Source organism: Morus notabilis, unplaced genomic scaffold (genome assembly GCF_000414095.1).
Source record: "Morus notabilis unplaced genomic scaffold, ASM41409v2 Scaffold74, whole genome shotgun sequence".
Classification (NCBI taxonomy): domain Eukaryota; kingdom Viridiplantae; phylum Streptophyta; class Magnoliopsida; order Rosales; family Moraceae; genus Morus; species Morus notabilis.
Genome location: NW_010359622.1, coordinates 606,139 through 668,770, shown reverse-complemented (window position 1 = coordinate 668,770; position 62,632 = coordinate 606,139). Strand labels below are relative to the sequence as shown.

The 62,632-nt window shown below is 35.6% G+C and overlaps 3 protein-coding genes across 10 annotated transcripts; all 3 read left to right on the top strand.

The window, feature by feature from the left end:
• The first annotated feature begins 2,084 nt into the window (after window positions 1–2,084).
• On the top strand, window positions 2,085–4,974 carry LOC21405225 (2-alkenal reductase (NADP(+)-dependent)). The gene is made up of 5 exons (XM_010094950.2): window positions 2,085–2,470; window positions 2,758–2,935; window positions 3,783–3,949; window positions 4,042–4,124; window positions 4,442–4,974. Exons 1-5 carry the CDS (start codon window positions 2,237–2,239, stop codon window positions 4,818–4,820), a joined length of 1,041 nt encoding a protein of 346 aa, XP_010093252.1. The 5' UTR covers window positions 2,085–2,236; the 3' UTR covers window positions 4,821–4,974.
• A 3,314-nt stretch (window positions 4,975–8,288) lies between these two features.
• LOC21405224 lies at window positions 8,289–12,039 on the top strand. Of its 8 annotated transcripts, none has more exons than XR_002901923.1 (8): window positions 8,289–8,587; window positions 8,716–8,766; window positions 9,362–10,175; window positions 10,341–10,472; window positions 10,726–10,796; window positions 11,131–11,210; window positions 11,545–11,602; window positions 11,814–12,039. XR_002901923.1 is itself a non-coding variant. In XM_024163529.1 (7 exons), the coding sequence occupies exons 3-7, from the start codon at window positions 9,431–9,433 to the stop codon at window positions 11,153–11,155; spliced, it is 381 nt and encodes a 126-aa protein (XP_024019297.1). In that variant the 5' UTR covers window positions 8,289–8,587; window positions 8,716–8,766; window positions 9,362–9,430; the 3' UTR covers window positions 11,156–11,472. The 8 variants fall into 8 exon arrangements, 3 of the variants coding, with proteins under 3 accessions (XP_024019297.1, XP_024019296.1, XP_024019298.1); XR_002901924.1 differs by having other exon boundaries at window positions 11,507–11,602; XR_002901925.1 differs by lacking the exons at window positions 11,545–11,602; window positions 11,814–12,039 and having other exon boundaries at window positions 9,362–9,502; window positions 9,666–10,175; window positions 11,131–11,472.
• Window positions 12,040–53,844: 41,805 nt separating this feature from the next.
• On the top strand, window positions 53,845–54,654 carry LOC112090970. The gene is made up of 2 exons (XM_024163524.1): window positions 53,845–54,207; window positions 54,325–54,654. The coding sequence occupies exons 1-2, from the start codon at window positions 53,845–53,847 to the stop codon at window positions 54,652–54,654; spliced, it is 693 nt and encodes a 230-aa protein (XP_024019292.1).
• Window positions 54,655–62,632: the final 7,978 nt, after the last annotated feature.

Sequence of the window (62,632 nt, the reverse complement as noted above, 5' to 3'; positions counted from 1 at the left end):
ATATATATATAAAAGAAAGGAAATGTGCATGTGCACGTTTCCAAAAAAAAAGAAAAGAAAAGAAAAAGGGGAGTGGGAGGAAACGTGTTGTTGCACGTTTCCTCACCATGAGGAAATGGAGTAAATGTGCGGTTGCATATTTACTCAAAAACGGAATGAGTTCTGTTTTTAAGAAGTGGAACGAAAAAGGTTTTTTTTTTTTTTTTTCCAGAGAATAGAAAGAAAGAAAAAAGAAAGAACGGAGAACAAAAAGAAAACCAAAGAAAATTTCTTGAATGCCATCATATACTTTTGAGAAAAGTGAGTGATAACTATAGGTGACTTCCCTATTCATCCATCTCATGTGTTGAGAAACCCATTAGAACGCCCACATGTTCGAGTTCATGTTAATCCGGAGATACGTTGAGAAAGAACCGTGGTGTTCTTGGAATTTAAGAGCTCAAGACGGTGTTGGAGGAGTTCAAGATTTTCGTCATAATCGAACGACGGTCAAATCCTCATTCCTTTCTTTAATATCTTTGTAGTTAAATTGACATGAAATAATGATCACATTAAATTTTGATTTATGTGATTCGATCGATATCACGCTTTCACATAATTTTTTTGAAAATCCAGTTTGAGAAACCAACAATAACAAGATATCCTATTGTAAGCAAATTATAATTCAAATATTGAAATGAGGAAACTAGCTAAAAAAGTAGATATTTACAAATTTAAATAAATACAAAAACTATCTTAAGTGATATCTCCTATAATAAGAATATTGTAGAAGGATTCTAGGATTTTTTTTTTTTTTTTTTTATTGAGAAATGAGTTATTTCACAAATCTCACCATCACCTATCTCTTATTGACTAATATCGTGTTTATTTCATAGGTCTAAATATAAATCTAAATTTAAATTTTATGAGAGAAAAAATTTTAAATCTACGAGACTAACAACTCATAAAATAATTTGAAAATCTCCCAAGTGGGATAAAAAGTCAATTTTAACCAAAGATGAACAAGTCCAAATCAATTTCTCATGGTGCACCAATACCAAAACCACACCGCACGAAGGTTCCCAAAAATAGCTTGGATCCATATATAAGACATATTCGCGTATCGAAACGAATGAACAAGAAACTTAGAAATAGGCCTTGAAAAAAAGGGGCATCAACAAAGATGAAGTTATGAATGACATAGGAAAATGAAAAGGCAATTTTTTAAGTAATGAGAATGTCAATTGTAAGTTTTATAATAATCACAAAAAATAAAAAAAATTATAGCATACTTCGGTCACTAGCAACAAACACCACAACACCACCAATAATACCACTGTACTTCGGCATCTTCAGTTTTTTTTTTTTTTTTTTTTTTTCCTTTTTTTTTTTTTTTTTTTTTTTTTTTTTTTACCTCTTTTTTTTTCATGTCTTTTTTTTTTTTGGTAACAAAAATCTTTTTTTTTTTTCCAATGGCACATCATGTGGTGTCGAAGTTCTCGAACTTTTTGTCGACCACAGTGCATATAAGATTTTTCAAGAGTTAAACAATCACCACTTGTTTTCTGTCTCCTTATAGCCAACCACCAACATACATTTGGTAAACGCTCTTGTCGCAAAGACATATAAAGAATCAAGGCCTTCAAAACCTTCTCTAACATGGGCAATACTTTGATACCATGTTTGTCATTTTGCCTTTTCCTATGTTCTAGATAACATTTTTCTATCTTCCAAAATTATAATGACTCTCTCTTTTGGGCCTGCCATATATTTTACAAACACGCTTACCCAAAAATAAAAACGTATTTTTCTTACTGAATAAAACAAAATCTGGTGGTGCACTTCATTTTCCTTAGCAGTAATCTTGAAAATCATTGAATGTTGAAGTGCTTGAACTAGTCTCCCACTGACCATCTAATTACTTTTCACTCTCTTTCATCCTGTGAGGCCCGCGGAGTTCCACTTAATCTCTCATAAAGACAGAATAGTAACGCGCATATACAGAGTATCGAACCCTAAAAAGATAGGTGTCCTTACCATTACAAAAAATATACTTAAGGCGGCTATTAGAATCATTTTTTTTCCTATATTTCAGCCTTGTTTTGCACGTATATTCTAGAGCTAGGAATAGAATCATTCTAAGAGCTCATTTTTTGTTGTTTCTTGCATAAAATAATATATATATATATATTTATTGTATACACAAATACATAGCTAATTCTTCAAGCTTAACACCAGAAAAGAAGGCAAACTGAGAATGGAAGTGACAAACAGATACATAACAGTAAAGGCTCATGTAGAGGGGGAACCGACAGAGTCTGACTTTGAGATTAAATCTTCAACTATTTCTACATCAGTTCAGCCCGGTTCGAACGACATTATTCTGAAGAATCTGTATGTTTCAATCGATCCATACCAGATAAACCGAATCAAGAGCCATAGTGCCTCTCACACGACTTCAAGTTTTGCTGTTGTTATCACTCCTGGAGAGGTAAGCCGCCATTAAAAAATAATAATAATAATAAAAAAAAGAACTATTGCCTTGAAAGTTTCTTTTCTATTCAGTTTGATTTTTTGGTATTAAAAGTGAAGAGAATGATGGAAATTATTTTACGAGAGATAATCTCAACATTTTTTAGATGCAGGGTAGATTCTTGCATTTCGATTAAACGCGGGGAGATTTTTGTGATTATTACTACCATTTAATGAGTGTGCAATTGATGCTTATGTTATTATTTACTACCATTTTTGTTATTATTTTTGTTTATGTTTGGACAGACAATTGATGCTTATGGAGTGGCTAGAGTTGTGGCTTCTGGGAATCCTGAATTTGAGAAAGGTGACTTGGTTGTAGGAATGATTACGTGGGGAGAATATTGTGTGCTAAAAGGAGAATACATGTTGAGGAAACTGGATCCCATGGGATTTCCTCTTTCTTACCATGTGGGGATTTTTGGTAATTTGCCATATCTCTATAACCTTTCATGTCAATCCTTTATATCGATACAATATCTGGAAAAAAAAAAAAGAAAAAAAAAGAAGGTTTTTAGCACTTGTAGGCTTGTATTTTGGCATTTCCGTCCCTTAATTTTATTTATTTATTTATTTTGTGGTAATTGAACCCATGAAGTTTCAAAAGACTAGAAATTAACTCTAAGGAGAATGTAATAAATAGCATATTTTTTAAATTAAATTAAGTATAAAGAAGATTTTAAAACTATTTGAAATAATAGCAATTTACATGGTAAATTAATCATTTACCGTGTAAATAGTTCATTTACAGTTAGTAAAAACATTTTTTCACGTAAATTTTATTTTTACAACTGAAATAAAAAAAAAATTCCATGTAAATAAAAATTGTTTAAAGATTTTTTACCGCATAAGTTATTTTTTTACCAATCATAAATGATTTATTTACTATGTAAACTGCTATTCGCTTCAAATAGTTTAAAATCTGCTATTTACTTAATTTAGTTTTAAAAATTTGATATTTACTACAATTTCCCTGAACTTCTAATAGTTAATACAATAGTTACATTTTAGAAAATCATATAGCGAATTTCAGGATATAAATTACAAAGAAATAATAAATAAGTTTTTGGGGAATAAAGTGCCAAACTATAAGAAGTTTGGGGAGGGCACAGATGCTATAGATTATCCTGATTCTGTTCCAAATTTAACCTCTGTTAACTATTGGAGTCAATTTGCTCTTATCTTATTAAACTTAAGGAGTAAATTATCAAGTAAAAAAGTTCAGGGAAAACAGTAAAGAAGTTGCCCATGTGATCTTTGTTTTTCCTCAGCATTTAGCGGTCTGACGGCCTATGCGGGACTTTTTGAGGTGGGCAAGCCTAAGAAGGGTGAAAAAGTGTTTGTATCTGCAGCTTCTGGTTCAATAGGCCATTTGGTTGGACAATATGCTAAACAGTTTGGTTGTTATGTTGTTGGCTGCGCTGGAAGCAAAGAAAAGGTAACGCATCGGATTACTCGCGTTGGTAAATTGATTTTTGATTTTTTTTAACACATATAAAAGTGTTTCAGACACTTGTGTTAAATGTGTAGGTAGCCTTGTTGAAGGAAAAACTTGGATTTGATGATGCGTTCAACTACAAGGAGGAAACCGACTTGAAATCAGCTCTCAAAAGGTAAAGGCCTCTATTTGATGCTTTTTATATTGTGTGTTTAGATACTATAACTAAAAGGAACATCATGAAAAAAAAAATGAAAAAAAAAGTCATGAAACTAAGATATGATTTTTGCGAAAGTGACTAAACTATAAGGATAATGTCGGTTGAGTATAAAAAAGAAACGTATTGGTATATGTTGTGCAATTCAAAATCATCAATATCTTTATCGAATTCGGTCAATTTGCATACTTTTTATTTAAAAGTTCCTGTATAGTAAAAGTACATTATTTTTGTTGGCTATACTGTAAGTACTTTTTGCATATAATTCTCTCTAGGTACTTCCCTGATGGAATAGATGTCTACTTTGACAATGTCGGGGGAGAGATGCTAGAAGCAGCAGTAGCCAACATGAACATCTACGGTCGGATTGCAGCCTGCGGGGTGATTGCTGAGTACACAGGTGTGGGAAAGCGAGCCGCGCCGGATATGCTAGAGATTGTGTACAAGAGGATCACGATACACGGATTCTTGACGTCTGATTACATGAATCTCTATCCGGATTTTCTCTCAGCCACCGTGGATTACCTCCGCACGGGCGCAATTCAGACGCTTGAAGACATCTCAAGTGGTGTGGAGAGCATTGCACCGGCTTTTGTTGGTCTGTTTCATGGTGCTAACACTGGGAAGAAGATTGTGAAATTGGCAGATGAATGAGCTTTGATAAGACTTCTTTTTTAGCTTGGTTGATCAATAAATTATAATAGATGTGTTTTTTACTTGCAATTGTTGACTATGTACTATGAGAGCTTGGAATAGTATTGGCGCATGTACTAATTTCATCTAATTTTGGGTACGGACAATCACAAAATCCTCCACCATATTTAGTGTAACGCGCTTAAAGTTGTTCTCATAAATTACGAACAATTTTGTTTTTCCTTCCTTTTTCACTACGGCAATCCCCCTCACATCATGTTTGATTAATCAGATGGAAAATAGTAAGGAAGGAGAAGCAAGTATCAAGCTAAACAAAATAAAAAGGAAGTATGAAGTTTTTCTTTCCTATTATTTGGTAGTAGATAAAGAAATAGGAAAAACATGTGTAACGTAATTTATTTATTTTTTCTATTATACTTTATATAGCGCCGGCAACTCGTGTTGCTATGTTCAGTTCGTGCTCTGTCATGTCGTGCCCCTTAATAGACACTATAACTCTTAATACGAACCTGACCCATTTGATAATTATGTCAGAAGATAAAACTCAAACACGACTCTTTAATTAAAGGGTTGACACAAACTCAACACGACTAACTTATTTACTAAAGGAGTCATTACCGTGTCATGTTAATCTGAAACACATTTACAACTCATCTACTGAAATCCATTGTTTAAGCTAAAAGAAAACTTAAAAGAAATTAAAAAAAAAAATCAACAACTTAGCAAAATAGTAAACTTAAAATAACAAAACAAAGTACTAAAACAATAAATAACAATCAGACACATGGAAACAATATCAAGTTTTACAATCTTTATAAAATAGGTTATAGCGTGTTGTATTTATGTTAACCTAGGTTATTGCAGGTTAAGTTCATGTTGAAAAATTCGTGTCGTGTTGACCTTTTATTTAATCGTGTTTGGCGGGTTCAACCCGTTTTGATTCAAACTCATTTAAAGCAAACCCAAACCCTCTAACTCCGTGCGTGTTTAGAGTCGTGTTGGCCATGTCGCAACCCAAATTGAAATTAAAATTCATGCCAATTTTGACTGGTTTAACACTAGACAAAAAGGATCCACACATCAAGAGTATTAAAACCCTGATTAGATGCTAATTTCTATGTATAATGTAACTAAGTGCTTTTTTTTTAACAAGCAAAAAACTTTATTCAAAGAAAATAAATCAAAGAAAAAATCTACAAAACAAAAAAAAAAGTATGATGACTTTTCACTTCGAGCTAGAAGCTTGTAAGATGACTTTTCCTCTTCCGGATTGATTCTTGTTCAGTTTTTTCCACAAGTATCAAAATATACCCATTTTTTCATGAACCCGAAGCAACAATTTTGCCTTTGCTAAAGCAAGTGTGTGGCTGTTGATTTTTGAAGCATTTTCTGCTCTAGTGCTACTATCTTCAAAAGAATTCTCAAGTACTAGATCCGCCTACGATTGTCTATTCATTTCATGTGGAGAATCTGATTGATAAAATGTGACTGCATTAGGGCCAGTAAGAATAACCTCTAAATTGATACCATGAATACTTTGGGCATGCATCGGAGGGTTATTTTGTACCCTCCCTGATTTGAACTCCTATTGCCCTATTCTCTGGCTTTCTTGAAATAACTAGAGTAAAGGCCCCTTGTGGTCATAATCAATTTGGTCTGTCCAATGGCGAGGTATGACTTTAGCAGCTTTCTGAACCATTTTCTTGATATTCTTTGTACCCCCTAATGCTTGGCTCATGTAAAATTTATCATTAAATTATCTCTGTCAATATGGTTTTTAGTAAAATTGTCTCCTGAACTTATCGTGGTTTAATAAATTACTCTCTAAATTTTTAATTTTAATAATCAACCCTTAAACTTATAAAATTGTTGTAATATGCCCCATTTTATTAAATTTGTTCAAATTTTTTTCTTAAATTTAAGGGATTAAAAGTTGAAAAATTAAAAGATTTTGTGTTACATTTAGATTGGGATGTTCAAACTTTTCGTCAAACGTGCCTTTTCGATACTAATTTAACACAATCATCGTCAAAATGAGACATATTAGGCATATTGGAATAATTTTATAAGCTGGGGGATAACTTATCAAAATTAAAAGTTCAGAGAATAAGTTACTAATATCTTATAAAGTTCAGGAAATAAATGTGTAAAATACCCCAATAATATTGTTTGTAGAAACAACCGTTGGATCATCGACTTTTTACTTATCTTCTGACACTATATCAACATCCATATTTCTGTCAATTACTACATCTATAGAACCATTGACTTTATCCTCGCTGGTAGTTGGAATTCAAAAGGTTACCCTCAAATGTTGCCTTGAACATTTTGAGGGTTGCTAATTATACATGTTAATTAACTTCAAGTACCCCTTCGAAATGGACTTGGATCCTCTATTCAAAATTTATGACCAATCCCCATCCATCTAATCCCAAGGCGTACAAATTTTTATGAACATTTAACATTGTTAGTGTAACGACCCACATCCCTACTTGGTATGATATTATCTGCTTTGGGACTGAGCCCACGTGATTTTACTTTTTGGACTGAGCCCCAATTGACCTCATACCATTGGAAGGTGGTGTCATTTCTTATAAACTAGGACCTATCCTCATCATCAGGCGATGTGGGACTGCACAACTTACTATTTCTTGGCCTTGTGTCTTAAGGGACTGATAGCTGTCACAATCACCACTCCTTATAGGTCCCAACGTCCTTATTTGTCACATTTCTGGCTGGGTAGAGGCTCTGATACCATATGTAACGACTCACATCTCCACTTAATATGATGTCGCTTTGAGTCTAAACCCGCACGGTTTTGCTTTTGGGCTTCATCCTAAAAGGGCTCATACTATTAGAAGGTGGTGTCATTCCTTATAAACAAGGACCTATCTTCATCCCTGGCCAATGTGGGACTGCACAAATTACCCTTTCTTAGCATTGTGCCTCAAGGGATTGATGGCTGTCACAATTAAAAAAAATCTATGATTTCTTTAAGTCATTCAAAGTAAAGTGTTTCAATTTTAACTATTTTCCTCATTCGTTAAGATGTAAATATTTGAAAGTTAAGATAATTGTGACGATCCATGAGGGGTCGTTACAGATATGGTATCAAAGAGATTTCCTATTTCTTATCATGTATTGCCATGCATTTACTTCAAAATTCTCTGTAAGTAGGTATTTATTTATTTTAGATGAAATGTCACTACACCAAAAATGCTTTTAATAACGTTTAATTATAGCGTTTTTAAAAAACCGTTATTAAAACTTATTTTAATTACATTTCATAGCGTTTTAAAAAAGTTATTTTCAATATATATATATATATTAGAAAATCATGAAATGTTTTGGCGGGTTGTGAAAATTAAAATTTCTCTCTCTTTCTCATATTTATTTTTCTGTCTCTCCTTATTCTACATGTACTCTCTCTCTCTCTCCTTCTCGTTCTTCTCTTCCTCTGCCGAACTCTCTCTCTCTTCTTCCAAGAAAAATTTTCAAATTTCAAAATTTAATAACTCACTCGTTCTTGATTGGAATTGAGTGATTCTTGTTTCTATGAGTTCACAATGAAGAGGAGAACGAGATGACACCCATATTGCCTATGGAATCCATCACGCTCGGAAGCTCACCGGAGCGCCGCCGTCGTCCGCGCCGTGAGCCGCCATCTCCGGCGGTGGAGGTCGACACTACTTGATTCAAAATGTTGAGGGCGACGTCGGGATGCTAAGCCCTCAAGAAATTTTGAGGAAGGAGCTTCTATTTTTGAGGTACCACTTTTTCCTCCTATTTGGTTTAAATCTGAATTTACTCTTGTTTTTCTTGTTCTATTTTCGTTAACAGAGATCCCAATAAGATTGTTTAACTTATTGCATTCTATTTGCGTTCGATTTTGTAGGCTCATCCCTTGGTCGTAAACAGAGATCCCAAATACACAAACTTCGTTGAGGTAAAGTTTCCTCTTTTTCGATTTGATTTCTGCCCTAATCGTGGTGTCCATGTAGTTTTGAATAACTTATTTAATTTATGAACGGGATTGGAAATCAGGTTGTTTAATTTCTCATTTGTGATCAGCTGGGAGTGCGCCTTTTCTTTTTTTTTTTTGCTGAAATTGAAATGAACTACTTGGTCGTTAGATATATCACGTAATAGTTTTGTTAGGGTTTTGCGCCCGAAAAATGTTGAGGAGAATTTTTTAAATGTATAATTTTTTGTTGTGACTTGTGAAGAAAATAGACATTTTATTGTTATGGTTTTTCTTATGTACCTGCATTGTTGCTGCCTTGTGACTTTATATCAATGTTTCACTGTGGGTAATAATCTGAGCAAGATGATGTTTTGATTAATAATATATATCTTAAACTACGTTTTTATAAATATTATTCATGAATTTAATCTTATTTCAGACACATAATAACAAATTTCAGTCCTTTAAACTTCTTTTCTCGGTGAAGATAAAATTCGGAATTCATATCTGTTTATAGTTTCCTACACGTTTGTTCTTAGTATGATCATGTCTGACAACCTATTCGGAGGTCTCGTAGATTGTAAGGAGTTGAAGCTTCTCCTGCACCAGGTGTGGGTTTAGCTTCGATCTTTGCAGAAGAAATGCCATGCTTTCAGAGAAGGGCGTTCAGGCCCCATCTAGGAAGACGGGTACTACTATTGTGGGTTTAGTTTTCCAGGTACTCCGTTTTCTCTGTGCTTCTCATTGTTGTTTCATTCAAGTTTGTTTGCCTCTCTTACTGCGAATTTCTCTGTGAAATAGCGCTGAAAGTTTTAAGACTTTAAGATTCATGAATTTAGTTAGCATATTTTGATATCAATCCGTTTGTTATTTACATGAAGCTATGATGTAGCATTGTAACTCATCAGTTACTGCTGCGAAGAACTTTAGGATACCTTTTGTATTTATTCCTTGAAGTATGTGGGTGAGATGGGAAGAAAGGGCAGGATCTTGAACACATTTTTGCAGTTGCACCATATGTATTGTTGACGTTATGACTGAATTCAAATCAAATATAAGAGGCTTTACTTGGAAGTGATGTTATAGACGCCATCTCTCAGTGCATATCTGTTTGAACATAGGAACTGATTTGTTACCGACGGGATTACAGGTTCAATAATAGGGGACTATTTGTGCTTGAACTTTATGTATTGTCTAAGAATCTTCTTAATTGGTAATGTCGTAGTGAAATATGCTTTCCGGCTTTGGCATCTATGCAATTGAATGTATGACACCTTGATTTTTATGAATAAAGATTTGACGTTATGCAGTTACATAGAGTAGCAATTTGGACAAAGGCACATAAGAAAAAAAGTGGTGAACCTGTCAATTCAGCAGTTGGTGAAGTCATTGTAAGAAAAAATTTAGCTTATTGTAATGTTGTATATCAATGTCTATATTGTTGTGCTTATGCTTCTATACTTTTGCTCAGTGTTGGTATAGGAAAATTTGGAACAAATACAAAATGAGAGACCCACTTGTTTTTTCTTTTTTTCCTCCATTTTTGATTTTTTTAGCGCTTTGGGAACATGGCTGGTGTTTTTCAAGTAATGGCATTTGGAGTTCGGGTGTTGGACAAGAAGGATCTTGATCCTTCTTTCAAGGCTAAGCTTGCTAAGATTGCCACGGCTGAGATGATTTCCTCCAAGGTAAAGCCGAAAGGGAATGAATTCTGGATTTGATTATCAGTTGATTGATTTATTTGTACTTGTAGGAGTATTCTTTTTGAAGCTATGTTGGCAGTTTATTACTTTGTTAGCTCTTGTTTGATTTTAATTCTGTGATGGTGTAATTAGGGTCAAAAGTAGTCTATACTTAACTAGTTGATTGTTGGCATTTGGGTCTCTTGTCATTTAGTCTTCTATTGAGTGAATACTGCTGGCTAAAGTCCTTCCACGGCAGGAGAAAGGCAGGATAACGTCCCCGTTGTTGGACCAGAACAAGAAACAGAAGCTAGTCGTCATTTGCCTCAGGTTTAATGAAGTTTTCTATTCTTATATTTTGCTTAAGTTGATAAAAAAAAATGGTGTTACTATTATGCCATTCTTGCTTTTGGGCTAAATGCATCCATAGCTCATTTGGAATTAAATTCTGTTGATTGTTCCATTCATTCATAATATTGAATTTGCTCTCTTAGTAAGGTCTTCTATGTACAAGCATAACAATCAAGATAAAACCAATTATAAAGTTAGGGATTTTAAGACGTTTTGGTTACTCTTTTATATTGTTGAGCTTTGAAGCTAAAGGTCTTTGGACTTTCTTATACAGCCTTTAACAGAAGTGTTGTTGATGAACTGTCTTATACAGCCTTATGTGTTGTATACACCCATAGAGATGTATATATGATCTTTCGAATCTGGACTCGTGAAAATAGGAGTGTGGCTAAGGTAAGCTTTATCATCACACGAAACCATTTGTTTTTTCCCCCTTTTTTTTGGTATTTGGACTTGTGCTTTATATGTTGCATACAATTGATATTTATTTGTTAAGGTTCTTTAGAGACTTTTATCTTTATCATTTTTTAAGATCCCTCTGTACTACTCTTTGCTTATGTACTTTTGGATTCTTTTTGTTAATTGGGTCCCTTGTTAAATCCTTTGTTGTGATAATGAATTTCTTGCTGTGATTAATGAAATTCTTTGCTATTTTGTTTTGCTTTGCTTTGTTGAACGGTTTTATGCAGGAGTTGTCACCAGGTTTTTTCCTTTCTTTCTTCTTCAGGTTTAAATGTAGGCAATGTAGACTCATGTTTTCTCCAACTATCTACATAACAATAAATGTAAGATACTCTCTGTTTTACAAGTTTGACATTAAATTTTTGCCTAGTGCATCATTGAAGCCATGTTTCCTCTAACTCACTGCAAAACATATGTGGATGTGGCTATGTAGTTGTGAATGGTGTAACTAGTCATTGCTTTATTTATGGGTTAAATGGTGAAAGTTTTAGCTGAGTTTGATTATTGTTTTGATAGTGGATCACTTTTTTACAGGTTAAACAGTGGAGATGGCTTTTTTGTTCAAGCATTTTGTCAAGGTGGAAGGATTTACTTCACCATTGCACTAGTTAGACGTTTTGGAGAGGATTTCTCAGTTTTCTTTACTTGTTTTGAATGTTAAGGTCTTGGACATTGTATGAATTATGTTGTAGACGTAATTTTATTGCCAGTTTGGTAGATATTAATAACAATTGATATGTTGAATGTTTTTATGTTTTAATTTGAATGTTCCTATTTAGATATATGACATATCTCGGAATTATCATTTATTTCAATGAATTGAAAAGGATATCAATAATAATTTTAAAAAGTTATAACAGTATGAACATAACAAGGAAAAAAAGTTATTAATCTGTATTGTAGTTATGCTAAAGAGTTGTAAGAGGATGAAAATAGCTTGTCTTAAATGTTATAATATTTCAATTCTATAGTGTTTTTTATAGCTCTTTTAAAACGCTATGTTTTCTTAGGATCTATAATAGCGCCCGTTGTCTTAGCGCTCTAAAAAGTGCTATTGTTAGTGATTAATAGCGTTTTTGGACTGCTACTGATGATGATATTTCTTGTAGTAAGTTTTTTTTTTAAACCATAGAAGTGTGGATCCTTAATCGATATCCTGAGATAGGGAGTTTCTTTATTAGTTAAATTTTAATTATTGACAGATGATTAAGATAAGATGGCACGCGGATGAGAACACGATGCTCGTGGCCGTGGTAATGGACGTGGGCAAGCTAGAACTGAGGTTGCGGGAGAACCCAATTTAGCAGAGGTGATGGCACAGTTGCATCAAGGCTAATGGTATGAGGCCTTTTGGGGTGAAGTCCAAAAATAAAAACCGTGCGGGCTGAGGCCCAAAGCGGATAATATCATACCAGGTGAGGGTATGGGTCGTTACATATGGTATCAGAGACTACCCAGCAGAAAATGTGGTCAACGAGGACGTTGGGCTCCAATGAGGAGGGGTGATTTTAACAGCCATCAATCTCTTGAGGTACAAGGCTAAGAAAGGGTAAGCTGTACCGTCCCACAATGCCTGGGGATGAAGATAGGTCCTAATTTATAAGGAATGACACCACCTCTCAATAGTATGAGGTATTTTAGAGTAAAGCCTAAAAATAAAATCGTGCCTCAGGCTCAAAACGGATAATATCATACCAAATAAAGGTACAAGTCGTTACAGTTAGCCTCTATGTTTCCTTTCATTTAACTTTGTCTGAAGCTTCACTCTTAAAAGTAAAAATTTGAAGAATAATATGAACTTTAAAAAAATCAATATGAAAACCGCAATTAAAAAACTTCAAGGAATAAAACAAAAGAAAACTTTTGAGAAGTCTTTTTTTTTTTGGAGATAAAAGTTTAAGAAAGTCCCTTCGGTCATGACGGCAGCTACTTCGGGGTTAAGGTAGATCTAACCTTTGCGCAGAAATAGATTCGTCTCAAATTAACATACTTTTGTCATTCAAAACGAAATGGAGTTTCTCTCATAGGTTCTCAAAAAATAAACTATTAAAAAGTTTTTGTTTTTTAACTATTAGATTTATATTAAAAATTATTTACTCTACATATTTTTTTTAATTTAATGTGATTTTAATCAAATTTAATGATTATAATCTGACTCTGTCAGTAGAAAGGCTCTACCAAATAAACTCTCAACAAAAAAAGGAAAAACTACAACGATAAAGATTACTTTTCCTCATCAATGAAGCATGTTCATCAAACAATGAAAAACGAATAAGCTCACACCTTAGTTAAATAAGCCCATATCAAAATGCATATTTAGAGCATTTTGAATCTAAAAATGTCTATTTATTATTTTATTTATAAAAATACCTATTGTAATACATATAAAGACGTTCATATCCTTACCTAATGAAAAAAAAGAAAAAAAAATAAAAATCAACAAAATAAGAAAGATAGCATAATGAATATTCATGTTTAAATACAAAAAGTCAAATAATTAAATTTAATGAAACCTAATTATTTTAAGAAAAGGAAACAACGGCATAAATGATCAAAAAGGACAAAACCCAGAAATCAAAAGGAAAAGAAGAAGAAGAGATGTTGTATAACCCTTTTGATTTTGCAATTAAGAATCACACCGTCCACAGAGGCCGAAGAAGAATCGCACCATATTCACTTCTGTTATTTGCGTAACCACGCAGGACCCATAAAGCCCAGAGCAATGTCTTTCTCATCATCAATGACAGTATTTTTCACTTTTCAAATTAAACTCCTAAATTCAAAAACTATGAGAGAGAAAATATAATAATTTAATGATAATATTAATATTAAATAAAAATTTTAGAGCTAAATAGGAAAGTAAATATGTGGAATATTATGAGGAAAAAAACAATTATATAAAACAAAATTAACCATATAAGAACATGTTGGTTCGAAACGATTTTGAAAGTGTTGTAACTCGGATCGGGTCCGAATAAAAATTTTTATAAAACTTTTAAGAACGTTATAGTTTATATTAATTTTTAACGAATAAATAATCTAATTAATTTAGAATATGAATTATACTCAACGACTGATTAGGATGATAACTTGAATTCTTTGACTACGAATAATCTAAGTGTTTCGGTTCTCAGATCAACAAGAATCTTCCTCCTCAATTCCTTAATTTTACAAAGAACGTGTGTATGAGCACACCTGAAAATAGAAAAAGTAATTATCACTCACTCACAAGTCTTCCACATACATCAATACATGTATAGAAGTGTTGTAACTCGGATCGGGTCCGAATAAAATTTTTTATAAAACTTTTAAGAACGTTATAGTTTATATTAATTTATAACGAATAAATAATCTAATTAATTTAGAACATTAATTATACCCAACGACTTATTAAGATGATAACTTGAATTTTTTGACTACGAACAATCCAAGTGTTTTGGTTCTCAGATCAACACGAATCTTCCTTGTCAATTTCTTAATTCTACAAAGAACGTGTGTGTGAGCACACCTAAAAACAGAAAAAGCAATTATCACTCACTCACAAGTGTTCCACGTACATCAATACATGTATAGAACTGAGAATAGAAGAACTTTTTTCCCTTGTTTTTCTCTCCCTAATAACCGGCTACTATAGAGAAGAAGAGCAAAAATTTGTGTTCTCTAATTTCTGCAGCCCTACATTTATAAAGAAACTCTCATAATCTTAGAGAACCTCAGATTAAGATAATATTTCAGAAAATTAGAGATTAATTTTATTTTAAATTCTATTTAAAATCAAATAAAATTCTCATTTAATTTTAAAATAAGTTTCTCTCTTCTAGCACTTATAAAATTTGACCACAACAGGGATTTTTTCCTGTGGTAGGCACTGTCTTATCAAGTAGGCGGAAAAGAATTTTTTCCTTATCCTGTTGACCAATTTTGACACAAATTCAAATTCTCATTTAAAGTAAAACTTCAAACTAATTTGAATTCTAATTGGATAATTTGTCTAACAAGTAAAATTGGATTACTTGGAAAGTAAGTAATTGAATCCCAAAGGAATTCTTCCCTATGCTAAGCATGTTCCTCATGTGGTTCCCACCACTTATAAAGTTCATAATTAAATAATCATATTATTTAATATTTAATTGATTCTTAATTAATTATTTTTGAGTGAATTAATTTAGAATTCTATAATTCTAAATCCTGTTTTATCCTAGTGTCTTGTATAATTACAAAGACAACGCGGAAACTCATGGACCTATAATATCAAGCTCTAATAAAATTAATAATTAATTAAACTCTTTAATTAATTCATTCATTCAATTAATGTTAAAGTTACTCCACTATAAACTTGGAATTGTAATCTTGACATTATAGACATCTATTTACGTCTGTGAAATGTCCACTAGATATAGCTACTTCATATAGATCGATCGTCCATAAATAATTCATAATTAGAGCTAGGTGAATTAACCTCTCTAATTACATCTTTTTTTCTTGAGTATCATTGCTTCTCTAATGGCCAGTAATTCATAAAACAAATTCATGAATCAAAGTTCCTACTCATTCAAGTATCGAATTAATCCTCAAGGAAATTATTTATCTATTTATTTCTTAAAAAGAAATGGATTTCATCATGTATATTAACATTTATGGCTACCTATTGCTTCATGTCTCCAAGATACTAGGAATATGATTTATTTATCTTGAAATCCATACCGAGTAAGTCAAAAGACATGAATCCATAAATAGCAGTCTGCTAATAACTCAAGATTAAGATCATTCTATATATGACCATCGGTAGATTCAATTATAATTTTTATAGTTAATGAAAATTATCAGAAATTCATATTGTGTCTTATCCTAGTCCTACATAATCTCATTATGTAAAATACACTCATTCGATATCCCTCCATGTTAACGATGCGGATAAGCTCGTTCCATTCTTAAGAGAAATAATATGTATTAATAATGTTGTAATTAAAGATTCTAAGCTTTAATTAAATTTAATATGGACTAATTTTGAGTATTATCCTTAAATAATATCCTATAGTATATAACACTTATATCTTTAAGATCACATAAATAATCAATGAATTTTCAATGATATTCATAAGAATATAAATATACATGCACATAAAATAATGAAATTTTTATATTATTAAATAAAAAATAAAATTCATATTACATCACATGCTTTAAGGACACAATTCCTAACAAAACATGCCCAAAATAACCTATAAGGGCATATTCGGTAACGTATATGTTGGGAATAGTGTCCTAGAAGCATGAGATGTAAAAGGATATTTATTATTTATTTAATAAAAGAGTTTATTCATCATTTTATGTGCATATATATTTATGAATATTTTCTGAATATCAAATAAAATTCCTTGATTATTTATGTAACCTTAAACATGGTATATAAGTGTTGTATATGAGAGGATAATGTTTAAGGATAATAATCAAAAGTAATTGTTCATAATGAATTTAATTAAAGTTCAAAATCTTTAATTAAAACATTATTAATACATGTCATTCCCATTTAGAATGGAACGGTGTTATCCGCACTGTTAATATGGCGAGATATTGAATGAGTGTATTTCGCATAATGAGATTATGTGGAACATGGACGCAGACACAATATGAATTTCTAATAATTTCCGTTAAGCATAGAAATTCTAATTGAGTCTACCGATGGTCATATATAGGATGATCTTAATCCTGAGTTCTTAACAAACTCCTATTTATGGATTTATGTCTTTTGATTTACTCGGTACGGATTCCGAGACCCTGAATCCTATTCCTTGTATTTTGGAGACATAATGAAATAAGTAGCTGGGAATGTTATTATACGAGATGGAATCCATTCCTTCTTGAGAAAGAAGCAGATAAATAATTCTCTTGAGTGTTGATTCGGTACTTGGATTAGTAAGAGCGCTCTAGTTCATGAATGTGTTTTATGAATCACTATCCATTAGAGAATCAATGGTATTAATTAATTAAAGTGTTTAATTAATTATTAATTTTATTGGAGCTCGGGATTATAGGTCCATTAGTCCCCGCGTCGTCCAAGTAATTCTGCCAGACACAGAGGGCAAAATGGGAATTTTAGAATTACGGAATTCTAAAATTAAACACTTGAAAATAATTAATTGAGAATTAATTATTATTTAAATAATGTGATTATTTAAATTTGAATTTGAACATATCTAGATTTATCCATTTAAACTTATTTGATAAGTTGTTCAATTTAGAATTCAAATTAATTTAAGTTTGACTTAAATTCGAATTTGAATCTGAATTAAAATTGGAATACTGGATAAAGGATAAAATCTCTTCCTTCCGCATCTGATAGAGGCGCCACACACAGGGATAAAACCCTACAGTGTGGCCGGCCACCAAGTGGATAAAGGAAAAGGATTTTTTGTTCCAAATTCAAAATTGGAAATAAGGATTTGATTCTATTTTGAAGTTTGACTTCTTCTCTTTAAATATGAGAAAGATAGAAAATTGTAGAGACAATTTTTAAAACATATTTTGAGCCCTAATTGGAGTGGTGGCCGAATTTCTCATAGAGGAAAAAGAGAGCAAAATATTTTTCTCCAAAAAATTCCACATCGTGCATGCGTTGGTGTTTGTGGAAATTCGAGTGTTTAAGAAACCTGTTTTGTCTCACGTGTGCCCACACACACGTCTACGTGGAATCAAGGAATTGACGTGGAAGACTTTGGTATTCTAAACACAAAGCTTGGAGCAAGGACTGTTCGTGGTCAAAGAAATTCAAGTTATCATCCGAGTCGGCTTCCAGGTATTTTTTCAGTTGATCCTTGAATCATGTAAATTAATGTGATTAATTTATTCGTGCATAAATTAATATAATCTATAGAGTATGTCAAAAGTTTTATGAAAATTTTTGTTATACACGATCCGCTGTTTCCTACCACGCTTCCGCACCCGAATTCGATTCGGGAACCAGCAGTATATGCCTTATAAATATCAAATAGATATTTTTTTAATATTATATATAAGTGAGTATTTTTAGATTCAATGCTCTCAAAGTAGGCATTTTATATAATTATTTCTTAAAAAAAAAAAACTCAAAACGGAAATGATGTGACAATGAGGTGCCCATGTGAGAGGCACATGACAATTCCATCCAAAATTTTAACGATGTCATCAATTAGACTTACAATGCAATAAATTTTAAAGTTTAAGGGGTTAATTGTTAAATTTTTTTGTTTAGAACACTACACATGGAGGAGTTTTCATTACGCTTTGACATGAGTCATAAATCTGATGCCGTATCCAAGGACGTGGTAAGTCCCTGACTTCCATGTTGGTTAAAAACTGACGTTGTAGCCTACGGTGACGGCTTTTAACTGACATTGAACAGTTTCTACGTTGGTCGCTTATGAAGCAACGTGTTATGCAGTGGTGCAACTTCGGGCGGCGGGCATGTCCGGTGCCCAAAAATTTTTGGGCACGGCAGGTAGGTGCCATTCGCCGCCCGTCCGAGGTATTTGGTCGGGCACGGGCTCGGACAGCCCGAAAAAAATTATTCCCCGGCTGCCAGCCGCCGGTGGAGAAGTCATCCTCGCCGTCTGCCGGATTTTTTTTAAAATTTTCCGGTGTAACCCGAATTTGCCCGAATTTTTTTGACCGTTAGCCCGAATTTTGCCCGTTGCCTGAAAATGCCTAAATTGTTTTGATCGTTAGCCTGAATTCTGCCTGAATTTTGTCCCTAACGGATCTTTTTGCCCGAACCCAATCGCCGCCCGATTTTTGCCTGAAAATTCAAACCCCAACGGCTACTTTTTTGACAGTTGCCCGAGTGCCTGAATTTTTGCCCGAACCGACCCAAGTGCCCGAAAATTTTACTAGCCGTTGGACCCGAAATTTTGGGAGAAATTTTTTGTTTTTCAAGCCAAAAAATTTCCTATAAATATCCCCCCTCCCCTAACCATTTTTCTCACCCAAAAACTCTCATTCTCTCTCAATTTCTCTCAATCTTTCTTAAATCTTTCTTAATCTCTCTGAAATTTCTCTCAAATCTCTCTTAATCTCGCTTAAATCTCTCTCGATCTCTCTTAATCTCTCTTATTTTTCGTAATGGCTTCTTCTGGTTATGGTGTTGATATTCCCATTTATGTCCAATTCAACATCAAAGAAGGGCAATTTCTTAATGTTTTTCAAACGCAAGAATCACGAACTACAGAAAGAGTTGCTAAGGAAACTGCAAATCTGACCCCTGGTGGACGTACTAGAGGTCGTGGACGTAATGGTGGTGGCACTGGTGGGTGTGGAGGAGAGGCAAGCAGTAGTGCTAGTGCAAGTGTTGCAAGTTCTAAGAAGAAATGGAAGCGCACCTCAGCAGTTTGGGAGCACTTCAACACATTCGAGGAGGTCGACAATAACGGTAACATTAAATACATAGCTCAATGTAAATATTGTGGTGAGAAATTACAAGGTAACACTATTCACGGCACTACACACTTAAGAAGACACTCTGAAAAGTGTCTTCAAAAGCAAGGAGGCGGAGCTGATCTCCGCCAAACGCAATTATCGTTTGACCGCCAAACCGGCGGTCTAAGCACGTGGAAATATGATCCGCAAGTTCATCGTATGGAAATGACACCATTAATAGCCACATTAGATCAACCACTTAGTTTTACTAAACAAAGAAATTGGCAGCGTTATCTTAAAATTGTACATAATCATAATGCACAAATTTTTTCTAAAACTACTCTTAGGAAAGATGCATTAAAATTATATAAATAAGAAAAGGAAGCATTAATCAACCTTCTACACTCTACTAGTGGTTGCGTTGCGTTAACGGTGGATATTTGGTCTGCCGTTGCCAACAAAGATTTTTTAGCTGTAACTAGACATTATTATAAGGTTTTAATTTGAATAAGAGAATCTTAAGTTTTATATGTGTTATAGGATCACATACTTCCAATTTAATATATAACACAATTTTATCTGTCATTGATGAAAATAGTTTAAGAGATAGAATAATGGCCATAACATTACATAATGCAACTGCAAATACTAAAGCAATATAACTTTTTAAAAATAATTTAAGTTTATTCGGTAATAATGATATATTTCACCAATGTTGTACATGTCATATAATTAATTTAATAGTAAAATCCGGTTTAAAATTAATGTCAGGTCATACTAAAAGAATTAGAGATAACATTGCTTGGATTCAAGGTAGTAATCAAAGAATACAAGATTGGTTTAGATTTCTACAAGCATGTAATCAAAATCCTAGAGCATTAGCCTTAGATATGCCTATAAGATAGAACTCCACTTATATAATGCTTGAACAATGCATCCCCTATAAAGATGCTATAACAAATTATGTTAGTGTAAAATTAGGACCATGATTTATAGATGAAACTGATTGGCAAGTTACTGAACTCTTATATAACTTTTCAGGTAGATTTCACGAAGTTACCTTAAAGCTTAGTGGAACTTATTACCCAACGTCACCATTAGCGTTAGGAGAACTTTTAAGAATGTCTATTTTATTTAGTGAATTTAGGACATACGAGGTTTTAGGAGTTCCTATCGCCTCTATGGAAAAGAAGTTTAAGAAATATTGGTCTAAATTACCCATGTTGTATGGTTTCGGTGTTATTTTCGACCCTAGATTAAAATTAGAAGGTTTAGAAAGTAGATTAGATAACTTAGTTGAATTTTTAGCTATCGACACTACTGACGAATTTCCTATTATAAAGGAAAAAATATTTTCTCTCTATATCTCTTACGAAAGTAGGTTTAGAAACACACCTTGTGTTGAACAACCGCAACAACGAGATGACAATCCGCATTCATTCTTGAATGTTTTCTGGTTGTCTAAGAAGAAGAAGAAGACGACGACTCAAGGTTAAGAAGAATCTGGGAGTGGATCTTCATCAAGAGGTGGCGGCAACAGCGGCGGATTCAACGAGTTAATGGCGTACCTGAGTGAGGACTTAGTTGTATACAGTAGTGAAATGTTTGATTTGGTTCAATGGTGGAGGGCACGAGCATTAACTTGGCCGATCCTAACACGACTGGCAATGGATATTTTTTTGATCCCGGTCTCCACTGTTGCAGCCGAACAAGCATTCAATACAACCGGCTGAATACTTGAAGAACGGAGAAATGCATTGCAATAGGATATTGTTGAAGCTTTGGTGTGCATCAAGGATTGGGATCGTTCCGACCAACGCTTACATGATACAATCTCACCAGTAAGCTAAGAATGGATCGACGAATTTAATAGATTAACTTTTAATTTTCAAGACGATCCTTCTGCTTCAAATTAAATTTTATTATTGTAATTTGTAAATATTTATTTACTTTGTAATTTCTAATTTGTATAGTGTTATTGTAATCTTGTATAGACTTTGTAAGTTCGTCAAATTTGTAATTCGTTCTACAATGATTGCACTCTTTTTCCTTACCAAGTTTTTATCCCAATTGGGTTTTTCTTAGTAAGATTTTTAACGAGACAATCATGAATTACAAATTTAAAAATCAATAAAGAAATTTTTTTTTATATAATTCGTGTGTTCATTTCAAATTTTAAATTGTAATATATACATTATACAATATAAAAATATAATATAAAATATATTTGAAAATTCGGGCAGGCGGTCGGGCAACGGGCAGCCCAACCTGACACGGGCAGCCAAAGGCTGCCCGAAGCTCGTCCAAGAAGAAATTCGGGTCGGGTCGGGTCGGCCAGCCCGAATTTTTGGACAATTCAGGTTCGGTAATCGGGCAAAAATTTAAACTTTTCAATGATCACGGGCAGCCCGTTTAAAATTTCAGCACTAGTGATATGTGGATGTTTCACGCTCTATCTTTTACATCGGTTGTACAATAACCCACGTGAAATATCTTTTGGCGCTTCTTTTTTCTTTTTCCTGTGGAAAGCTGCTGCTGCTCGGCAGGGCTTGTCTTGACAGTAGGCTTTGCTTTACGAGCGCTTTTTTTTTTTTTTTTAGTTATATCCATTGTGGCACTTTTTTATTGTGCGATTTTAATGTAGTTGTAAACTAACCAACACGAAATATATATTTTTGAGAATTTTTTCCCTATGTACTTTTTACAGGCCAAGAACATAATACAAATCACATATTTACAGGCACTTCACATAAATCAAAATTAAAATATATTGAACTAAAACAAAATAAATGACTTACGAATTGTTCCCCTAACTTAATTACATAACACAATCGACAAGTCTAGGAAGTAAAACATACAAGTAGCTAATTGTTCAAAAGAATATTCATAAGTTCTCCGGCCCATTCATCGCAAGCAACATCCAAGTCTTGCATTGTGAATGATTTTCTTCCATTGAACTGCAAGTTAAAAAAAAAACACTTAGATTACCAAGATAAAAATATATATTTAATCATATATAAATCATATAAATTATATAAGATAAGATTACACCCTTGATCTCAATAGATTTGTATAGTTGGGTGCTTCAATAAGCTCCTTCATATATCTTAGTACGTAATATCCACACTCATAGTTGTGAGGTTGAGTAGGACCCTATACACCAACATAATTATTAGTTAATATATATATTTTGCTGAAGTAATATATATGTATATCTAATCAGATAAAAATTAAAATTTACCTCATGCATTTTTCAAATAGTGGACTTATCCCTTCCTCTCCTTATTCATGCATTATTCATACAAAAAGCCCTTCACAATACATGATATATCAAGTTTCAAATTGACATATTGCGAGTTTGTTTTTTTTTTTTTTTGGTATCTCCATGTTGAAACACCAATCATAAGAGGTGAACATCTTATAAGCATATGGTGAACAAAAATGTGATTGAAAAAATCTCGTATATGCATGGTGGAAAATTTAATAGACGAAATTTCTTATATGCATGGATGGTGAAATTTCTTATATGTTATTCATAGAGAAGGGATTTTATAACTTACTGCAGCACTATATTTCCAATGTCGGGACGATTGCCTTTTCCAATTGGATCCAAAAAGTGTGCTTGCTCTACTCCTGGATTAAGAATATATAGCAATCATCCAATGTTACCTAATATAACCAAGATTTTATTACGATTTTAAATAAAACAAATCTACTACCATGAATGTTTTCATAATGATATTAAACACATATTTCAACTCACCTTATATTCCAAGGTGTCAATAATATTTGATCGTCTCTCATTTTTCACATTTTAGAGGCAACACTTTTCGCATGTTTATGTCTTTTCGCAGCTTGCTCGCCAACTAGAGAAGAAAGTATGAAAGTAAAGGTATCTAATCTTCCAAATTTATGGAGTTTTTTGTATAACACCGTCGAAGTAGAATATACGCTAGGTTAATAAATTCGTGCCGTAGAGGGCATCTCATTGTCTTCTTGTAGTATCTCTCCCAAAAACAAGCAAGTCGGGAAAACACTTATCACTCACTTCATATCAAGCTTTTAAATTAAATAAACACACCAAGGAGGATAGCTTTATGAACTTTGTACAATCCAGATAAATAGGTTTCTCTACATCCTCTAGCATGATTGTAATTCTTGTGGCTTATAAATTAATTCATCTTCTCCATCTTCAAATCATTTGAAAAAGATCATCATAGGAATTGTCTTGATTTCTTTTTCTCTTATTTTGTATAAATTCACTACCTGGTAATTTTTCACCATGAAATATCCATCTCTCATAGCCTCGATCTAATCCATTAAAATATAAGTGCTACTTAATTTTCTTAATATTTATTCTTTTCGAATTTCCCTACTTCAAACATGGACAACATATAGCTTCTTGATTAAAGGCTTTTTTTTTTTTTTTAACAAAACTCCAAAAAATTTTCTACTCTGAATGACCTCCACTTTTTCTCCATTCTGAAACATATGAAAACATAAAATTAATCCTTCAAATAAAAAGTTAATTTTTCTCCATTCTGAAACGTATGAAAACATAAAATTAATCTTTCAAATAAAAAGTTAATAAATTTAGAGAAGACAACCTGTTGTAATTCGTATTATAATAGTGTATAAAAAAGATAGTATGTAAGAGTTAAAAGTGAAAATAGATAATTGAATAATAGTATATCATGATATTAATTTAAATCTGGCAGGGACGAGTTTTTTTTTTAGTTGAATTTTTGCCTTTAAAATCTATTTGTTTTGTTGTTATTGTTTTTTTTTTTCTTTGAATCTGATATCATGCTAAAAACACTTAAAAATAAAAAAATCGTAATGCTAAAATGCTCAGAAAATAAATAGAAAAAAAATGAAAAAGAAATGAGAAAATCTTAAAATGTTAGCGTTGCCTGCATTGGAAATTGACGGCCACCATTCGGACTGCACCATGATATTACTTAAAATGCATGAGTGGAATTGACGCAAATTCCAAACAACACACCGATCACAAACACACATAGGAGGCAAACCACCATAATGATAATTGCTGCTCCAGTCTGGTTTCGAACTGAAGACACAGGCTAAATATATAATATAATATTATTTTTAATAATTATTGTATTAAATATATAAATAGAGTCTCCAGTCCGATACCTGAACGACACTTATATTAGAATATTTTAATAGGTAAGTGTCATGAAGGAAGCCAACGTGGAGAGTGAAGAGGGAAGTGATAATGCCAACGTGGAATTGACAGGGGCTGCAGAGCTGGCATCCGACGTGGAGGCCGTTATAACAACTCCAGGGAGGAGGCTGGAAATGAGGAAGGATGCTCTTGGGAGACGTGAGAAGAGGTTGCCGAAGAGGTTAGAGGATTTTTTAGTGGGGTGAGAAATGTGTATGGGGTAATGTAATAAATAGGAAAGAAAAGGGTGAGGGGAGACTATGTGAGAATTGTGGAGTATATGCTTTCTTCTTTCCCGTTATCTTCTTCCTCCTTCTTTGAGTTGTAATGAACCGTGAGTATCAGTACTTTTATCAATCAATGGAAGTTTCATTTCTTCATTCTCTGAGTTTGTTTGGTAGACTAGGCCGATCATTGCAAATTGGTGCTTTCGTTGAGAGATTACAAGTCTAGTGGCAATGGTCGACGGAACACGGCAAAAGGTGATGGAGGAGACAATCAGGCAGCTACAAGATTCAATGTCATTGCACGCATCGGCGCTGGGCTCCCTTCAATCCACAGTGGAGGACCTACGAACGGTGGGCCATGGACAACAACACACCATTAACGAGTTAGCAAGTAAGATGGCCGCTATGGACGGCTGAGGGAAGCCACCGAGCTAATCCCGCACCAGTACCCGTGGCATATGTTCCAGTGGAGCCTCTAGGGGTCATTCCAAGTCAGTCGGTGCGCCTAGAATTTCCGCGCTTCACCGGCGAGAATCCGACGGAATGGATCGCTAAGGCAAAGCAGTTTTTCCACATGTTCTAGACCGCCGAAGCACAGAACATGGATATCACCTCTTAGCATCTCGATGGATCCGCTTGGCAATGGTTCCAGTGGGCACAAGGAGAAGGCCCCTTCCAGCATTGGGCTCATTTTACTTGGGCCCTAGAAAGTAGGTTTGGGCCTACGGCACTAGAAGACCCGAGAGCTGCCTTGGCAATTCGAGCTCCTCTCAAACCGCGTTCCCCAGCTACCGGAATCCTTCCGGCTCAGCTTGTTCTTGTCCGAGCTACATGAGGAAATACAGAATGATGTACGCATTTGCAAGCCTACTACAATAGCTGATGCTATCGGGCTAGCCAGGTTGTACGAAGCCAAGATGCTGGTTACTAGGGAGGGTTGGATGAGGGGAACGACCCTAAAATTGGACTTCAGACCCGCGGTGCAGATCTGAGGGTCGTTGCTGCCTACTCTGCCGGTGAAACCTATTCCACCAACACCGACGGCACCCCTTTACCTGCGGTGCCATTCTGGCGCCTCATGGCAGTGGAGATATAACGGAAGCGAGACCTCAACCTTTGTTTCAAATGTGACGCCAAGTACTCAAGGGGTCATAGATGTTCGGGAGGGGGTCAACTTTTACTTCTTGACCTCACCGAGCAAGGAGACGAGGAGATGGAGAAGAGTGACGTGGAGATGGCCGAGGAAATGCAAGTCGCGAAGCTACAGGCATCTACCGAGGAGGACATCGCAGAAGCTGCGATTTCATTTCATGCCCTATCCGGTAACTCTAATCTGACTACTTTACGATTCATGGCTTTAATAGGGAATCATTCACTGCACACATTGGTGGATGGGGGAAGTACCTACAATTTCATTCAAAGTAGGGTTGCCAAGCACCTGGGGTTAGGCATTGAGGCAGTGCCACCCATATCAGTAGTCGTAGGAAATAAGGAGAAGTTGGAGTGTGAGGGATGTATTAAACGGGTCCCATTGAACATTCAAAATTGTTAGTTTGTGGCTGACTTGTTTGTAGTCCCTATTCAAGGGGCAGAATTGGTGTTGGGAGTAACTTGGATGATGACAGTAAATCCAGTTTTGCATGATTATGTGCGCAAGGAATTGACCATCCAATACCAGGGTCAGCCTAAGACCTTACAAGCCATAACCTCGTTTAATTCTCAGGAAGTGGAGTACCACCAACTCCGTAGTATAGTACACTCGGCAGATTGGAGCACTTGCTTTAGCTTATCTTTAGAACAGTAGGGCAGTGGGGAATTAAAAATCACTTAGGACCCCCGTATGACCAGAGTTTTGGGTCGGTGCCAAACGGTGTTCCAGAAGCCAAGTGGCTTGCCACCATCCCAGCCGTGGGACCATGCCATCCACTTAATTCCTGGAGTCACACCAGTGAATGTGAGGCCATACAGATACCCCCATTTTCAGAAAAAAGAAATAGAGCGTTTGGTACAGGAGATGTTGAGGGAAGGAATCATTCAACCCAGCACTAGCCCTTTCTCTTCACCGGTCATTTTAGTAAAAAAGAAAGATGGCACGTGGCATTTTTGCACGGATTACAGGGCCTTAAACGCAATTACGATGCACGATCGTTTTCCTATTCCAACGGTAGATGAATTGCTGGATGAGTTGACAGGGGCCACCATATTCTCCAATTTGGATTTGTTGGCGGGTTACCATCAAATCCGAGTACGACCGGAGGACGTGCCGAAGACCACTTTTCACACTCACGAGGGACACTATGAGTACCTAGTCATGCCTTTCGGCCTCACCAACGCCCCTTCCACTTTTCAGGCGACTATGAATAACATTTTTCGCCCCTTCCTTCGTAAGTTTATTTTGGTGTTCTTTGATGATATTTTAGTGTACAGCAGGTCTTGGTCGGATCATTTGCAGCATGTGGAAACAGCCCTAAAGGTGTTGCTCGACAACCAACTGGTGGCAAAGTACAGCAAATGTGGTTTTGGGTAGGCAACCGTGGAGTACTTGGGACACATTGTGTCTGGGCAGGGAGTGCAGATGGATCCTCAGAAGGTCTTGGCGGTGGAAGGCTGGCCAGCCCCTTGGATAGTGCATGCCTTAAGGGGATTCCTAAGCCTAACAGGGTACTATCGAAGATTCATCAAAGGGTATGCCACGATTGCGAGTCCTTTGATGGATTTGTTGCACAAAGACGCGTTTTAGTGGACGGCTAAAGCACAACAGGCGTTTGAACACCTGAAGAGGGCTCTCTCGATGGCATCAATACTAGCCCTACCTGATTTCTCACAGCTTTTCATCGTGGAAACGGATGCTTCCGGAACGGGGGTGGGCGCAGTCTTGACACAGCAGGGTCATCCTGTAGCCTATTACAGCGCCAAGTTGTCACCAAGGATGCAAGCGGCTTCAGTGTATGTCCATGAGATGCTCGCCATTACTAAGGTAGTGCCTAAATGGAGACCGTATTTGCTGGGGAGGAGGTTTGTAATCAAGACGGACCAACGAAGCTTGAAGGAACTTATGAGCCAAACCATCCAGACACCGGACCAGCAAAAATGGTTATCCAAGTTATTGGGGTTTGATTTTGATATTATTTACCGGCCCGGGCGTGATAATGTTGTGGCCAACGCTCTCTCTCGGCAGCATGTGGAGGAGCTTGGGTTGTTGATGCTATCGATTCCCAGGCATGACCTGTTTTCAGCACTTTTGGAAGAGAACAAGCAAGCCCCCGACCTATTGAGGATACACACGGCCTTACAAGAGCACCCTTAATCGATGCCCTTGTATTCTGCATGCCAGGGGCTTCTATTATATAAGAATAGATTAGTGGTGTCTGCCACCTCTCCTTTGAGAGCCTAGTTGCTTCAAGAGAACCATCCCACGCCCATAGGTGCCCATGCAGGGGTGATGCACACCTATAAAAGATTGGCGCAGGGTTTCTTTTGGCCGGCCATAAGGAAGGAAGTCCAGCAATATGTCGCTGCCTGCGACGTGTGCCAGAGGATGAAGGCATCACAACTGTCTCCGGCGGGGTTATTACAGCCATTACCAATTCCCGAGCAAATTTGAGAGGATCTTTCAATGGATTTCATTGTGGGATTACCTCCATCTGAGGGGAAGACAGCGATACTAGTCGTGGTGGACCATCTCTCCAAGTACGCTCATTTTTGTCCATTGTCTAGTAATTACACTAGTGCGATGGTGGCTGTGGTATTCGTTAAAAAGATTATACAGCTTCATGGTCTTCCTCGTTCCATAGTCGCAGACAGGGATCCCCTATTTCTCAACCAGTTTTGGAAAGAAGTTTTTCAGCTGCAGGGGACGACCTTCAAGATGAGCAGCGCCTACCATCCGCAAACGGATGGCCAGACAGAGGCCTTAAACCGGTGCTTGGAGATGTATCTTCGCTGCTTCATCCAAAACAAGCCAGCTTTGTGGTTGCGTTGCTTGCCGTCGGCGGAATACTCTTACAACACGGTCTTCCATCCTTCCGCTGGAATGTCACCGTTTCAAGCTGTTTATGGGCGGCTACCACCCACATTGCTTCAGTATACTCCCGGAACATCAAAACTCGAGGCCGTGGACTATGAACTACGAGACCGGGATAAGCTGCTATGGACTTTGAAAACGATCCTTCTTCGTGCTCAAAACCGCATGAAAATTCAGGCTGATCGACATAGGCGCAATGTCTCCTTTGAGGAGGGCCACCTTGTTTTGGTGCGCCTTCAGCCGTATCGCCAACTGTCACTGCGCCTTCATCGCAACCAGAAACTTGGCGCCCTCTATTTTGGGCCCTTCACGGTCTTACAGAGGATAGGGGCGGTGGCCTACCATTTGAACCTTCCCCAACATGCGAAGCTGCACCCGGTGTTCCATGTCTATGTCCTTAAATGCTACATAGGGGTGCCAAAAACTCGGGTAATGCCGTGGCCGCTCTTTTCGACTACTGCTGCCCCAATTTTAAGGCCAAGTGCCATGCTGGGACACCACACCATTTGGAGGAATCAACAGCAGGTGGATCAAGCTTTGGTACAGTGGGAAGGGCTGCCTTAGGAAGATGCCACCTGGGAGGATCTTTCTCAGCTGTCACAACGACTTCCAGCTACGAACCTTGAGGACAAGGTTCTTTTGGACCAAGAGAGTATTGTCATGAAGGAAGCCAACGTGGAGAGTGAAGAGGGAAGTGATAATGTCAACGTGGAATTGACAGGGGCTGCAGAGCTGGCATCTGACGTGGAGGCCGTTATAACAACTCCAGGGAGGAGGCTGGAAATGAGGAAGGATGCTCTTGGGAGACGTGAGAAGAGGTTACCGTAGAGGTTAGAGGATTTTGTAGTGAGGTGAGGAATGTGTATGGGGTACTGTAATAAAAAGGAAAGAAAAGGGTGAGGGGAGATTATGTGAGAATTGTGGACTATGTCCTTTCTTCTTTCCCGTTATCTTCTTCCTCCTTCTTTGAGTTGTAACGAACCGTGAGTATCAATACTTTTATCAATCAGTGGAAGTTTCATTTCTTCATTCTCTGAGTTTGTTTGGTAGACTAGGCCGATCATTGCAGTAAGGATGCTACCTAGTGATAATCTGAGGGATGTTTAAGTTATGTTTTCCTGAGTTAATGATAAGTGAAGATGGTTGTTAATACACTTTAAATTGTTGGAAATGGTGTCTTAGAAGCATGAGAAGTAATAGGATATTTATTATTTATTTAATAAAAGAGTTTATTCATTATTTTATGTGCATATATTTATGAATATCAATGAAAATTCTATAATTATTTATGTGACCTTAAACGTTGTATATAAGTGTTATATGCAAGAGGATAATGTTTAAGGATAATAATCAAAACGGTGTTCGTAATGAATTTAATCAAAGTTCAAAATCTTTAATTAAAACATTATTAATACATGTCGTTCCCATTTAGAATGGAACGGTGTTATCCACACTGTTAATATGGTGAGATATTGAATGAGTGTATTACGCATAATGAGATTATATGGAACATGGACACATACATAATATAAATTTCTGATAATTTCCGTTAAGTATAGAAATTCTAATTGAGTCTACCGATGGTCATATATAGAATGATCTTAATCATGAGTTCTTAGCAGACTCCTATTTATGGATTTGTGTCTTTTGATTTACTCGATACAGATTCTGAGACCCTGAATAATATTCCTTGTAATTTGGAAACATAATGAAGTAGATAGTCGAGAATGTTATTATACGAAATGGAATCCATTCTTTCTTGAGAAAGAAGCAAATAAATAATTATTTTTAGTGTTGATTCGATACTTGGATTAATAAGAGCGCTCTGGTTTATGAATGTGTTTTATGAATCATTGTCCTTTAGAGAATCAATGATACTCAAGGATAAAGATATAATTAGAGAGGTTAACGGATTTTACCTAGTTCTAATTATGAATTATTTATGAATGATTGATCTATATGTAGTGACTATATCACATGGACACTTCACAGTTCAGAAGGAATTTATTATGTCTATAATTTCGAGAGTATTATTCCAAGTTTATAGTGGAGTAACTATTGAAATTAATAGAATTAACTAATTAATTAAAGTGTTTAATTAATTATTAATTTTATTAGAGCTTGAAATTATAGGTCTATGAGTCCCCGCGTCATCTTAGTAATTCTACAAGACACAAAGGGCAAAATGGAAATTTTAAAATTAGAATTTTAAAAATATAACACTCAAGGATAATTAATTGAGAATTAATTATAAATTAAATAATGTGATTATTTAAATTTTAGATCACTTATGTGAAGGTGTTCACATAGTGTGAACGCAAGACACAGTGTGAACACACCTAGATTTACCCATTTAAACTTATTTGATAAGTTGTTCAATTTAGAATTCAAATTAATTTAAGTTTGATTTAAATTGAAATTTGAATTTGAGTCAAAATTCGACTGTATGATAAATGATGATTTTCTCTTCCTTCCCTATCTATATTTGGCGCCTACCACAAGGATAAGGATCCCCAATGTGACCGGCCATAATGGATGAAAGGGAAGAGAGAATTTTGTTCCACTTTCAAATAGGAGATAATTAACAAACTTTATCTTGAAGATAAATATCGGATTCTTTCTAAGAGTTTGACTTCTACTCTATGAATAAGAGAATTATAGAAAATTGTGAGACACAATTTTTCTCTCTCAAAAACCATAGTGGCCGTATTCTCTAAGAGTGGGAAGGAAAAATTTTCTTAAAAAATTCAACATCGTGCATGCGTTGGTGTTCGTGAAAATTCAAGTGTTTTTGCTAATCTTGTTTTGTTTTAAATGTGCCCACACACACGTCTCCGTAGATTCTAGAAATTGACGAGGAATACATTAATTTTCTAAATTAGCTTTGGAGAAAGGAACGTTCGATGTCAAATAACTCAAATTATCATCCTAATCGGCTACTATGTATAATTTCTAATTGAGTTCTTATTAAATAAATTAATGTGATTACTTTATTCGTGTATAAATTAATATAATTTATAAAATATCTTAAAAATTTTATGAGAATTTTTATTATACACGATCTGCTACTCACACGTTTATACATCCGAATTCAATTCAGAAACCAATACCGACACCATCCCAGCCGCACCTCCTTCGCTTGCTGACTACTTTGCAACCACTGGAAATTCCCCTCAGGACCACTAGTCTTTGCGCTTTTTCCACGAGCTCCGTCGAGAATCTCGTTGTGAGGCTCTTCTCGCTGCCACGTCTAGCAACAACAGTGACGACAGAGTTTCCACAGAAACCCAAATATGGTGGCGTCCCGATTTGATTGAGAGGTGGCTTGGTTGGGTTCACGCTTGCTTCGCAACCACCCATTATTTTGATCTGGATTTTGCTAAAACTGAGACTTTATGACGGAAAATTTGGCTCACTTTGGTGTTGAACATGTGATCTCGTGATACTCTGTTGGTGATAGGAACGAGAAACTAACCTTGGGGCTTCTGAACTATTTCTGGCACACCTCAAATTAGCAAAAAATTAGATTTTCAAAGAGGATATATCATTACTCTTCATCCCTAGGCCTCAGATGCCCTTCATTGATACACCAAATGCACTGTCCAAAGGTAATTCAAGATCACCAGGTGATGACATTGGAAAAAGAAAAATATGGTGTTTTTCTTGATTTGAACAGGTTTATAATGTGGGTAAAGAAAAACGAAAAAACTTTTTTTTATTAATTTTCTTTAGTTGGTGTGTCGTGAATTTTTGGATTTGTTCGGTTGCATTTTTAAGTTATAGTAGTTTGAGTGTAGATCTTGAGTTGAATTTGAATTATAACTTGAATTGAAGTTGTAACTTGAGTTTTTGTTTGGATGTGCACATTTGAGTTATGGTTTGAATTGAGAATTTATTTGAGTTTGTGTTTAGGTAGATCAAAACTTGAATTTGTATTTAGATAGTATTTTTATAAAAACTCAATGGTGATAAAAAATTTTAATAGGGTATATGGGTGGAGTTTTATTCATTTTTTCATTGTGAACGCATAGAAAAAAAAAACAAATCATCTCAATTGGAATTAAAACGAAAAAGTTATGGCGTTTTTAAGAATAGAAAAAATATTGTTGATTAACTTGAGTTTGAGTTTAAGAGCTTAAGTTGAAAGGAGAACTTGAACTCAGATTTTAGCCCAAACTCAAGCCAAAACTCGAGTTAAAACTCAATTTTAAACAAAAATTTTACAAAAGAACAAGAACTTGAATAAAATTGTAACTTGAGTTCAAATATTTTTTAAGTTTTGATCCAAAAGAACAAGCCCTTAATTCTTTGAGTTTGAGTTTTTCCTTTTTTTTTTACGAAAAAAAGGTTACAGGTGATATATAGTGAATTAATTTATTTTTTACTATCATGTATGTATTTTCCATCCAATTGATACATAGAAGTAGGGCTAGCAATATGGGTTACGATATGACAACACGACTAAAAAAAAACACGAATGTCGTAGGTTGGGGTTGAGAAAAAAGATGTTCGGGTCAGAAATAGGTCGACCTAAAATTGACCTGAAAACACGAGTCAATTTCAAGTTAGACCTGCCTAACCTGAACACAACACGAAGCTCATAAAAAACTAAAATATATATAGTTTTCATTACATATTTTAGATTTTATTATGAACTTGTGATATTATGATACTTATACTCAAAATTTTATATTATTATTTGCTTAATTTTGATAATTATACTCAAAATTGTATACTATTATTTGCTTAATTTTGATGGATGTTATTATATTTTAACGTGTTATGAATTTTAAGTTATTTCCATTATGTAAAATACTAAAGAAAAGTATATAATTTTCGTGTCAATTTCGGGTTCACACGTGGGTCAATTTCATGTCACGGGTAATTTTCATGTTGTGTTGTGTCAACCTGTAAAGTGGTCGTGTTGTGTTCGTGTTGTGCTTTTTAAAAAAATTCATGTCACGGGTTATATCTAGGTTGAATGTGAATTTAAGAAGAAACGACCAAAATACGAGACGAACACGACACGTGACATGAACTGCCACCGCTACACAGAGGTGCACAGAGGGGATAATTTGAACCAATTTTTATGCATTAAAAGATGTTTTGAATTGTTTTGATAAATTAAAAGGGCATTTTAAAACACTGTACATAATGCAGAGGATAGTTATGAAAATAATCCTACATATAATGTTTATTATTCTGCATGGCCTTTGGATTCCAAAGCCAGAGTCCCATAAGGAAGGCCTGGCATAATTAGAACCAAAGTTGAGACTCAAGTCTTTTAACATATGATCTTATCAAGTCACATTGGAGAGGGAAAAAAAAAGGAATTTTTCCCTGTAAATAGATGTTAGAAACTTTTCATGGATATTCATTCAATGAGCTTCTCAAATCTCACATATATTTCCTACTTCAGAAGGGAAAAAAAACTTGAAAGTATAATTTATTACATTCGTTGTTCATTGTTATAAGGTAATTTTGTTGCATAATTATTTTAATTTACTTTTATTGATGATATTATTAATTAATTATTATTTTTATTAAAGCAAATCCTAGTTGGATTGGCTAGTCACTCGCGCTAGTTGAAGGACTGATGTTATTGACTCCGCTTCAATTGGACTGTAGGCAAGCCTTGGGCCAGGAGAGTTTCAGGCATAGTGCAGGTGTTTTTAGCCGGGTGAGTGTCGAATCTTGGTCCAATCTGTTCGATAGCCCACACAATAACATCATCACATGAAAGGAGAGTTAGGGTGCGTTTGGAATTGGTTTCAAAATGATTTTGTTTTCAATAAAAAGTAAAAATGAGATTGTTTTGAGAATCATTCTGAAAACGATTTTAAAATTGCATTTAGTTGGGTTTTTAAAAGATTATTTTGAGTATAATAAAAGAGTGAAATCATGTTTGACTAATAATTAATAATTAATATATTATAATATTATTGATGAGTATTAGAAAATGAAAATAGAAAAGTGAAAACAACTTTCAACTGTTTTTTAAATTCTTTCACAAAAACCATTCTCACTGTTTTCGTTTTCGTTTTCGTTTTCAAAACATTTCCTAAACAAACACCGTTTCGTTTTCGATTTCATATTTTTCTCCTTGAAAAAGGTGAAAAACGTTTTCAAAACGAAACCAAATGCACCCTTAATGTTTCGAATTTGATGATCAACGAAGAAGAACAATTTGGTGATCGACAAGAAGAGCTAGAATTAAAACAATATCTCAAGTTGGTGCCTCCACCAAAGTGACTTGTAAAGGTAAAAGAAACGTGCAACGAACTTACCTAGTTTATAATTATTTTTATATGGTAATGCGTCCAAATAAGAAGGGTGTAATGGAATAAAGTACAATTTGCGAAGTGTGCTAATAAGATTACATAAGTAAATCCTCTTTTGGCACTGGTCACCTCTAGAGGCATCGTAAAAAGCTCAAAGGTAAACATGGTGTTGATACTGATTGTCATTAACATAGTTTTTCATAAGTCGACGTGAGTGCTCCACGTCAACAACATCGAAGCTCGGAGATCAGGTCAGCTAAGGGGTATTAAGAGCATGTTTGGTATAAGGGTTATAGAATCCGGAACCATGATTCTGGTTCAAACCAGTGTTTGTTTACAAAAAGTACAAAGTGGTTCTCATTTGACTCACCTAGAATCAATGTTTGGTTTGAATGGTTATGATTCAAGATTTAAACCTTGATATGATGTTTTAAACCAAAATCACCCGTAATTCTAAAATCACCCCCTAGTTTTGGGTGGTTCAAACCCCTTATTCTGGTTCTGGTTTCAGAACCATGATTTGGACTTAAAATCATGAATCACCCTAATTTCAACCATCATACCAAACGAAACCTAAATAACTTGGAAAATATATCATTCCAAGCTCAACTATCTATCTTTTAATCTTCTAACTTAATGTATTAGCTCCCCGCTCAGCTTTAGAGCTTAAAGGAGGAAGAGAGATATCGAGTTAGCTAAGCTTGAACTCAAAGATTGTCGAAACTGAGCTAGGCTCGCAAATATGTGAGTTGAGTTAGGTTTCCAAATATGCAAGCTGAGCTCACAAACAATCGAGCCTACAAAGTTGCTAGCTCACAACTTGGTGAGCTCGTGGCATAGCAAGCTAATAGTTCAGTCAAAACCCCCACATGCAAGGAAGACCTTCTCCTCTCACGTCCCCCTTCTTTTTCTCTCTTCCCTTTCAGGTCCAACTTTCATGCCCAATTCCCACGCCCATTGAGGAGGAGTGGACCGCATTAACCCTCCAATGTCGTTCGAATTATTCGGAACTGCTCGAGTAACCGTCACATTGAACAGGACAGGACAACAATAGAATTTGATTATAGATTTTTTTTTTATTGGATTACCAAGAACCAAACGTGGTGTTGATTGAGTTTTTGTGGTAGTAGATTGTTTTTCAAGATGGTTCACTTCATTCCTTGCATGAAGACATCAGACACTTCACTTGTGGCTCATCTGCTTTTTCTGGCACCTAGCCCATCATCATGTTGTCCCTTAGTACATTAAGATAGGGATGCAAAATTTTGAAGTCATTTTTGGAGGACCCTTTGGAAGAAGTTCGAAACTTTTTTTTTTCCGCTACTGTAGCACTAACAATCCTTAAACGGTAGGAAAAAATGAAGTTGCTGATCGTCGATACGTATGCGGGAAAAAGCCTATACAATGGGATGTCACATTGCCCCAAATTAAGTTTGCTTTCAATAGCATGACCAATCAATCTACCAAGAAGACGACGTTTGATGTTGTTTGTACTAGAGCCAAGGCATACTGTTGACTTGATTAAACTATCAAATTTCCTTGATGTTAATCCCATAGCTGCAGAGTTTGCAAGTTCATAGCGTGCATGACGAGGTTGACAAGAAGCTGCCACAAACGAACATAAGAGGCCAAAGTTCTTTGCTAAGGGCAATTTGGTTATGGTGCACTGGCAAAAAAACCGGTTTCCTATTTGGTACATTGATATAACAAGCTCAAAGGCAAAAAGATTGGTCCTTTACGCATCACCAAGAAGATTGGTGATAACCTTTAATGTTGCAGATCTTTTCAAGTATTTCTCACCCGATGAATTCTCTTTGCAACTAGCGAACTTAGGGACGAGTTTTCTTCAAGTGGAGGGGATTGATGAAGAACGTGTTTCTAGATAGCAACAACTACAAAGTTTCTAATTTTCAATTAGTTTCCTTTTCTAAGTACTTTGTAGTTAATTTCATTTAGTTTCCCGTTCTAGTTGGTTTCCTATTCTTAGCGTTTTCTTTAATGATTCACCTTTCAATAATAAAAAAATTTCTCACTTATTTGAGTTTTTTCGATTATTCTTTGTGTTCTTACTTACTTTTTGTGTTCAATTATTCTATAAGTTTTTACAATTATTCTGGTTTATTCTTTGTTTCATTTCAAAACAAAAAACTTCTGCTACACCAGTAACAGATTTGCAAAAGTAGGAATTGTTAATAGAGGATGAGAAGAACAGACTAAAACTGGTATGCGAGTACAGAGGTATGTACACTTCTTAGAGAGACAGAAACCAAAGAGAAAAAATATAATTTATGTCTATAATTTTGAGAGTATTATTCCAAGTTTATAGTGGAGTAACTATTGAAATTAATAGAATTAACTAATTAATTAAAGTGTTTAATTAATTATTAATTTTATTGGAGTTTGAAATTATAGGTCCATGAGTCCCCGCGTCATCCTAGTAATTCTACAAGACACAAAGGGCAAAATGGAAATTTTAGAATTAGAATTTTAAAAATATAACACTCAAGGATAATTAATTGAGAATTAATTATAAATTAAATAATGTGATTATTTAAATTTAAATTTAAATTTTAGATCACTTATGTGAAGGTGTTCACATAGTGTGAACGCAAGACACAGTGTGAACACACGTAGATTTACCCATTTAAACTTATTTGATAAGTTGTTCAATTTAGAATTCAAATTAATTTAAGTTTGACTTAAATTAAAATTTAAATTTGAGTCAAAATTTGACTGCATGATAAATGATGATTTTCTCTTCCTTCCCTATCTGTATTTGGCGCCTACCACAAGGATAAGGATCCCCAATGTGACCGGCCATAATGGATAAAAGGGAAGAGAGAATTTTGTTCCACTTTCAAATAGGAGATAATTAACAAACTTTATCTTGAAGATAAATATCGGATTCTTTCTAAAAGTTTGACTTCTACTCTATGAATAAGAGAATTATAGAAAATTGTGAGATACAATTTCTCTCTCAAAAACCATAGTGGCCGTATTCTCTAAGAGTGGGAAGGAAAGTCGTTTTCATTACATATTTTAGATTTTATTATAAACTTGTGATATTATGATACTTATACTCAAAATTTTATATTATTATTTGCTTAATTTTAATAATTATACTCAAAATCTTATACTATTATTTGCTTAATTTTGATGGATGTTATTATATTTTAACGTGTTCTGAATTTTAAGTTATTTCCATTATGTAAAAAACTAAAGAAAAATATATAATATTCGTGTCAATTTCGGGTTCACACGTGGGTCAATTTCATGTCACAGGTAATTTTCATGTTGTGTTGTGTCAACCCGTAAAGTGGTCGTGTTGTGTTCGTGTTGCGCTTTTTAAAAAAAATTCATGTCACGGGTTCTGTCCAGGTTGAATGTGAATTTAAGAAAAAATGACCAAAATACGAGACGAACATGACACGTGACATGAACTGCCACCGCTACACATAGGTGAACAGGGGATAATTTGAACCAATTTTTATGCATTAAAAGATGTTTTGAATTGTTTTGATAAATTAAAAGGGCATTTTAAAACACTGTACATAATTCAGAGGGTAGTTATGAAAATAATCCTACATATAATGTTTATTATTCTGCATGGCCTTTGGATTCCAAAGCCAGAGTCCCATAAGGAAGGCCTGGCATGATTAGAACCAAAGTTGAGACTCAAGTCTTTTAACATATGATCTTATCAAGTCACATTGGAGAGGAAAAAAAAAAGGAAATTTTCCCTGTAAATAGATGTTAGAAACTTTTCATGGATATTCATTCAATGAGCTTCTCAAATCTCACATATATTTCCTACTTCAGAAGGGAAAAAAAACTTGAAAGTATAATTTATTACATTCGTTGTTCATTGTTATAAGGTAATTTTGTTGCATAATTATTTTAATTTACTTTTATTGATGATATTATTAATTAATTATTATTTTTATTAAAGCAATAACATCATCACATGAAAGGAGAGTTAGGGTGCGTTTGGAATTGGTTTCAAAATGATTTTATTTTCAATAAAAAGTAAAAAGGAGATTGTTTTGAGAATCATTCTGAAAATGATTTTGAAATTGCGTTTAGTTGGGTTTTTAAAAGATTGTTTTGAGTATAATAAAAGAGTGAAATCGTGTTTGACTAATAATTAATAATTAATATATTATAATATTGTTGATGAGTATTAGAAAATGAAAATAGAAAAGTGAAAACAACTTTCAATTTTTTAAATTCTTTCACAAAAACCATTCTCACTATTTTCGTTTTCGTTTTCGTTTTCGTTTTCAAAACATTTCCTAAACAAATGCCGTTTCATTTTCGATTTCATTTTTTTCTCCTTGAAAAAGGTGAAAAACGTTTTCAAAACGAAACCAAATGCACCCTTAATGTTTCGAATTTGACGATCAACGAAGAAGAACAATTTGGTGATCGACAAGAAGAGCTAGAATTAAAACAATATCTCAAGTTTGTGCCTCCACCAAAGTGACTTGTAAAGGTAAAAGAAACGTGCAATGAACTTCACTAGTTTAGAATTATTTTTATATGGTAATGCGTCCAAATAAGAAGGGTGTAATGAATAAAGTACAATTTGTGAAGTGTGCTAATAAGATTACATAGGTAAATCCTCTTTTGGCACTGGTCACCTCTAGAGGCATCGTAAAAAGCTCAAAGGTAAAAATGGTGTTGATACTGATTGTCGTTAACATAGTTTTTCATAAGTCGAGGTGAGTGCTCCACTGTAACAACATCGAAGCTCAAAGATCAGGTCAGCTAAGGGGTATTAAGAGCACGTTTGGTATAAGGATTATAGAATCCGGAACCATGATTCTGGTTCAAACCAGTGTTTGTTTACAAAAAGTACAAAGTGGTTCTCATTTAACTCACCTAGAATCAATGTTTGGTTTGGATGGTTCTGATTCAAGATTTAAACCTTGATATGATGTTTTAAACCAAAATCAACCGTAATTCTAAAACCACCCCCTAGTTTTGGGTGGCTCAAACCCCTGATTCTGGTTCTGGTTTCAGAACCATGATTTGGACTTAAAATCATGAATCATAGTTTTCATTTCAAAATTAAAATTAGAATCACCCTAATTTCAACCATCATACCAAACAAAACCTAAATAACTTGGAAAATATATCATTCCAAGCTCAAATATCTATCTTTTAATCTTCTAACTTAATGTATTAGCTCCCCGCTCAGCTTCAAAGCTTAAAGGAGGAAGAGAGATATCGAGTTAGCTAAGCTTGAACTCAAAGATTGTCGAAACTAAGCTAGGCTCGCAAATATGTGAGTTGAGTTAGGTTTCCGAATATGCAAGCTGAGCTCACAAACAATCAAGCCTACAAAGTTGCTGGCTCACAACTTGGTGAGCTCGTGGCATAGCAAGCTAATAGTTCAGTCAAAACCCCCACATGCAAGGAAGACCTTCTCCTCTCACGTCCCCCTTCTTTTTCTCTCTTCCCTTTCAGGTCCAACTTTCCCGCCCAATTCCCACGCCCATTGAGGAGGAGTGCACCGCATTAACCGTCCAATGTCGTTTGAATTATTCGGAACTGCTCGAGTAACCGTCACATTGAACAGAACAGTACAACAATAGAATTTGATTATAGATTTTTTTTTTATTGGATTACCAAGAACCAAACGTGGTGTTGATTGAGTTTTTGTGGTAGTAGATTGTTTTTCAAGATGGTTCACTTCATTCCTTGAATGAAGACATCAGACACTTCACTTGTGGCTCATCTGCTTTTTCTGGCACTTAGCCCATCTTCATGTTGTCCCTTAGTACATTAAGATAGGGATGCAAAATTTTGAAGTCATTTTTGGAGGACCCTTTGGAAGAAGTTCGAAACTTTTTTTTCCCCGCTACTGTAGCACTAACAATCCTTAAACGGTAGGACAAAATGAAGTTGCTAATCGTCGATACGTATGCAGGGACAAGCCTATACAATGGGATGTCACATTGCCCCAAATTAAGTTTGCTTTCAATAGCATGACCAATCAATCTACCAAGAAGACGACGTTTGATGTTGTCTGTACTAGAGCCAAGGCATACTGTTCACTTGATTAAACTGTCAAATTTCCTTCATGTTAATCCCATAGCTGCAGAGTTTGATGAGCAAGTTCATAGCGTGCATGACGAGATTCACAAGAAGCTGCCACAAACGAACATAAGAGGCCAAAGTTCTTTGCTAAGGGCAATTTTGTATCAGTTTCCTATTGGTACATTGATAGAACAAGCTCAAAGGCAAAAAGATTGGTCCTTTACGCATCACCAAGAAGATTGGTGCTAACCTCAGATCTTTTCAAGTATTTCTCACCCGATGAATTCTCTTTGCTACTAGCGAACTTAGGGACGAGTTTTCTTCAAGTGGAGGGGATTGATGAAGAACGTGTTTCTAGATAGCAACAACTACGAAGTTTCTAATTTTCAATTAGTTTCCTTTACTAAGTACTTTGTAGCATTGTCTTTAATTTCATTTAGTTTCCCGTTCTAGTTAGTTTCCCATTCTTAGCGTTTTCTTTAATGATTCACCTTTCAATAATAAAAAAATTTCTCACTTATTTGAGTTTTTTCGATTGTTCTTTGTGTTCTTGCTTACTTTTTGTGTTCAATTATTCTATAAGTTTTTACAATTATTCTGGTTTATTCTTTGTTTCATTTCAAAACAAAAAACTTCTGCTACACCAGTAACAGATTTGCAAAAGTAGGAATTGTTAATAGAGGATGAGAAGAACAGACTAAAACTGGTATGCGAGTACAGAGGTATGTACACTTCTTAGAGAGACAGAAACCAAAGAGAAAAAAAATAATTTATCTTAATTTAATCATTTTTTCCTAACAGCGAACCTACCGAAACTATTAAGATTAAAAAAATTATAAGCTCATCTATTGATAGAGGTACACCATAGAAAACCAAAGAGACAACTAAAAGCTCTAAACTAATAACCAATTTTCATAAACAATGACGCAATACCAACCGAAAAGCTCTAAACTGCTAACAGAAACTGTTAAGATTAAAAAATTATAAGCAATCACATAGTGGTAGAGGTACACCATAGAAGGAAAAAAAAAAAGAAAAAAAGAGAGACAACTAAAAGCTCTGAACTACTAACCGATTTTCATAAACACTGAAGCAGTACCCTTATGTGCCTTCTCCAAATTAGTTTGTAGAAGGTATGCTTAATGGGTAAGTACATTTTCTGATGTACAAAATTCACAACCGTTGTTAGGTACATACTTTAATACATGCAAAAAAAAAAAAAAAAAAAAAAAAAAAAAAAAAAAAAAAAAAAAGAGTGTAATATTCAAGGATACTCGCTTTTTCTTGCTCATGACATGCAACAGCAGAACTTAATGAAAGTAAGTGATGAATTTGTCAGGGAATAATACAATCCATCAGTCTAATCAAGTGCAAAATAGTTTATGATTTCAGCTATTATCAAAATGAAATGCATTTAGAAAGAAAACGCAAATCCTTTCTAAAAAAGAAAGAAAACATAAATAAAAAAGAACAAAAAAAAAAAGAAGATGGTCAAAGCCATATATTTAAACTTTCAAAGAGAGCTAAAAACTAAATAACTATGCTTATCAAAAGTAAAAATGAAAAATTAAGAAAACAAATACTACTTTCATGTCAACGTACAAATTCCAGACAAAAAAATATAAAGAAATCACTCTGTTTAAACACAATCCTAATGCCCCGATTCACCCAAATGTTAAAGACAACTTCTAGTGCAACTCATTACATATTAGTCAAGTAGAATTAAGATAAACATTAGCCAGAAGCTGTAACTTAAAACAAATCAGGTATACTCGGGCTTATTTTTTGATATTCCTTGCCTTGTGTGCGTTATTTGCTATACTCGAGGTTTCACCAAGTCAATGCACAGATTCTGGTGAAATTGTGGCTATGATAGATTATACAATTACAAGATGAGAACTGTTTAGACGAATCAAAATACACCAGATTCAAGTTTTCACATTTTCCACATTTGTATTTTCTGGTGTTGCTTCTGTTAATGTGAATTGCAATGGAAAGAGAGAGTGTGACTGGCTGTAGGGAGAAAAAACAGAATGTCTAGACAAAAAGATGATATTTTGACACAAAAGATGTAGAAAGGAAAGAAAACAATTCCCCATCGATGTACTTTTCAAAAACATGAACTAATGCGTAAGCGAGATGGAAGAGATGGCCCATTTCCTATTCACCTTAAAAGAGAAAAAAAACTAAAGTTGACTGAGAATTTCCCCAAAAAAAATTGAACACAACAGTTTTCAAAGGTGAAAATATCCAATTAAATCTTGTCCTCTCCTAAAAACTTTGGAATCGAAACTAAACAAAACCACACCAAATATAAAATGTGGGTGCGTGTGTGTACAGGTTGACAATTCCAGAAAACAGAATCACATCTCAAATTGGGTGAAAAAGATCGAAAGGATGTAAGCTCGGATCCAAGAGTGAGAAGCAGCAAATGACATTAACGGCAAAAAACCTGGGCAGGTTCTTTCACAAAACGGAAAAAAAAAAAAAAAAGAAAAAAAAAGTCAATGGGACATTTAAATTTTAAAATAAATAAATCACTCCGGCTTCTCTGGGACAATCCTATCGAATATATCCAGAGTATAAAATTATAAGATAAGAACTTGCAAGACATACCAAAATATAAGTAAACTCATGCAACTAGTCTTGTGTGTCCCAAGTAAAAAAAAAAAATTCAATTTCCACTCTTCACCCTCTGGGGTGTTGCTTCCTTAAGAAAAATTATAATGGAAAAGAGAGAGTATGAGCAGCTGCGAGGAGAAAAAACAGAATGTGTAGGCAAAAAGATGAAATTTTTTCTCCAAAGATGGAAGAATGGAAAGAGAAGAATTATCTAGGGCTCCGTTCATTTCGCTGATTCGAGTTTTGCTACAATAAAAAGCTCTCACAAACAATCACATCTAACTTTTTTGCTATAGTAAAAATCTCTCACATAAAATCACATCTCAACTCGAATTAAAAACTCGAATCAGCGAACTAAACGGGCCCTAGATTTTTCCTTCCATTAGATTAAAAATCTCACCTGCACTCGCTACAGTTACCTTCATGCAAGGATAGCTTCTTGTTTCATTAATCCTCCAAAGCAACTCCAGAAATTTTCTTCAGGGGCAACAAATCAGTGATCTCCACATTGTAACGCTCTAGAAAAGTGACTTTTACACTATACTATGCAAACTATTTGATTCCGATCAATTGAGGAATATCAGTATTCAATACTAAATATTGAGTAAAGATAACAAACAAATGAAACTCCTTTGATCTTTTGCATAAGCATTCAATCCAAGATATAGCACAACTACAAGCAAGTTTAAATGCAAATTCAAATTAAATTCAAGTCAATGCAATTAATTTTCCCAGTTTTCACACCAAAACTACAAATATGAACCATCAAGTTTCAATTTCCACACAATCAAACGGAAAAAATTAAACCATTAACAATAAACCAGAACCATAAATAAACTATCTAGATATTTCTAGTAGACTTTCATAGTAATAATAAAAGTAAAAATACAGACTTTCATACTAATAATAAAAGTAAAAATAGATTTTCAAAAGAACAAAATGAACAAGCAAAATATTACAACGCAGACAATAGAACAAGCGACAAAGTGAAATAACTTATGTTCAAGAACAAAAGATTACATAAATCAAACAAAATGGTGTTTGAATCCAAAACAAGGCCTTATTGAAGATGCATACCCTATCAATGTGTTTCCCAAAAACATGAACTATAGTGTTATAGAGATGTCAGAGAAAGAACTAAAATTTGGCTAAGAACTTCCCCAAAAGATTTGAATATATTTAACTCTTTTCTTCTACCAAACAATTTTGCATCAGAATTAAACAAAATCAGACAGAAAAAATGTTTACAACTCCAGAAAACAGAATCATGATTCATAATTGGGTGAAAATAGGGAGGGAGAGAGAGATTGTAGCTACGAATTTGACATTTCTCACTGTGAAGCCCTGAAAAAGTTACCTTCTAACATTGAGCTCTGCATTTTGGCTATTGAGGGTATCAAATATCTGCTTTAATATCCCTAGCAATAAGCTATCAGATTTCAATTAATTAGTGAATAATACTGGAGTACCAATACTAAATATTAAGTATAAACCAATGAAACACTTTTAATGTTTTTCATTCCCCTTAATTCGTTTAGGTCTTCCTAGTACACATTTGCCTATAACCAAAAATAGTACAATCGACACCTTCCGAAACCTCATTCCTTGCTGGAATGACCACTTTCTCATCAAGATCCTTTTACTGGACAAAAACCTGCAAATCATTAGCAAAATTCCAGCATCCTTCCCCCAAATAAATGGCCATACAAGTTAATTAATAATAAAAAGAAACTTCGTTCAAATATAAAAGATAAGTATAGGCATATTTAAATGCAAACCCAGATTAAATTCATGTATATGCAATTAATTTTCCTAGTTTTTCATATTGAAACTAATAACTTGAACCATCGAAGTTTCAATCTTGGCGCAGCGAAATGGCAGAAACTTAACCATTAACACTAGACTAGAACCATAGATCTGGAACAAAAAACTAGAATCACATATAAACTATCGAGATAGTTCTAATTAATAGACTTCCAAAACTTTCATAATAATAATAAAATAACAATATATTGATACTAATATACAATAATAACAGACTTACTCAAAACAGTCTAAAGAACCTAAGATCTCTAATTTCTACTCTAGTTTTACTCAAAACCATCAAAATCCGGTTTGAACCAAAAATAAGTTTTGAAATTTAAAAACTTGAGATTCAAGAGAGGTTCTTTCAGTAATCTTACCTCGAATCCTTCTCTTGATGTTGAAAACTTCTTTAAATCTTTCCTTGGTTCAAGATCCGTTTGATTTGGGACAAAAAATGAGAGAGAGAGAGAGAGCACGGGAGAGTGAGAGAGAGAGTGAGCGAGATGCACGGGAAGGAAAAAGAAAGAGAGGAAAGAAAAGAAAAGGAAAAAGAAAAAGACATGTATACAATATTTTAAAAGAACAGTCCAGAAATGCGTCCATACACACTTCTGGGTTAAAATAAATTACTGAGAATAATTTAAATACCTTGGAACTATTTAAACTCACACGTGTCAGAAACATTTATTTATTAAACTCAATTAATAATCCAGATTAGGCACACTAATAACCTCAGTTACCTTAATTAATCTCAATTAATTCTTCAGGGTGTTACAGCTATCTAGGTTATCAGCCGCTTTACCGATTCGTAAGATTTTTTATCTTAAGAAACCATTCATTAAACTTTCTTAGATAGTTCATTATAATTTCAATAGCTAAAATCAAGCGATTATTTTTAAAATGCTTTTCTTTCACAAACATTCTCTTTCTTTAAAACATTTACAAGGCCAAAACTCTTTTGAAAACAGGCTATCAAAGAAAGGGGTAAGAAATCCTACCTTGTAAGTACCAAACCTATTAGTAGTGTTGTACTATTTCGGCTTTCGCTTCCTCAAAGCCTTCAATTCAACTCCTCAGCTAGCATTAGTACAAAACAACACTTTAGGATCCATTTCTCATTCCTAAAGAAAATCACTCTCAGTTATACTCTTTGATTTTCTATTAGTGTGCCATAATTCGATTACCGGTTTCATAAACCATTTCATGTTTCAAATCATCATTCCAAGAGTTTTAATCTCAAAACATGGATTAATGATGCTAATCCATTTACTCTAGATCCTCAAATGAAGCTAATTTGTGTTCTCTTCAAAAATCGAGGTCAAAACAGGGTTTTTCAATAAAATATGGTCGAACCCCGTGTGCACCGGTTGACCGGTGACAGAGATGTGCAACACCACCAGTCGACCGGTGGTGTGCAATCCGGTCGACCGCATAGGTCGACCGGTGGAGGACAGAAAGGAGAGAAAACTCGCCGAATCAATCTAAAAACTTTCAAATCTGAGTTTAATCCGTGATATTTCAAAGGGAAATCATCATGTCCAGGTTCTAAATGACAAATACAGTCCAAAGAACTAAAAATCTCAAATTTCTACCGTGATTTTACTCAAAATCCATGAAAATCCGTTTTGAACCAAAATAGGTTTTTCAAATCTGAAAAATTCGAGATTCGAGAGAGATTTTTTAGAAATCTTACCTCAAATCCTTCTCTCAATGTTGAAAACTTCTTGAAATTCTTCTTTGGTTCAAAATCCAATTGATTTGAGGCAAAACGGGAGAGAGAAAAAGAGAGACTGAGAACGAGAGTGAGAGTTAGAGAGAGAGAGAGAGAGACAGTGCTGTATGGGAAAAGAAAGGAAAAAGGAAGAAAAAGAAAAAGGAAAGAAAACAAGTGCCAAAATATTTAAAACTAACAGTACAAAAATGTGTCCACACACACTATGGTGAAAATGTAAATACTTAAATATTTAAATTCCTTCGAATCATTTAAATTCACACGTCAGAAACATTTATTAATCAATAATTAATTATTTAAACCAGATTAGGCACACTAATAAATCTTAATTACCTTAATTAATCTCATTGAATTCCTCGAGTTGTTACAAAAGCAACCCCTGACCTGCTTCCAAAATTTTGCTTTTTGGCAGTAATTTTTAGAAGCTACTGGACAAAAGCAGTATTTACCAAACACCCTAACCTACTGTAGCTTCATTAAAAAATCTAAAAGCGGCTTATAAAAACAATGTTCAATGGGCCTCTAACATTTGATTACCCTTTTCTTTTCAAATGTTACAATTATAGTGTCGCCCCCTATATTTTGTGAAATATCATTTTTTGTGAAATATAGTGTCGCCCCCTATATTTTATGTGCATATATTATTGAATATTATATGAATATTACTAAAAATTTCATGATTATTTATGTAATCTTAAATATTGCATTAAGTGTTATATGCGAGAGGATAATATTATTTAAGTGCCATATAAGTGTTTGCTAATTCCGTTTTGCTTCAGGTGTGCCCACACACTCATCTTCATAGATTCAAGGAATTGACGGAAAAAATTTAAATATTCTAAACTAACTTAGAGTGAGGAACGTTCATGGTCAAGAACTCAAGTTTTCGACCTAAACGTTCTCTAGATAAATAAATTAATTTGATTAATTTATCTGTGCATAAATTAATGTAATTTATAGAGTACCTCAAAATTTTATGAAAATTTTTGTTATACACGATCCGCTACATACACGCTTCCACATCCAAAATTGTTTCAGAAACCAAAACTTCTCACAGCTTTATTAAGCGCACCCTCCACCCACGCCCTCACCGTCATCAGACATCATTGCTCGCCCCTACCATCCTCCCGCTCATTGAATTTTTATTATACACGATCCGCTACTCATACGCTTCTCATCTGAATTCGATTCAGAAACCAACGCCAACACCATCCCAGTCACACCTCCTTCGCTTGCTGACTACTTTGCAACCACTGGAAAGTCGTTGCGAGCATAAGAGACTCCCCCTTCCCCTCAGGACCACTAGTCTTTGCGCTTTTTCCACGAGCTCCGTCGAGAATCTCGTTGTGAGGCTCTTCTCGCTGCCACATCTAGCAACAACAGTGACGACAGAGTTTCCACAGAAACCCAAATATGATGGCAGCCCGATTTGATTGAGAGGTGGCTTGGTTGGGTTCACGCTCGCTTCGCAACCACCCATTATTTGATCTGGATTTTGCTAAAACTGAGACTTTATGATGGAAAATTTGGCTCACTTTGGTGTTGAACATGTGATCTGGTGATACTCTGTTGGTGATAGGAACGAGAAACTAACCTTGGGGCTTCTGGACCAATTTCTGGCTCACCTCAAATTAGCAACAAATTAGATTTTCAAAGAGGATATATCATTACTCTACATCCCTAGGCCTCAGCTGCCCTTCATTGATACACCAAATCCACTGTCCAAAGGTAATTCAACATCACCAGGTGATGACAATGGAAAAAGAAAAATATGGTGTTCTTCTTGATTTGAACAGGTTTATAATGTTGGTAAAAAAAACGAAAAAACTTTTTTTATTATTTTTCTTTAGTTGGTGTGTCTTTAATTTTAGAGTTTGTTCGGTTGCATTTTTAAGTTATAATAGTTTGAGTGTAGATCTTGAGTTGAATTTGAGTTAAAACTTGAATTAAAGTTGTAACTTGAGTTTGTGCTTGGATGTGCACATTTGAGTTATGGTTTGAATTGATAAACTATTTGAATTTGTGTTTAGGTGAGTCAAAACTTTAATTTGTATTTAGATAGTATTTTAATAAAAACTCAATGGTGATAGAAAATTTGAATAGGGTATATGGGTGGGGTTTTATTCGTCTTTTCATTGTGAACGCATAGACAAAAAGAAAGCATCTCAATCGGAATTAAAACGAAAAACTTATGACGTTTTTAAGAATAGAAAAAATATTGTTTATTAACTTGAGTTTGAGTTTAGGAACTTAAGTTGAAAGGGGAACTTGAACTCAGATTTTAGCCCAAACTCAAGCTAAAACTCGAGTTAAAACTCAATTTTAAACTCAAATTTTATAAAAGAACAATAACTTGAATAAAATTGTAACTTGAGTTCAAGTATTTTTTAAGTTTTGATCCAAAAGAATAAGCCCTTAATTCTTAGAGTTTGAGTTTTTCCTTTTTTTTAAGAAAAAAGGTTACAGGTGATATATAGTGAATTAATTTGTTTTTTACTATCATGTATGTATTTTCCATCCAATTGATACACAGAAGTAGGGCTAGCAATATGGGTTACGACACGACAACACGACTTAAAAACGACACGAATGTCATAGGTTAGGGTTGAGAAAAAATCGGTTCGGATCAGAATTAGGTCGACCTAAAATTGACCCGAAAACACAAGTCAATTTCAGGTTAGACCTACCTAACCTGAACACAGCACGAAGCTCATAAAAAACTAAAATATATATAGTTTTCATTACATATTTTAGATTTTATTATGAACTTATGATATTATGATACTTATACTCAAAATTTTATATTATTATTTGCTTAATTTTGATAATTATACTCAAAATCGTATACTATTATTTGCTTAATTTTGATGGATGTTATTATATTTTAACGTGTTATGAATTTTAAGTTATTTCTATTATGTAAAAAACTAAAGAAAAGTATATAATTTTCGTGTCAATTTCGGGTTCACAGGTGGGTCAATTTCATGTCACTGGTAATTTTCATGTTGTGTTGTGTCAACTCGTAAAGTGGTCGTGTTGTGTTCGTGTTACGCTTTTTAAAAAAATTTGTGTCATGGGTTATGTCCGGATTGAATGTGAATTTAAGAAGAAACGACCAAAATATGACACGAACACGACACGTGACATGAACTGCCACCGCTACACATAGGTGAACAGGGGATAATTTGAACCAATTTTTATGCATTAAAAGATGTTTTGAACTGTTTTGATAAATTAAAAGAGAACTTTAAAACACTGTACATATTTCAGAGGGTCTTTATGAAAATAATCCTACATATAATGTTTATTATTCTGCATGGCCTTTGGATTCCAAAGCCAGAGTCCCAGAAGGAAGGCCAGGCATGATTAGAACCAAAGTTGAGACTCAAGTCTTTTAACATATGATCTTATCAAGTCACATTGGAGAGGGAAAAAAAAGGAATTTTTCCCTGTAAATAGATGTTAGAAACTTTTCGTGCATATTCATTCAATGAGCTTCTCAAATCTTACACATATTTCCTACTTCAGAAAGGGGAAAAAAAACTTGAAAGTAAAATTTATTACATTCGTTGTTCATTGTTATAAGGTAATTTTGTTGCATAATTATTTTAATTTACTTTTATTAATGATATTATTAATTAATTATTATTTTTATTAAAGCAATAACATCATCACATGAAAGGAGAGTTAGGGTGCGTTTGGAATTGGTTTCAAAATGATTTTATTTTCAATAAAAAGTAAAAATGAGATTGTTTTGAGAATCATTCTGAAAACGATTCTGAAATTGCGTTTAGTTGGTTTTTTAAAAGATTATTTTGAGTATAATAAAAGAGTGAAATCGTGTTTGATTAATAATTATTAATTAACATATTATAATATTGTTGATAAGTATTAGAAAATGAAAATAGAAATGTGAAAACAACTTTCAACTATTTTCCAAATTCTTTCACAAAAACCATTCTCACTATTTTCGTTTTCATTTTCGTTTGCAAAACATTTCCTAAACAAACGCTGTTTCGTTTTCGATTTCATTTTTTTCTCCTTGAAAAATGTGAAAAACATTTTGGAAACGAAACCAAATGCACCCTTTAATGTTTCGAATTTGATAATCAACGAAGAAGAACAATTTGATGATCGACAAGAAGAGCTAGAATTAAAACACTATCTCAAGTTGGTGCCTCCACCAAAGTGACTTGTAAAGGTAAAAGAAACGTGCAACGAACTTCACTAGTTTGGAATTATTTTTATATGGTAATGCGTCCAAAGGAGAAGGGTGTAATGGAGAAAGTACTATTTGCGAAGTGTGCTAATAACATTCCACAGGTAAATCCTCTTTTGGCACTGGTCACCTAGAGAGGCATCGCAAAAAGCTCAAAGGTAAACATGGTGTTGATACTGATTGTCGTTAACACATTTTTTCATATGTCGAGGTGAGTGCTCCACGTCAACAACATCAAAGCTCAAAGATCAGATCAGCTGAGAGGTATTAAGAGCACATTTCGTATGAGGGTTCTAAAATCCGGAACCATGATTCTGGTTCAAATCAGTGTATGTTTACAAAAAGTACAGAGTGGTTCTGATATAACTCACCCAGAATAAATGTTTGGTTTGGATGGTTCTAATTCAAGATTTGAACCTTGATATGATGTTTTAAACCAGAATCACCCGTAATTCTAAAACCATTCCCTGGTTTTGGGTGGTTCAAACCCCTGATTCTGGTTCTAGTTTCAGAACCATGATTTGGACTAAAAATCATAAATCATAGTTTTGGTTTCAAAATCAAAATTAGAATCACCCTAATTGGAACAATCATACCAAACGAAGCCTAAATAACTTGGAAAATGTATCATTCCAAACTCAACTATCTATCTTTTAATCTTCTAACTTAATGTATTAGCTCCCCGCTCAACTTTAGAGCTTAAAGGAGGAAGAGAGATATCGAGTAGCTAAGCCTGGACTCAAAGATTGTCGAAACTGAGCTAGGCTCGCAAATATGTGAATTGAGTTAGGTTTGCGAATATGCAAGCTGAGCTCACAAACAATCGAGGCTACAAAGTTTCTAGCTCACAACTTGGTGAGCTCGTGGCATAGCAAGCTAATAGTTCAGGCAAAACCCCCACATGCAAGGAAGACCTTCTCCTCTCACGTCCCCCTTCTTTTTCTCTCTTCCCTTTCAGGTCCAACTTTCCCGCCCAATTCCCACGCCCATTGAGGAGGAGTGCACCACATTAACCGTCTAATGTCGTTTGAATTACTCAGAACTGCTCGAGTAACTGTCACATTGAACAGGATAGGACAACGATAGAATTTGATTATAGATTTTTTTTATTGGATTACCAAGAACTCAACGTGGTGTTGATTGAGTTTTTGTGGTAGTAGATTGTTTTTCAAGATGGTTCACTTCATTCCTTGCATGAAGACATCAGACACTTCACTTGTGGCTCATCTGCTTTGTCTGGCACTTAGCCCATCTTCATGTTGTCCCTTAGTACATTAAGATAGGGATGCAAAATTTTGAAGTCATTTTAGGAGGACCCTTTGGAAGAAGTTTGAAACTTTTTTTTTCCCGCTACTGTAGCACTAACAATCCTTAAACGGTAGGACAAAATGAAGTTGCTAATCGTCGATACGTATGCAGGGACAAGCCTATACAATGGGATGTCACATTGCCCCAAATTAAGTTTGCTTTCAATAGCATGACCAATCAATCTACCAAGAAGACGACGTTTGATGTTGTCTGTACTAGAGCAAGTCATATTGTTGACTTGATTAAACTGTCAAATTTCCTTGATGTTAATCCCATAGCTGCAGAGTTTGATGAGCAAGTTCATAGCGTGCATGACGAGATTCACAAGAAGCTGCCACAAACGAACATAAGAGGCCAAAGTTCTTTGCTAAGGGCAATTTGGTATCAGTTTCCTATTGGTACATTGATATACTCGGTAACTTAAAACAAATCTGGTATATTCGGGCTTATTTTTTGACATTCCTTGCCTTGCGTGCGTAATTTGCTATACTTGAGGTTTCCCCAAGTCAATGCACTAGAAATTATTCTTTCCTTTAATCAGTGATTTAGTTTCCTGATCTAATGGTTTCTTAGGTGCTGTAATTCTCTATAAAAGAACAATCTCAAATGACAGAATATATTATTCCGTGCAACCTGTTTTTCAACTTGGTATCAGATCAAGGAAAGAATCTCTTGCCGGAATTCCTATTTTCTTCCTTTCCTCTTGATCCTTACACCCTAAAACCATGTCTGACGCTTCGACCGATTCCACTACTGTCCCTCAATCCTCCCTGAACAATCCTAGCAGCACAGATGTTTCAAAAATCAGTGCTACCTCCTCAGAATCTCATTCTGTTCATATCACCACAATTCGTTTGAATGGTGACAATTTTCTGAGATGGTCTCAGTCGGTTAGGATGTACATTAGAGGGCGTGGGAAAATGGGCTATTTGACTGGTGAAAAAAAGGCTCCTGCAGAGGATGATCCGGCCTATGCTACATGGGATGCAGAGAATTCCATGGTGATGACGTGGCTCGTGAATTCAATGGAAGAAGATATTGGCTCTAATTATATGTGCTATCCAACGGCACGAGAGCTTTGGGAGAATGTAAATCAAATGTATTCCGATCTTGGAAATCAATCACAGATTTTTGAGTTGACCCTCAAAATCGAAGGGATGTGACAAGGGGAGGACAATGTTACAAAATATTTTCATTCCTTGAAGCGGTTTTGGCAAGACCTTGACCTCTTCAACACCTATGAGTGGAAATCTCCCGAGGATGCTCAACATCACAAGAAGACTGTAGAGGACAGCCACACCTTCAAGTTTCTGGCTGGACTTAATGTCGAGTTTGATGAGGTGAGGGGGAGAATTATTGGAAGACCGCCCCTACCTTCAATTGGTGAAGTTTTTTCAGAGGTCAGAAGAGAGGAGACTAGGAGGAATGTGATGCTTGGCAAGAAGGGACCTGGAATTGCTGAAGGTTCTGCCCTGGCCTCCACGGCTGGAAGCAAGGCTCCTATTTTTCAACGCAAAACTGATGAAAAGCAGTGAGTTTGGTGTGATTTCTGCAATAAGCCTTGCCATACCTGTGAGACATGCTGGAAAATTCATGGGAAACCTGTGAATTGGAAAGGAAAAGCTGGAGATAAATCAAACCAAGCTTTCGGTAGAGACCAGCCCCTTCACCAAGGAGCAGATGGAGCATCTTCTTGCACTGTTTAAATCTAACTCGGTACCCAATGTTCCTAATGTTTCTATGGCGCACACAGGTAATAAATTATATGCTCTATCTTGTCAATTTAAATCTGCTCCATGGATAATAGATTCTGGAGCATCCGACCATATGACCAATTCCTTACATTTGTTTGAGACTTATTCACCATGTCCCGGAAATAAGAAGGTTAGGATAGCCGATGGTAATTTCTCACCAATTGCAGGAAAAGGCCTTATAAAAATTTCTGAGGGAATAGATCTTAAATCTGTTCTCTATGTCCCTAAACTTGCTTGTAATCTCTTGTCAGTTAGCAGATTATCCAGAGACTCTAACTGTTCTGTTATTTTCTATGAATCCTATTGCATTTTTCAGGACCGGAGCTCGGGGAAGACGATTGGCAGTGCTAGGATGATTAATGGTCTCTATTATTTCGAGGATAAATTTCTTAGTAATAAAATGGTTCAAAGGCTGAGTAGTATCAATTCTTTATCTGTACGTGATCAAATAATGGTTTGGCAGACTCGTTTAGGCCATCCAAGTTTCTCCTATCTAAAACATTTATTACCAGTGCTATTTAAAGGGATTGATCCTTCATCGTTTCAATGTGAGAGTTGTTTAATAGCAAAAAGTCAAAGAAAGTCTTATATTCCGAAATCCTACAAGGATTCAAAACCGTTTTACTTATTCCATAGTGATGTTTGGGGTCCTTCAAAAGTAACCACAATTTCTAGTAAAAAAATGGTTTGCGACTTTTATTGATGATCATACACGTCTTTGTTAGGTTTACTTAATGAGGGAAAAATCTGATGTAGAGCAGATTTTTAAAGAATTTTATAAGATGATTGAAACTCAGTTTCAAACAAAAATTAATATTTTGAGATCTGACAATGGAACAGAGTATTTTAATAAAGTTTTGGAAACCTTTTTAAATGAAAAAGGAATTTTACATCAATCCTCTTGTTCCGACACACCTGAACAAAATGGCATTGCTGAGCGTAAGAACAAGCATTTGTTAGAAGTAGCTAGAGCCATGATGTTTTATAGGAATGTTCCAAAGTATCTATGGGGTGATGCTATATTGACAGCTTCGTATCTAATCAACAGGATGCCTACCAAAGTTTTACAATATATCACCCTTCTGGATTGCTTAAAAAAGGTATTCCCAGAATCTAGAATCAATTCTGACTTACCCTTAAAAATATTTGGCTGCACGGCATATGTGCACACTCCAAAAAGGCTCAGGTCTAAATTAGATCCAAGAGCTGAAAAATGTGTTTTTGTAGGGTATGCACCCAATAAAAAGGGTTACAAATGCTTTAATCCCCTTACAAAACGTTTTTTTGTCACTATGGATGTTTCTTTCATGGAAAATACACCATACTTTACCAAAAATTTGCTTCAGGGGGAGAAGATAGTTGAACCAAATTTCTGGGAAATTACCGAACCCTTACCTAGCACACTTCTTGATACTCTTTTTAAAAAAGAAACTTTGGAAACTAGGCCTAAAGAAACCAAAACTGATATTGGTCTGACAGAAAAAGAAATACTACGAATGGAAAAAAAATAGAAACAATCTTGAGCCTATGGTTTATTCCAGGAAAGGTGTCCTTAGAGGTGGTAGAGACCAGGCCATTATTCCAGCATGTGGTCAATCGGAAGCCCTGAGCAATGGTCATTCAAATACCTCAGGTAATCCTTCTTCTGTTCCTTCTTCTTCCTCTCCTATTACTGACTTAAACTTACAATCAGATTCTAGGAAAGAGAACTCTGCACCTAAACCTGTGTTGGAACCAGCCCCTGTTATCCCTGAACAAAATCTTGATCTTGACCTTCCTATTGCCCATAGAAAGGGAACCCGAACCTGTACCAAACATCCTATTGCCAAATATATTTCCTATCAAAACCTTTCTGACAATCATAGAGCATTCACTACAAACATTTCAAAGCTTGTTGTGCCTAGAAATATTCAGGAAGCACTTGGTAACCCGAATTGGAGGATGGCTGTGCTTGAAGAGATGAGTGCCTTGAAGAAGAATGGTACTTGGGAGGTTGTAGAATTACCGAAGGGAAAAAAGGTTGTGGGGTGCAAATGGGTGTTTACTATCAAGAGTAAGGCAGATGGGAGTGTCGAGAGATACAAAGCCCGCCTTGTTGCAAAAGGCTTTACCCAAACCTATGGGATAGACTATCAAGAGACTTTTACTCTGGTAGCCAAAATAAACTCAATTAGGGTCCTATTATCTCTTGCTGTCAACTCCAATTGGCCCTTACACCAATTAGACGTTAAAAATGCTTTTCTTAATGGAGACCTTGAGGAGGAGGTGTACATGAGTCCCCCACCAGGTTTTGAAGAAAGGTGTCGAAATGGGAAAGCGTGCAGATTGAAGAAGTCCTTGTATGGACTTAAACAGTCACCGAGAGCTTGGTTTGAGCGCTTTGGTAAGGTAATAAAGCGCCATGGATATGTTCAAAGTCAAGCCGATCATACAATGTTTTACAGGCATTCGAATGACGGTAAAATAGCTATCCTGATAGTATATGTGGATGATATTGTGTTAACTGGGGATGATTGCGATGAGCTGGAAAAGTTGAAAAAGAAACTAGCTGAGGAGTTTGAGATTAAAGATCTCGGGGCTTTGAAATACTTTTTTGGGATGGAGTTTGCTAGATCTAGAGAAGGCATCTTTGTAAGCTAGAAGGAGTATGTTCTTGACTTGCTGAACGAGACAGGTATGCTAGGGTGTAAACCTGCTGAAATCCCTATAGAACCTAATGTGAAACTACAACCTGCAGAAGCTGAGAATGTAAAGAACAGGGAGCGTTATCAAAGACTCGTTGGGAGATTGATTTATCTATCCCATACACGCCCAGATATAGCCTTTCCTGTTAGTATGGTCAGCCAGTTTATGCATGCCCCAGGACCAGCACACTTTGAAGCCGTCTACAGAATTTTAAGGTATCTAAAAGGGACACCGGGCAAAGGACTTTTGTTTAAGCCACAAGGACACTTGCAAATTAAAGCCTACACAGACGCAGATTGGGCTGGGAGCATAGTAGACCGAAGATCCACTTCTGGATACTGTTCATTTGTAAGTGGTAACTTAGTTACATGGAGAAGCAAGAAACAGAACGTGGTTGCAAGGAGCAGCGCTGAGGCTGAATTTAGAGCTGTAGCCCATGGTATTTGTGAGATCATGTGGATTAGAAGGCTGTTGGAAGAGTTAAAAGCGATAGAGTCATCTCCTATGAAGTTGTACTATGACAACAAGGCAGCAATCTCAATAGCACACAATCCAGTCCTACATGACCGCACAAAACATGTGAAGGTTGACAAGCATTTCATCAAGGAAAAGATAGATAATGGACTGGTTCATATGGAACATATTCCTACCGGAGAGCAAGTGGCTGATATCTTTACCAAGGGACTGCACACAAAATAGTTCGATTTTCTAGTTGGCAAGCTGGCTACGGAAGATATTTTCAAACCATCTTGAGGGGGAGTGTTAGAAAATCAAGGAAAATATGTGCTGTAAATACACATTAGCTGTAAATTAGTCTCTAGCTATAATATAGCTATTTTAGGTATAAATCTGTGTATTTTAGGAAAGCTCTAACTAGGAATTATTCTTTCCTTTAATCAGTGATTTAGTTTCCTGGTCTAATGGTTTCTTAGGTGCTGTAAGTCTCTATAAAAGAACAATCTCAGATGACAGAATATATTATTCCGTGCAACCTGTTTTTCAACTTATACTCAACAAACGTGACATCGGTTGATATATAGAGTTTCTTAGTGGGGGGATGGTAGCATTTATAACCTTTTTTAGTAGATGAGTACGCCACAAAGATACACTTAATAGCTCTAGGATCGAGTTTCCCTCTGTTATTGCCATGAATATGAACAAATGAAGTGCACCCGAATACACGAGGAGTAAGGTTGAAGGACTTTCGAGTATCAGGATAGAATTGAGACAACGTCTCTAGTGGACTCTTAAACCCCAAGACTCTGGAAGGAATTCTGTTTATAACATAGGCTGATGTGAGGACAGCCTCCCCCCACAAGGACTTGGGTACATTTTGCTGGAATAATAGGGTTCTAGTACACTCGAGAAGATGTCTGTTTTTCCTCTCTGCCACTCCATTTTGTTGTGGAGTGACAATGCAAGATGATTCATGTATAATTCTCTCATTTTGAAAATATGGAGTCAAGGTTTGGTTGAAGTAATCCCGGGCATTATCGGAGCGAATATTTTTTATTTTTGTGCCAAACTGGTTTTGGATCATTGCATGAAAGGTGGGAAAAATATGGCTCACATCAGATTTGTTTTTGAGTAAATATATCCAGGAGACCCTCGTACAATCATCAATGAAACTCACAAACCACCTATACCCGGAGACACTTGGAATGGTGGATGGTCCCCAAATGTCACTATGTACCAAAAAGAAGGGAAATGAAGATTTATTATTACTGATAGGAAACGGTACACGAGTGTGTTTCGCATACTCACAAATATCACAATGAAAGGATTGAACATCCAAACCTTTAAACAAGGCAGCAAACATTATTTTTAATGCGGAAAAAGACACATGACCTAGACGCCTATGATGTAACCAAATAATATCTTTATTGGAAGAAGAAAATAATGAGAGCACGACTGGTTTTTTCACTTCCGGTTGATTTGATACATTCAAGTAGTAGAGTCCATTATGCTCCTTAGCAAGTCCAATCCTCTTCCCCGACCCCGGGTCCTGAAATTCACAAGAGGAAGCATTGAATATAACACAACTAGTTAGATTTCGGGTAAGTTTTTGTATGGAAACCAAATTTGTTGAAAGTTGGGGAACATGGAGAACAATTTTAAGTACTAATTCTGGGGTAATTTGAATATCTCCTACTCCTGCCACTGTGGTTGCAGAACCATCAGCAACTATAATTTTCCGGTTGCTTGGACAGGGTGTATAGGTCTTAAATAGGTTAGAAGTATGAGTCATGTGGTCGGTGGCACCAGAATCAAGGATCCAAGCATTCCTAAACTCATTACCTAAAGTATTTAATCCAAGGGAGATTAGAGTCTCACCTGAAAGTGTCAATGAACACATACCCTGAGTTGATACCTGCGGGTTGGATTTCTGTCCCTGATCTTCCACTTTTCCTAACAAACCATTGAGTTTTTCAATTTCCTCCATACTAAATCCTCCAAAGTTGCGGGTTGAATCCTGTGTGGACATATGAGCCTGGCTGTAGCCTGATGCTGATTGTCCTCCTCTCTGTCCCCATTCTCGACTGTTTGTGGAGGGTTTCCCATGCAATTTCTAGCAACGCTCCTTGGTATGTCGTGGTTTCTTGCAGTACATGCACCACATCTCATCCCGATCCTTGTGAGCACTTGGTCGGTTAGGCTTGTCTACAACGGTACCATCAAGCATTAGCCCTTGTGACTTGGAGCTTAGAAGGGCAGAATTTTCTGTTGAAGGTGGATCGAGCATGATGCCTTTGCGACTCTCCTCCGCACGGACCAGGGAGATTGTTTCAGTCAAGAATGATACTTCAGGCCTGCCCAAAATTTGAATACGTATAAGATCAAACTCATAATTTAAGCCAGCCAAAAAATCATATACCCGGTCTCGTTCTATGAATTTTTTGATGGCTACTGCACACTTGCTGCAATTCAGATCAATTGTCCTATAGTAGTCTAGTTCTTGCCACTGATTTTGTAGTGCATTGGAGTACTCTGTCACAGTTTTCGACCCTTGTTTTGCACCTGTTGTCTTTGTCTTGATATCATATATGAGAGCTGCATCATTAACCTTTGAATAGGTTTGGTAGAGAGCATCCCAGAATGACTTTGCTGTTGGCAAGAACATGCAAGTGTCACTAATCTCCGGGTTCATGGAATTCCGTAGCCATGACATAATCATTGAATCTTCTTCCTCCCATGCGTTTGCACCTGTGGCTCCTCCTTCCGGTCCCTGCACCAGTAAATGGCCTAGCTTTCTGTTGAATTCGGAAGTCAAAAGTTAGGGAAGTTAGTTTAGGAAAGTATTTTAGGAATAAAAGGAGAGATCGGTTGTGATCTTTTCTCATAATTTTGTTTCCTGTTTTTTAGGAGAGAATCAAGCTAGTTAGTTTTTCCCTTATTAGTCATTTGTGTATATATATGCTATTGTAGGGTTACAGAATTATTAATAATAGAAGTTCAGAAATTCTTCACTTTCCTTTTCCTTTCAAAAAAGTTCGAACCAATTGAGACCACTTCAAATAATTTTTTCCATTTAATCTGTAGGCTGCCTGGATATTCTGAAGTTCTGTTGTGCTCCGTGCTGCCTGTTCATTCTCAACTATCGAAGGTGATTGAGCCGAAGAGGTGGTATCCGTCATGATTGGATATGATTGGACAGAAAAAAAAATAAGGAGAGCTAAATCAGCGATTAAGGCTGATGAACTACCAGCAATTAAGGCTGGGAGAGAAAGGAATGAACCAGCGATTAAGGCTGGGAGAGAAAGAAATAAACCAGTCCGAAACCAGCGATTAAGGCTGCCCTAATTTTTTTTCTCCAGAAACCCTAGCCTTACGGCTCTGATACCATGTAGAATAATGAAAGAATTTCTATTATGAATGAATGAATAATTACAAGCTATTCTACCCTTTATTTATAGACACTTTCTGTTACACAAAATCAGGAAAGTATCCAAACAGATCAGCCCCTTTAGGATCCGGTGATCTCCCCTAATTTCCTATACTAGAAAAACTCCTAAAAATCCTCCTATGATATCTCATCCGAGATTTCCTACAGTTAGCATGTCCATTACTAACTGCTCAATTTCTCCCTTTTGAATTTGTGGAAACCGGTAAGGCCTTACATTGGGCGGGTCAACACCCTCTTTTAACACAATTCGATGGTCTCGTCCCCGGTGGGGCGGAAGCCCTGTTGGTGATTCAAACACCCTCTCAAACTGGTTAATCATTGTTCAAACCTCCTCTGGGATTTCCTTAATTTCCTCCTCTCTGTCCAGCCCTGACAACTCACACACTTCTACCAACAAGCCAAACCCTTATGGTGACAACCTCCGTACCAGGGCATTCATGTTGACAGGCGCGTAGCAAAGACTAGGGTCGCCCCTCCAAATTACCCACGTGGGCCCCACTCTGAACTTCATTAGGAATTTTGCCCAATCCGCCCTTACTTCCCCCAGCGTGCTCAGCCACGACACCCCAGGACCAGGTCCGCACCCCCGCACCCCCTAACGTAAAGGAGAAGAAATCCTCTACCACCAAGTGACCCTGAATCCACACGTTCACCCACTACAATATTGTGACTTACCGTGGGGTCCTTCAGCAGCCGCAGTTCTTCCACCACCGTCTCGGAAATGAAGCTGTGAGTTGCTCCGCTGTTGACAAGCACCACAACCTCACGGGCTCCGATTCGACCCCGGAATTTCAGGGTGTTGGACGATGACACCCCCCGCATCGAGTTCAGGGACAAGTCTACCTTCTCAAACGCGTCCTCTTACCCTCTGTCCTCCCCCGACCGAGTGCCCTGACCGTCATCCCCGTCTTCACCAGAGGATTCTTCCTCATCTGCCAGAATTAAAACCTGCAACTGGCGATTCCTACAGCGATGTCCCGGGCCAAATTTTTCATCACACTTAAAACATAGACCCCTCGACCTCCGGTGCTGAATCTCCTCCTCCGTGAGCCGGCGATACCCCGTCGCTGCGCCGACCCGGGGTGGCAACCCCCCTCCTTGACCTAGCCGAGTCCCTTGTCCCACCACCGCCTCACTCTGAGGTTTGGATCGAAGGGGGCCCTCTGGGGT

Excerpts from the sequence above, each read along its gene's own strand:
- LOC21405225 (XM_010094950.2), top strand. The coding sequence starts at position 2,237 with ATGGAAGTGACAAACAGATACATAACAGTAAAGGCTCATGTAGAGGGG. Across the intron at positions 2,471-2,757 it reads TTGTTATCACTCCTGGAGAG|ACAATTGATGCTTATGGAGT; the intron begins GTAAGCCGCCAT and ends ATGTTTGGACAG. Across the intron at positions 4,125-4,441 it reads TTGAAATCAGCTCTCAAAAG|GTACTTCCCTGATGGAATAG; the intron begins GTAAAGGCCTCT and ends AATTCTCTCTAG.
- LOC21405224 (XM_024163529.1), top strand. The coding sequence starts at position 9,431 with ATGCTTTCAGAGAAGGGCGTTCAGGCCCCATCTAGGAAGACGGGTACT. Across the intron at positions 9,503-10,094 it reads TTGTGGGTTTAGTTTTCCAG|TTACATAGAGTAGCAATTTG; the intron begins GTACTCCGTTTT and ends GACGTTATGCAG. Across the intron at positions 10,473-10,725 it reads CTGAGATGATTTCCTCCAAG|GAGAAAGGCAGGATAACGTC; the intron begins GTAAAGCCGAAA and ends CTTCCACGGCAG.
- LOC112090970 (XM_024163524.1), top strand. The coding sequence starts at position 53,845 with ATGTCTGACGCTTCGACCGATTCCACTACTGTCCCTCAATCCTCCCTG. Across the intron at positions 54,208-54,324 it reads CACGAGAGCTTTGGGAGAAT|CGGTTTTGGCAAGACCTTGA; the intron begins GTAAATCAAATG and ends CATTCCTTGAAG.